This window comes from Lissotriton vulgaris, chromosome 5 (genome assembly GCF_964263255.1).
Source record: "Lissotriton vulgaris chromosome 5, aLisVul1.2, whole genome shotgun sequence".
In the NCBI taxonomy this organism is placed as follows: Eukaryota; Metazoa; Chordata; class Amphibia; order Caudata; family Salamandridae; genus Lissotriton; species Lissotriton vulgaris.
The window spans coordinates 437,915,644-437,987,732 of NC_141693.1; positions in this window are offsets into that span (position 1 = coordinate 437,915,644).

Below are 72,089 nucleotides of genomic sequence, written 5' to 3' on the forward strand. Positions count from 1 at the left end.
CAGGGAGGCAGGGGTGTCTGGGATCGCGGGTGGGCAGAGGAAAGGATGGAAGAGTGAATCGATGCAGGAGCTGATAGGTACCAGGGCAGTAATTTCAATAACTTTGTGAAGGCTGCAGCAGTGCCGGGACTCAACAGGTCAGTGCTGGCGGTGTGCTGTGGATGCAGTGGAGCAGTGGCTCACGTGCAGGTGGGATTACTGGCTTCCCTGTGAATGATGGCACGAACTAGGAATGCCTCTGAGGTACATTTTGGTCTCCAAGGAGCCGTGAATTGGCTTAGGATGTGACGGTGGACAGATATCCTGCTCGATCTATGAACGTTTGCTCATTTTCCTATCGCTCTGCATGCAAAGCTGTCTCCTAAGTGCTAAAATATGCCTTTTAGTGATATATGGTGTTTTCCTCAAATACAACACTCTCGTGTCACTGGCCATTGAAATAATTATTTCATTTGGGATCCCGATAAACCTTGCTGTCATAGGTGTTGTTTCAGCATAATCCCCGGATTCTATACATATCCACCCTTTCGAGGTTCCGGTGTTTCCCCCCAAGGATTATTAAAGTGGACGCTGCGTGGACTTTGCATCCCAGGCTGCAGGATATTCTTTTTTTTTTTTTTAACTTTTTTTTTCATTTTGTAACAGTCACAAAAGGAAGAACCCCCCCTCATTTGGCATCGTTACAACATTTGTACACAAATCGACCTTCTCATTATGGCACTTGTGGATTTAGGCTTCAACGGAATAGGCACTGACACATGCGGAATAACATAATCACAGGCAAATAAATAACATCATGAGGAAACGACCAGGCCTCTCACCACTCCTTGGGCTGCAGGATATGCTTGCTGCATAGGGAGGGCTGCTAGCACTCTGTCAGAGCACCGGGAGGGGCGGGGGGGGGGGTCTTCATGGTTCAGAAGACCTGGTGTGCACATTCACCCTGTGTGTGACACACCAAGACAATCCCAGAGACCTGGTCTGACAGGAGCAAGACTGTTATCATTTTGTGCACGCTCCCCCCTCACAAGTTACAGTGCAGGGATAGCCGGTGACGAGCTCACCATCTGCCCCTCTAAGATAAATGATATCCCCCCCCCACCCCAGCCTCCAACCAGTGCAAATGTACAGCCTCAGCAGCCATAGGACAATAACCTGTTTCATATAAGCAGGCAGCCCTTTTACTGGTCCCCACTGACACTGCCTATCACATGACAAACTGCACACCTGTAGGTGTGAGAGCCACGCTCACTATCAGGAGATTAATATTGTCTAGCAGATACCTGACGAAAGCCTTCGTGTGAGATGGGTCACTCCTCAGAATGTAATCACTGCCAAGCACCTGAGGTCAGCCCAGCACGTATTTAGGAGGGAGGGATTATCGAGGGCTCTGCGATACTGTTACGAATCCAATAGTTCTGTGATTCATATTTCATTATCTTCGTCATGTTCTCATCCACGCTAACCCAGCTGATCCCCGGGCCGAACCCTCGTTAGATTACATACATGCACTGCTGTGATGTGCCCATGACATGTACAGGTGCCCAGACCTGCGCAAACACCCCCTTCCCCATCCCCGTCAGTTAACTGGTCGTTCCCCAACTGCCAAACCTGCCATCAGTCATCGGGGAAGTGTCATTTACGCACAAATTAATGCAGCCTTGAAGAATAAGCATGCAGCGATCGGTCCGTTTCCGACGGCAAAAATGCATTTACATACATATAAACACAACTAGCGATTCGGTAACACGTTACCGAATCGCAAGTTGTGTTTTTGAATCGGTATTTGAAATTGGCGTGTTTAGGATGTCCCTTCCAAATACCAAATCTGAAAGGGATGTATGAATGTTTTGTGACCAAATTACAGTTGCAAAACCTTCATATTTTACCGACTCCTTGAAGGGGGTGGTAACCCATTAGCAAATGGGAAGTAGTTCCTAGGGGACCCCTTCCCCTTTAAGACTGGAAAAAAATATTTTTTAAGAGCAGGCAGTGATCCCACAGATCCCTGCCTACTCTTAAAAAATGAAACTGTAAAATTGTTTTTTTCTTTTTAAATGCATCCCGTTTTAAGACAAGCATTGGAAATGCAATAGGTCTCGCTTTAGAAAAGTAGGAGCTATTGGTGTTGTAAAGGATTATTTTTTTTTTGTGCGTATTTTCTCCAAATAGCTAAATTGATAGATTTGTTATTTACAATGCCAATAGTTGTATTTTTTGAGAATGTGACACCTATAGCATTTGGAATGCCACATAATTTGTATAGACGTGATTTTGATGACTTTTTTTTTGTTATGCCACCTTTCTAGAGAGCAGGAGAGTGCAGCAGGGGATAGAAGCAGAGCCCTGCAAGCTGAGCGTCCTCCCGGGTGAGTGTGAGTGAGTGTGTGTGATGCTGAAGGTGTGTGATGGTGTGTGAGGGCGTGAGTGGCGTTGCGTGGTCCAGTGGCGTTGCATTGTTGAGTGCCGTTGCGTTGTTGAGTAGTGTTGCATGTGTGAGTGGCGTTGCATGTGTGAGTGGCGTTGAACGTGTGAGTGGCACAGCATGTGTGAGTGGCACAGCATGTGTGATTGGCGTTGGATGTGTGAGTGGCGTTGCATGTGTGAGTGGCGTTGCATGTGTGAGTGGCGTTGCATGCGTGAGTGGCGTTGCATGCATGAGTGGCGTTGCGTGGTCGAGTGGCGTTGCGTTGTTGAGTGCCGTTGCGTTGTTGAGTAGTGTTGCATGTGTGAGTGGCGTTGCATGTGTGAGTGGCGTTGCATGTGTGAGTGGCGTTGCATGTGTGAGTGAGGGTGTTTGATGTTTAGTGAGGGTGTGTGACGGTGTGAGGCTGAGGGTGTGTGAGGGTGAGTTAGGGAGTGTGATAGTGTGTGAGTGGGTGAGTCTGAGAGTTAGGTGTTGTGATGTTAATTGAATGTGAATGAGGCTGAGGGGATGATGGTAAGGGTGTGTGAGTGTGAGGCGTGTTTATTGTGACAAGTTGCAAGGCTGAGCCTGGGTGAGTGTGTGGGAGGGTGTTTGATGGTGAGTGTGCGAGGTGTAGTGAGTGTGAGAGTGTTGTGACGGGTGTCAGGGGAGGGTGTGTGTGTGAATGTCATGTGTTTGAGGGTGAGGGAATGTGTGTGTGAGTGTGAGGGTGAGTGAGGGGGTGTGAGGCATCGGGTGTGTGATGGTGAGTGAGTGTGAGTGTGTGTGAGGGTGAGTGAGGGTGTGAGAGGTGTTGTTACGCAGAGGGTGTGTGACGGTGTGTGAGGGTGAGGGTGTGTGAGGGTGAGTGTGAGTCATTGTGAGTGAGTGTGAGTGAGTGTGAGTGAGGGGGTGTGAGGGTGTTGTTGTGAGGGTGAGGGGAGTGAGCGTGTGTGAGTGTGATGGGGTGTGAGGGTGAGGGGGTGTGAGTGTGTGTGAGGGTGAGGATGAGTGAGGTTGTTTGCGGCTGAGAGTGTGTGAGGTGTAGTGAGTGTGAGAGTGTTGAGATGGGTGTTAGGGGAGCGTGTGTGTGTGTGTGAGTGTAAGGTGTTTGAGGGTGAGGGGGTGTGTGTGTGAGTGTGAGGGTGAGTGAGGGGGTGTGAGGTTTCGGGTGTGTGACGGTGTGTGAGTGTGAGTGTGTTTTAGGGTGAGTGAGGGTGAGAGAGGTGTTGTTAGTCAGAGGGTGTGTGACGGTGTGTGAGCGTGACGGTGTGTGAGCGTGAGGGTGTGTGAGGCTGAGTGTGAGTGATTGTGAGTGAGTGTGAGTGAGTGTGAGTGAGGGGGTGTGAGGGTTTTTGAGGGTGAGTGTGTGAGGTGTAGTGAGTGTGAGAGTGTTGTGAGGGGTGTGATGTTGTGATGGGAGTGAGGGTGTGTGAGGGTGATGGGGTGTGAGTGTGTGTGAGGGTGAGTGTGAGTGAGTGGGTGTGAGGCTGAAGGTGTGTGATGGTGTGTGAGGGTGATGTTGTGTCAGGGTGATTGAGGGTGTGTGAAGGAGTGTGAGAGTTTTGGTGTGTGAGGGTGATGTTATGAGTGTGTGTATGTTAATATTAATTATTTAATATGTGTCGTGTTAAAAAAAACGTGATAGATCTTCCCTTTGTAATTGTCCTGCCTTATGTGTATTTTTGTATGTAATAGAACTGTGTGTGTTTTTTAATTACTGTGTGGTGTTATGTGTGTTTTAGGTGTCTGTGGAGTCCCGTATTAATTTTATTATTTTAAAAATGGCCGACGCAATGCGTCACCTTGACGTTCCCTACGTTAGCGTTCTAGTTTATTTTTGTGTTGTGAGTGTTTACGTTTCCTTGACGTTTTTTTCTAGCCAATCGGAGCGCGACGTTTTTGACGTAGCGTTCCGATTTGCTTACGTCAACGGTGGAATTCCCCAGAAGATCGAGAATGTTGGTGCGCGGAAGGCGTGTTCTTGTTCCTGTGCTGTTGCTGCGTCGTTTGACAGGTAAGAATGTATTCCAAAGTGTTTTTTTATGTAATGTAATGTAGTATCTATACTATCTTTAAGTTAACGACTGAATAGGAGTGTGTTTTTATAACTGTTGACAAATTTTTTTTCGATCGTAATATTTGTAAATGTTTGTACTGTAATGTAAATTAAAGTCTTGTTTTCAATTGTCGATATGTAATGCATATGTTTTCTAAAACTGTAATGTAATGTGTTTTTTGCTGGTGTTTGTTATTTGCCGTACAAGAGCTGTTATTTGAACTTTGAAGTGCAATTTAGTTTATAATATATTTATGTATGTTGTGTTTGCATTGTTTTTTTCCTGTGATGCTGAAGTAGCCGGATTATATGTTATTGAGGTACTCGATGTATTAAAGGAAACTTTGTGTATTTGCTGAATTTATTTTCCCTAGCAATGTATTAAGAGGATGTACAGTGATGTAATGTGTGTATTTTATGCGTTTTGTGAAAGAATTGTTTTATTTTCTAATCCCTGTTTGCATATTTGTGTATTAATAGCTGCACCCTCCTTGCGTTGCTTTAAGTTTGCATTTTGGACTAGCTGCAAGTGTGTAATCCTCTTTTTAAGTATAATTCAAATAGTTGCTTAACGATATTTATGTGTACAGTTGGAGGCTGGAGTTGTATTTGGAGTGTAGAGTTGTATTGTAGTTATAGGGTGTAGTTGGAGGCTGGACTTTGACGGTGTGAGTGTGAGGGTGAGCGCATGTGAGCCTTTTGGAGTTTGCCACAGTATGTGTGAATTTGTAGTACTGTATGCAGTCTATTTTCTTCCCCAAACGTGTTTTGTGTTTTTTAGCTTAGTATGTGTTAGATCAGAATGTGTATGTGAACTATCTTTGATGTATGCAACAGTGAGAATAAGGGTGTTGCTTTTAATTTATGGGCATAAGGGTAGACGTTTTAGGATGTTTTTGTATTTTGTGTACTTCCTAATTTTTTGTGAACAGCTGCGTGGGCAAGGGGCGTTGGCTGTTGTGTTGTTGAGTAGTGCTCTTTTGATGTTGTTTGATGCTGTTTTGGTGTACGGTGTTCCTGTGGTTGTGCACTTAGCACCACCAAAACACTTCGTGCAACAGCAGCATCAGTCAGAGCAACACCAGAGTATTGTGCTTTTGTGATGACACATTTTGTTTGTGTTTTTGATTATTTCTGGCATTGTTTACTTGTTTATTTTCCCTTACTTTAGTAAGTGCTTTCTGTTGTGAATTTTTTCCCTTTAGATCACTTTGTCCACTTAAAAGTTGTTGTATTTTTTGCTGTGTATTCATATGTTTGTCTATTTTGTGTGCATTTATGATCTTTGTGAAAGAACTGTTTTATTTTACAATCCCTTTCTTTATTTTTGTGTATGAATTGCTGCACTGTCCTTGCGTTGCATTAAGTTTTAATGTTTTAATAGCTACAAGTGTGTAATCCGAATTTTACGTATTAAAATAAATGTTGCCTTACGTTATTTATGTGTGGATTTGGAGAGTAGAGTTGTAGTTGGAGTGTAGAGTTGTAGGGTGGTATTGTAGGTATAGGGTGGACTTGGAGGGTGGACTTGGACTGTGTGAGTGTGAGGGTGAGTGGATGTGAGTCTTTGGGTGTTTGAGGGTGCGTGATGGTGTGTGAGAGTGATTGAGGGTGACTGTTTTAGTATGAGTGAGGGTGTGAGTGTTGTGAGTGTGTGTGTGAGGATGAGGGGGTGAGTGTAAATGTTGACTAACGTTATTTTTGTGTGGAGTTTGAGGGTGGCGTTGTAGTTGGAGGGTAGAGTTGTAGTGTGGTATTGTACTTTTATGGTGTAGTTGGAGTGTGGACTTTGAATGTGTGTATGTAAATTTTGTTGTGGTGTGGCGAACTGGTCTGAACGTAGTGTGTGTAGTAGGAATGGATCCGTTGCTAAAGGAGCAACATTTCTAGTGAGTCTGGATGTATACTGATCATCAGTAAAGTATTGTCTTTGAGTTGTGTTATCTGATCAGCAGTAAAGTATTGTCTGTGAGTTGTGTTTTCCTGTGTGTATGTGTGCAAGCTGGAGAGTGGTTGCAAGCTGCCGTGAAAGGGTTTTTTAAAAGTTATTTGTGGTGTGGCGAAGTGGTCTGAACGTAGTGTGTATTGTACGAAAGGATCCGTTGCTAAACGAGCAACATTTCTAGCGAGTCTGATAATGAACAATAAATTACAATGCCAATAGCCAGCGTTCAAATGCTGTTGAGCCCACCCAAATCAAAAACAATGGCAGCCCTCTATCTGTTTCGTGTGGGTTGATGGGGTGGGTGGCTGAGGGGGCTTTCAATGCGGCTTCCCTTTGCTGTCTCAGTTTGAAGCCCTGGTTTTAAGTATGCAGGCTCGGCACTCGATACAAAGTAAGTATCAAAAACACTCCGTGCAACAGCAGCATCAGTCAGAGCAACACCGGAGTATTGTGCTTTTGTGATGACGCATTTTGTTTGTGTTTTTGATTATTTCTGGCATTGTTTACTTGTTTATTTTCCCTTACTTTAGTAAGTGCTTTCTGTTGTGAATTTTTTCCCTTTAGCTCACTTTGTCCACTTAAAAATTGTTGTATTTTTTGCTGTGTATTCATATGTTTGTCTATTTTGTGTGCATTTATGATCTTTGTGAAAGAACTGTTTTATTTTACAATCCCTTTCTTTATTTTTGGGTATTAATTGCTGCACTGTCCTTGCTTTGCATTAAGTTTTAATGTTTTAATAGCTACAAGTGTGTAATCCGAATTTTACGTATTAAAATAAATGTTGCCTTACGTTATTTATGTGTGGATTTGGAGAGTAGAGTTGTAGTTGGAGTGTAGAGTTGTAGGGTGGTATTGTAGGTATAGGGTGTAGTTGGAGGGTGGACTTGGACTGTTTGAGTGTGAGGGTGAGTGGATGTGAGTCTTTGGGTGTTTGAGGGTGCGTGATGGTGTGTGAGAGTGATTGAGGGTGACTGTTTTAGTATGAGTGAGGGTGTGAGTGTTGTGAGTGTGTGTGTGAGGATGAGGGGGTGAGTGTAAATGTTGACTAACGTTATTTTTGTGTGGAGTTTGAGGGTGGAGTTGTAGTTGGAGGGTAGAGTTGTAGTGTGGTATTGTACTTTTATGGTGTAGTTGGAGTGTGGACTTTGAATGTGTGTATGTAAATTTTGTTGTGGTGTGGCGAACTGGTCTGAACGTAGTGTGTGTAGTAAGAAAGGATCCGTTGCTAAAGGAGCAACATTTCTAGTGAGTCTGGATGTATACTGATCATCAGTAAAGTATTGTCTTTGAGTTGTGTTATCTGATCAGCAGTAAAGTATTGTCTGTGAGTTGTGTTTTCCTGTGTGTATGTGTGCAAGCTGGAGAGTGGTTGCAAGCTGCCGTGAAAGTGTTTTTTAAAAGTTATTTGTGGTGTGGCGAAGTGGTCTGAACGTAGTGTGTATTGTACGAAAGGATCCGTTGCTAAACGAGCAACATTTCTAGCGAGTCTGATAATGAACAATAAATTACAATGCCAATAGCCAGCGTTCAAATGCTGTTGAGCCCACCCAAATCAAAAACACTGGCAGCCCTCTATCTGTTTCGTGTGGGTTGATGGGGTGGGTGGCTGAGGGGGCTTTCAATGCGGCTTCCCTTTGCTGTCTCAGTTTGAAGCCCTGGTTTTAAGTATGCAGGCTCGGCACTCGATACAAAGTAAGTATCAGCAGAAAGGAACGGGCTGCAACTTGCAACCAGCATTTGAACGCTGCCGTTCACTCCCACACATGTACGTGTTTTAGTACTCAATGCGAAGCTGTGAAATGCGTGTTTAAAATGAGACACGTCCGTGATACTGCAGGGAGAGAGAGGGGAGGTGCTGGCGGATGGGGAGGGGGAGGAGAAATGCGAGGCTGGCTGTGTCCAGGGAGAGAGAGGGGAGGTGCTGGCGTCTGGTGAGGGGGAGGAGAATTGCGAGCGTGGCTGTGTCCGGGGAGAGAGAGGGGGAGGGGGAGGAGAATTGCGAGCCTGGCTATGTCCGGGGAGAGAGAGGGGAGGTTCTGGCGGCTGGGGAACAGATGTCGAAGGCTGGCAAATTTTGTTTTAAAAATAGTGTGTTTCAGTGTGTGAGTTGTTCATGGTTAAGGGAGACGAGACAGAGGAGCTGGTGGCTGGGGAGGGGGATGAGAAATGGCAGCCTGGCTGTTGAGGAATGCGACCCTGTGTGTGTGCGGGGAGAGAGAGTGGAGGTGCTGGCGGCTGGGGGTGGGTGCGAGAGAGAGGGGAGGTGCTGGCGGATGGGGTTGGGGATTGCCGTGGGAGGGAGCCTTGAGGGGGAGGAGAATTGCGAGCCTGGCTGTGTCCGGGTAGAGAGAGGGGGAGGGGGAGGAGAATTGCAATCCTGGTGATTTGTGCAGGTTAGGGTTTAAGACGAGACAAGGTTTAAGTGTTTAAGAGGAGAGAAAGCCGTGATACTGCAAGGAGAGAGAGGGGAGGTGCTGTAGGATGGGGGCAATAGGTCTTGTATTGGTAAGACTTTCGTGTGGCTTGCTGGTGTGGGTGGCTGAGGGGGCTTTCAATGCGGATTCCCTTTGCAGGCTCACTTTGAAGCCCTGCTGGCGGTTGGGGAGGGGGAGGAGAATTGAGAGGCAAGCTGCGTCTTGAGCCTCCTTCCGCTCGAGGTAGAACAGACAGTTTCACGGAAGACAAGCAGTGCTAGAGTGGTGGGAGAGAGAGTGGGAAGGGGGCGGATCGGGAGGGGCGTCGTGAGAGGAGAGTGAGTGGGGAGAGGGCGGAGCAGGAAGAGCTGATCTCGGCAGGCTGGGGAACAGATGCTGCTGGGGAACTGATGAGAGGAGGTGCCCTGAAGAAATGCGACACGGCAGGCAGGGGAGGGGGCGGAGCGGGGGTGTGGGAGGGGTGCGCCTGAGGGGAAAGACATGCAAGGCAGGCGGCTGGTGGCATGTGCACGCGCTTTTATTGTCAATGCGCATGCGCATTGAGCTTGAATTTCACGGGCACTGCAAGGAATCGCCACGATTCCTTGCAAGTTGGTTAAAGTCTGTTTAAGCCCCCATAGTCTCGCAAGCTCAATGCGCATGCGCATTGACAGGCGAGACCTAAAAAATGGGATGCAGTTACAAAAAAAAGACCAGGGTCAACCCAGTCAAAAGTTTTATCTTTGAATTAGTCTTTGAAGTGGAAGTCAAAATTCCTCAGCTGGGAAAGACAGCAGGATGACTGAAGAGGGCTGCAAATCATCAGATAGCAGCTAAACGAAGTCTCGAGAAAGCTATTGACTTTGGCAGGAAAGCTCCAAGCTGGAGAAATTTGAATTTAGTGCCCCAGAAAGCTCTCTTGGTGGCCAGATAGTTTTCACCTCCTCTCCAGTGAAGATTTCCACCATAGGACTTAGGCACTTTTTGGAGCTCAGATTCTGCCAACAGAAAACGGCTGCAGGCTGTAGCTGAAGAGGGCTCCACGTGGCCGGATACTTTCTCTGCAAAGTCCCATTGAATTGGGTTTTCCTACTGTGGAAAAGCTCTGAACAGGAGCAACCTGAATATTTGGCACAGCTACAGTACTTCATCATCGGATCAGCTTCACTGGATAGTCCCGGCACTCCGGAGGGCTTCATAGCCAAAAAGTTTCTAAATCCCAAGATTCTGGAAAAGTTAAAAAGAGTACACTTTGACACATGCCAAGTGTGCAGAACCTTGGTGACAGAACTTGGGGTCAAAACACAGTCCAGCAAAGGCCAGCAGCAGGGTCCAGGGCAGGTCAGTTAGAACTGGTCAGCCTGGCAGTTGCAGGAAGCCACTTGTAGCTTGTTGTTCCCCTGTAGCTTGAACAGGAGGTCAGCCTTATGACCCTTGGAGTCTAGATTTTTGTAATGGGTAAAAGAGGGGGAGCAGGTCCAGTCTGTACTGGATATGGTATTGTCACAGTAGTGATACCACATCTTCATCAAGCTACTTCATATTTGGGGACTTCAATTTACAAATGCCACCTGGTCATATCTGCTTTTGGCTTCATGCACTCAGAGACCTCACGTGGGTCTAGGCTCTTCTCTGGCCACATACAGCACATCCAGGGATTTTCTAACTCTCTGCACGTCCAGGAAGTGTTCTGCAGTAGGTGCCTAGAGTGCCACATGTATGCCTGGCACCTGCCTTTGGCTGGGGAGGGGGTAATTCCTGGCCCCTCCCAAACCAAAAAGGTAAAAGTTCCCAGGGACAACCCTACCCACGTTTGCAGCACTTCCTGTGTGCCCTACTGCAAACAATCCCATGTCTAAATACGAGCTGGAGAACCCTTTCTCCACTTGTGCAGAGAATGTGCACCCACCCCAGTGGTGTGGCCAGGAAAATGAGCAACCCTCCTTTGTGGTTTCTCTAACCCAATTTTGGATGCACTCCTCTCCCACTGGGATGGGATTGGTGCCTGCCTGGCTGAGGAGGCAAGAAGGGCCCTGCCCAGGTATCAGCTATTATTTGCCTGTGACAAGGTAGGCCTCATTGAAGTTAGTCAAGTTCCTCAACACCACCCACTTGATTATCCTGCCAGAGGAACAGAACTCAGCCCCACACCAAGGCCTTCTTCTTAGTCCTGGGAGCAAGTTCACCCCTGATCAAGGGTGCTATTCACCTCCCGTGTGATAGTTGGACCTCAAGGAAATGGACCTCCAGAGGCTTTAGCCAGGGAAAAGGTAACTTTCAGAAAATTACATTTTCCAAAATATTTGTTACAAATCTCACTTCACCATAAATTGGGCTTGTATTAAAAAGAGCAATACTTACATTTGTAACTGTTTCCCAGCCAGAAATAACATTATTAAATATAATAGTGTTTCCCAGCACTTTCCTGTGGAATAGTAGATCCTGCTACTGTGCAAATAGCATTAGGGGCCTTATCACTGTAATAACATGTTCAACATTAAACTTTTACACACCCTACTTTTAAATACCATGCACTCTGCCTTATGGGTAGTAAGGCCAACTTGGGGGTGACTTATCAATATTTAAAAGGAAGCTTTAGGTCTATCAAAAGGGGTTTGTTTGACAGGTTGAAACTGCGCAGTCAGACTACAGAGAGTTGGCCTGCAGTCATGTTCACACTTTTACCAGATTTAGTGCTACAGTCTTCTTGTGACATTTCACTTACAGGCCCTGGGGACATTTTGTTCCAGGTACTAGGGACTTAGATGTAAGTTAGTAATTCCAATTGTGGTTATGCCAATTTAATCATGTTGAAAGAGGTCGCACAGACACTTTACCACTGGTTAGCCCGAGTAAACTGTACACATTTCTACAGCCAGCAAAAGAGGGCTCAGCAAAAAGGTAAAAAATCAACAGTGATCCTAAATTTTCATACAATGACATTCCTAGTTATTTTCAGATTCACCACTCACGAATAATGGGAGATAAATGACAGGAGTTTTTGACTGACAAGCTGTTTTAATGCTTAAAGGGCCACCATCAGTAATACCACTTTATCACTGCAGGCGCGTGCTGCATGACCTATATCCAATTCTTTTGTATATTGTCTGAGTGCTGTCACACGCCGTACCTAAAGTGAGATGCACAATCTTTTAAACAAAAAAATATTATCCTTAACCAATCAAAGTAATGTTCAATTTCTGCAAAAATATCCTCGGGTGACACTTCGTCCCATATATATATATATATATATATATATATATATATATATATATATATATATATATATATATATACACGTTTCCTCACGGCGACGTGCCCACCATCCAGAGCCCATCAACAGGAAGAGAACGGAAGACCCAGAGTGCAGGTGAGTTTTATATTCTTCAGTACAACACGCCAGCATGCAACACGCCAGCATAACGTTTCGGCCTTCGCAGAGGCCTTGGTCACATGACGCACCGAGAGAGATGAGCAAATTTAAAGTGCTAGTGCATTCGAAATAGTACATTTTGGTTGGCTGATTATCTTGAAGGGGAGTGTCCATAATGGACATAGAGAACATCTTGCGAGTAATGCATAGAGAAGAAACAATCCATGTATTACATTTTTTGTTAATAACTGTTTAAATACAATTTGATCCGAAAAACTGATGGTTGACATAAGAAATCCTATGTCGTTACAGAAACACATGAGAATTATTTCATATATTTACAACTTTTTACACAAAAAGTAACCAAAGACTAAATAGCAATATGTACATATACTATATACAATTTGATAGCAGTAAATTAATCGGACCGAAAAACTTTCTAGTTTTCTCCTCGCAAACATCAAAATCTAGTTATGATTAATATAATATAATTGGAACTTGCATGTTTTAAAAATTGAAACGCATCCATTTGACGCGTTTGTTAGCTCCCCTCATAAAACCATAGTACTAAAATATATAATTGACAATCCCAAAATTAAAAAATGTGAATTCAAATTAAATAGAATGTGATAAAAATCAAAATTACAAAAATTGGAATTTATATACAGCCTAATGCAACTTCTGACAGAAAAGTAACAGGTAGATACATTACTATACGGATTTAACTATTCAACTTAGGTGTTTAGTTCATATACAGTTATAATAGTGACCAGTAATTTAACTTAAATAGTAAGCACTTTATCTACTTTTCCAACCAAAGAAAGGAAGGGTGAGGAGCGGGCATGACTAAAGACCACATGTGGGGACATTTATAGACACGTATAGAAATCCTCCGTTGAATTAAGGCCATTGGGGGTCTTACTGTCCATTTCCAAGATGTACCTGGTCTCTAAAGCCCTCAGAATGCCATCTCTGTTGCCACTCCTCCTTAGTGGACCTACTGAATCTATGGCATAATACCTAAGGAGTCCACTGTTGTTATTGTGGTACTCCTTAAAGTGTCTTGCAACCGGGTATGTGGCGTCGTTGGTGTTCATGGCCCTGATGTGCTGGAGTACCCTTTTGTGGACCTGCAATTTGGTACTGCCAATATATTGCAGGCCACATGGGCACTCCAGCACATAGACCACATACTCCGTTTTGCATGTCAACTGTTTGTTGATCTTGCGGGGCACTGTAGAAAATGCCGTTAGGAACTCGGTTTTGTTGAGACCTTGTGAGCATGCCTTGCAGCTTGAGCATTTCATGAATCCTCGACTTGCTGCTAACCAGTTTTTAGGTGGAATCACCTCCGGATTGGATTTCACTATAGCATCCTGTAAAGAGTATGCTTTTCTGAAGGTGATAGCTGGTTTATTGGGCATCAGTTCACCTATTACTGGATCAAGCTTAATCAAGTTCCAGTGTTGGTTGATTATCTTTCTCAGTGCCCCGTGTTGCCTGTTGTAGGTCCATATAAGTCTAACTGGTTGGGTAATGCTGGAATCTGTGGCCCTCTGAGCTTTCTTGTGGATCAGTGCATCACTGCGGGACAGGGCATTCGCTTTTTTGATTGCTATGTCAATTAGATTTTCTGCATAGCCTTTTGCCAGAAACCTTTGTTTGCTGGCAGCCTTTGCTGCTTTGCAGTGGGTGTCTGTACTACAAACACGCCTAATTCTAAGCATTTCCCCATAGGGGATGCTTCGAATTAGGTGCGGGGGATGATGGCTATCTGCGTGCAGTACAGTATTGCTTCCTATAGAGTTTAGTTTCTAATCTGTCCTGACTGACCTCTAACGTTACATCAAGAAAGTGTGCTTCTTTTTGACTAATATGGGATGTGAAGGCCAAATTGTATGTATTTATGTTCAGGGCATCAATGAATTTTACAGCTTCCTCATGTGTCCCACGCCAGATCATTAGAATATCATTGATGTACCTATACCATCGTATGATATGGCGAGTGCAGGTCTCCAGGTGATCACCATTGAGGACATGTCTCTCCCAGTAACCCATATGTAAACAGGCATAACTGGGAGAGAAACAGACCCCCATGGCGACACCTCTAACCTGCTGATAGCACTGATTCAGGAACATGAAGTGATTGTGATGTAAACAGAAGCTAATCATGGTGAGCAACATTTTGTTGTACTCGGCTAGTTCAATTGGCCGCTTGCCCAAGTAAAACTCAACAGCCCTCAAACCATCTGCATGCACTATGCTGGTATACAGCGATGATACATCTAAAGTGATCAACCAATAGTCATTTTTCCATTGTATTTCATTTATCTTCCTCAAAAGGTCACTAGAATCCTGAATGTAAGAAGGAAGTGCCAACACATGTTCTTGGAGGAATAAGTCAATGTAGGTGGTAGCTTTCTCTAATAACCCCCGCACGCCGAAATAATGGGTCTTCCAGGCGGCTTAATCGCGTTCTTGTGTACTTTCGGGATTAGGTACAACACAGGGGTAATAGGGTGATCATTCTTTAAACATTTTAGTTCATCCATACTGATGAGCCCACTTGATCGCCATCCCATCAAAAGCGAATGGAAGTCTGTTTGTGCTTTTCTCAGTGAGCCCATATCACAGTGTCTATAGCAGTTTGGATCATTTAATTGGAGGTAAGCCTCCTCCATGTATAGGTTCCTGGGCCAGAGTACGATGTTTCCACCCTTGTCAGATTGCCTGACTATCATGTTACCATCCATCTTTATTTTCTTGACTAGCTTCTGATATGCATTGTTGCCCTTTTGTTTGTGAAAATTAGATTTTAGAGTTTTTACATGCAACGCCTTCACTTGTTTAATAGTGGCATCTTGAAAAATGTCTATGTTGTTGTATGTTGTAACGGGGGTGAATGTAGAGCGTGGCTTGAAATTAGTTAGCCCACCAATTTGGGTATTTACTGTCCCCTGTGTGTTCTGAGAGTTGGGGGCTTCCGCTCCTAACATTTCTAAATCCTGCATCAGCGGAATATCATTCACCACTAACCCTGAAGCAGCTGACTCAGCTGTGGAATTTCTACCAATATTGCGTGATTTACTATTGAAGAAATGTTTTTGCAGCTTGAGTTTACGTGTAAATCTAAAGAGATCAATTCTTGTATCCACGTAATTGAAACTGCTAGGGGGACTGAACGACAAACCCATTGATAGGATGCCAATCTCTGAGTCAGAAAGAGCAGTATTGGTTACATTTATCACAGACAGGCCATTATCCAGTGTTTGAGAAAGTTTGCTTACTTTAGTTACTTCTTTTTGCTTGAGTTCCACCGCCTGTAGTTTCTTTTCTTGGGTTTTGCGCCTTGCATTACTTTTTCTGCGTTCTCGTCGCTTGGTGTTTGGGGTTTTCCTGGTGCTGGAATTCTGGGACGCAGGGTCTCGCGTCTGTCCTGCCGGATACACTCCAATTCCTGCTCCAGGGTAAGCTGTGTAAACCCCAAACGGTCTGAACCTCTCACTGTTTCTGTTTCATATATATATCCATACTAATATAATAAAGAGAGAGCCCTAACATTTGAGGCGGGTAATCTCAGGAACCACATCACCAATCACAACACCCAATACAGCGTTGGAAAGGGCAGTTGCAGCAGAAGGACATAGGCTATGCAGACGCCCACCATACACAATTAAAAGGTAAAAGAACCGTGGCGGGACCCGTCTTTGCAGAGGAAGTTTACTTGGGTGCTGTCGGCTGCCGCTGAAAACGCCAACTCCCTTGCCATCCAGCCTCCCCGTATCCCTGGAGGGATTGACCGCCCTGCCGCCAGTCAACAGCTTGCAGCACCCGCTTCGCGGGTGCCGCTGCGCGGCGTGAGGCGTGGGGTCGAGGCAGCAGGAGGGCTTGCCAATTGCAGGGATGAGGAGGGAGCACCGCGAGGCTAACGAGGGCGCGCGCCGCAGGGACTCTGAAGACCAGGAGTCCCTGCGCTGCACGGGTGTGCACGGCTGCGCCCCCAGCAAGACACGCCCCCGGCTGCAACACCCCTTTATAAATAACGGTTTTCTGCTCAGCGGGAGGCCGAGCGAAGCCCGAGCAAAGGGCGGGCAGTCTGTGGCAGTCAGGGGCTGACAGAGGCTGGGCTGGGCCACCCCTCTTACATCCATCGTTCTTGGGTCAAGGGCTCGGTTACTAACTGCGGGCCTTGAGGCCACAATGTCAACCCGCTCTGGTAAAGCTCTGAGGGGTGGGGGAGAAAGTACCACAGGGAATACAATAATTGGCACAATGGACAAATTTATCACTAGGGTAGCTGCGGTAATTGAAAAGGAGATTGTGATGACGGAACGTCTCCTCTCACAAGACTCCTTTCCTTCCAAACGCTCTTCCTTGGGAGCAGTTGCACATGCCCTGTCCCCAATCTCCAACTACCCTATCTCCCCCTTGATGGAGATTCTGTCCGCAGAGCCACAGATTGTAGCTATAGAGGCAGGCATTGATAGGATAGAGTCTAATTACTAATCCACCCCATCCCAGTCCCAGCCCAGCTGCCGTGGGTCCTAGACCTACACCACCCACGGCTACCCCTCCTGGTTACAACTCCCTACCTCCCTACGAGGCTCCCACTCCAAGCCTTAAACCGTCGCCCCTGGCATGAGTTTGTCGGGCCCACTAGAAAAGGAAAAGGGTTATCAGCACTAGGAAAGGAAGCTATTCATCGTTCTACAAGCGCCCAAGGATACAACCTCATAAAGGTCCTACGCTCCTAGAAGCTGGAGGGCCAGTACCATCAGGGAATACTACCCCTCCGGGGCCAGTAACAGAAATGCCATCGCCCCAGCATCCGGCTACGGCATTACCTACATCCTTAAATGAGGGGTCCTCCCTAGAGCACTTCGAAAAACTGGTTAAGGCTCTGCTGGTACCGCTCATTGACCAAGTCAAGAGTCTGGGGGATAGGCTTGATAGATTTGAACAGACCACCCGGGACAATTTCTTCTCCTTGAAATCCCTCATCAAATTGCAGTCAAGGCTTAGGGAGGACACTGCAATTGGGATCGGGGGGAAAGTAAATTCAGCAGGCCCAATACAGGGACACTTACCGGCATCACCCACGCTTGCACAAGCCAGTGGGACGGCTCCAACACCAGCACCACTGGCAGTTGCAAAACCGGCCAAGCCGACCACTACTACCCATGTTGTCCAGGTCCATGCTAGTACCCCCCCAGCAGCGAGAACAGCTAAATCCAACCCTGCTCAAAAGAAGCGGCAAGATGGAGGGGCAGGTCACAATTCTAAACCACCTTCCGCTCCACCCACTGTTGCCAGGGGAGCAGCCTCGGCTCCAAAGGCAAAAATAATTACAAGTCCACCTAAAAATCCAAATCCAGTGGCTATCCCTCAAAAGGTGGTACGCAGTGTCCCCCAGTTAATCTCCCCCCGAGTGCCATCCATATGTTGTTGTCCTTATCAAAGTTCCTGCCCTGAAGGACAACCAGCAGGAAACCCACCAGGCTCTAAAGAATAAGGTCATCCATTGGCTGCAAGCCAACAGACCCCTTCCCGTGGGTGTGGATGGCCTGATTCTTGGTGTGCGCAGGGTGGGTTGGATTGGCCAGAGGAAGAAAGTGTTTGAGGGGGATTGTGTGGTGGTCAATTTCCAAGACACAAGAGCTGCCCACTCAATATGTAGCCTTGGACAGGCCACGACCGGCCCCGGAGTTGAAGCAGTAGATTTAACATTCTTCTACCCGCGGCCGGTCTTGAATCCTATAAATAGCTTCCCTGTGATACCGACCCCAAACTATGCTTACGGTCAATGGCACCCAGCAACAACCGTTGCGCAATCGCATGCAGCTTTGCCATTGCTAAGCTGGGGTGCCAGGGGTTACTGACTTCTTGACTCCCCAGAGGAGGGTCGGACGACTTGGCTTTCAGACGCCCACCCCTCGATAATTGTTAAACCCAAAGATCCCTTGACTACCCTAGATGAGCAGGCTGCATTAACATATACAGGGGAATTTAGGGTGGGGAGGACTCCATTTGAGCCTGCCACCATTTGCCCTACTGTGGGAGAGACAGATCCATCTGGCCTTGTCGAGCCCTGCAGCATTTCGGCTGTGGCGGACACATCCATTAGGGTTCTCAGCTGGAATGTTGCTGGTCTGGACAGGAAGCTGGCCCTGCCTGACTGGAACGCACTGGTGGAGCAATACTCCATTTGTCTGTTCCAGGAAACCTGGAGTAAAGAGCCCCTACATAAGGCAGGATATTCTACTCACCACCTACCAGCTGTCCATTCTGAGACAGGCAGGGGTTGCCCTTCGGGTGGCCTCCTTGTCTGGGTAGCCTCCGCACTTAATTGTAGGGTGGAGGAGCATGATACTCATTGCCCGGATCTTCTTAACATCACCCTGAAAAACGCCATGGGGTATGTTATCGCTAATATCTTCAACATCTATGCCCGAGGTATGAAGGGGGTAGAGAATCCCCCACCATAGCCTGTCTGGAGGCCTTGCTCCGATCCTCTCCATATAAGCACCGCACCCTGGTTGCGGGTGACTTAAATTGCACCTTCGAGCCTCTTGGCCCTGACGTCTCACAGGACCAAGAGGAAGACGATAATAGGTGGGGGATCCCAGCTCTAGAACTCAGACCAATTAAAAAATGGACAGAAGTGGTGCTCCAGGTCAATTCCCTAACAATGGAATTTGACCTGAGGGCTCTTAATGGCAGGACTAGTTCCGACAAAGAGGGAGCCCATACTTACAATAGGCCCGAGCATACGTCAAGAATCGATTATTTTCTCCTTGACGTCCATCTATGGAGCTTGGTAAAGGATATGGTGATCATACCCTCTGTCGAGAGTGATCACAATCTCCTCTCGCTTACCCTGACCGATAGGTGGTTAGACGGTTTAGGGAGCAGAACCGCTTGTCCCCCCGCCCCGGATATGTCAGTGGTCTCTAACTGTGGACGACGGCTAAAGTGGACTAAGCTATCGCTCTCAGTGGAGAAGATATCTTCCATAACGCACCTCTTAGCTACAGCCCTGGAAAACCTTGTCTCTCTTGAGGGTGGGTTGGTGGATGTGCCTGCCAGGTTCTGTAACCTAACCCAGACTCTTAGTGATCTTTTTATTGTCTGAGGAAGCGCTAATAGGAAGAAACCATGTTCCAGGGCCAGACAAGGGTGGTTTAATTGCAAGTGTAGGGAAGCGAAGAACTGCTTGTTGAAGCAGTCACATCTAAATCTCAAATTAGGACCAGGGAGGCTAGAAGGTTATACTCTCACTGCCAAAAAAACGCCAAGAAGGAGTGGGAGGACAATTTTTGGCAGGACCTCTTGGCTGCTAGTCGAGGGAGAGATGCGAAAGGGTTCTGGGACCTGGTGGGCAGTAGGAATCGTCCTGATGACACCTTGAGGACCTGCACAATTACTGCCCAGTCGTGGTTTAATCATTTTATGGCTCTTTATTCCGCCGTAGAAGGCACGCTAAATGACCCCTTTATTCTCCCCCCCTATACCTTGGACAGAGACATGGACCTCTTCTCCGCACGGGAGGTCACAAACTTGATAAAAACTCTCACACCGCTAAAAGCAGCTGGCCCGGATGGGTTACCTGGGGACCTTCTTCGAGCCTATCCAGGCGAATGGGGGGTGCTGATCTCTGCACTCCTGAATGCTATTCTCGAGGGAGGATCAGTGCCAGAGTCCTGGAAAGGGGCAGAGGTAGTCCCAATTTTTAAAAAGGGTAGTCGGGACCTACCAGGGAACTACAGGCCAATAAGCCTCATAGACTCTACCCAGAAGGTGGCGGGGAAAGCTATCCTGGGGAGGATCCTCCAATGGGTGGATGATAACCACATACTGTCTGAGATGCAAGCTGGGTTCCGCTCAGGCACAGGAACCATCGAACAAGTCTTTAGACTTTTGTTACTATACTGGAAGGTGGTGGAACTGGGCAAGGGCAGTCTTTACCTGGCCTTCATAGACTTGAAGACTGCCTTTGACCTGGTTCCTAGGGAGGAACTTTGGAGGGTGCTGTATGGTCTCGGAATGCCCCCTTATATCCTAAATCTCCTCATCAAACTGCATAATGCCAACTATGCTCAGGTCAGATGGGGTTTGAACGGGGAAAAGACCGATAAGATCTCGGTTGTGAGGGGTGTCCGGCAGGGCTCAGAGACGTTTTAACACAGGGGCAAAGTGGGCTCTGGCCCAGGGCCCCAGCACTTGAGGGGGCCCCCTGACAGTCAGCTCCATTCTCCAGAGTTTTGCCCTAATGACCTTGAATATTGCTTTAACAGATACTGTTTTCCTTTAATTTATTTTTTTATGTACCTGATGTGTGAGAGTCTAGTACAGCCATTTTGCAGAGAAATGTTGTGTTTGTTTCATGCAATATACATAAAAAAAGTTTCGTTTAGATCAAAACAAGGCCTACATAAGAAATGGGAGGGAGTCACAGAGATTATTTGCAGTAATATTGGTGAGCTACTGCTTTGTTACAATATTGAAAACACACATAACTATCCATGAATATTAGATGTAAACACATTTAGGGCCTTATTTGTGAGAAGTGATGCATCGCTGTGTGAAAACAGTAATGCGTTACTTCTTAGTGCGCCCTCCTTGCGACATGTTGGATGCATCATATTTACTGTACGATGCATCATGTCGCAAGGAGTTACAGATACGTCAGTATTTCTGACATATCTGTAGGCGCAAAAGTGGTGCATTGCTGGTGTTTGTCTGAAAATAGACGCAACTCCAGCAATGTGTCATTTCACATGGGGCAAGCCCCATGTGAAAGGGCCTGCATCAGTCTTACACCTGCTCTGAGGCAGGTGTAAGATATTGATGCAATGGCGTTCTAGAAGTGGCGCAATGTGTTCTCATTGATTTCAATGTGCCACTTCTACGAGGCTTTTTGCTGGGAACACCCACCCTGCATATATTATACCTGGCGCAGGTATAATGTGGTGCAGGGGTTAACAAAGTGACACATCTGCCTAGATGCGTCACTTTGTAAATAGGGCGCAAAATGGCACATTTTGTACACTGCCGGTGAGTCACTAAAAGTGACGCACCGGCGACATAAAAGTGAAGCAAGGCCTCATAAATAAGGCCCTTAGAATTTGAACGAGTGTTCCTTTTCACTGTCAGGGACCTAATGAAATGAAATAGTGTATTTAATAAAGCACCTAGTTACTCAGACCAGAGTGTCCTGGCACGCAACAGCGGGAGGAAAACATATGTAACAGACCCATCAGTTATTAAAAAGACAGGTTTTTAAGTTCTTCCTGAAAAAGAGTAGGTCTGTGGTTAGTCTCAGAGACTCAGGGAGGCTGTCCCACAATTTTGCATCTTAGAAACCCGAGGGATCTGCCTCCAGTGCGGGCACGGCATATTTTAGGCACGGTGGCCAGGTTGGTATTGGAAGATCTTAGGGGTCTAGATGTTTTGTAGCGGTTAACCTGCCTATTTAGGTAGCCAGGTCCTTAGCCGGGTAAAGAGTTAAAGATGATGGTCGATCCATTCTTTTATGTGGAGCCAGTTTAGAGACTTAAGAATAGGGGTCATACTAGATCCGGGTTTAGGTCTCTGGATGGCTCTGGCGGACGAGTTTTGTACCACTTGTAGGCGCTGGATAAAGGATTTGGGAAGACCGAGGTACAAGCTATTAACATAGTCAAGCTTTGATTTCGCCAGCGCCTGCACCACAATCTTTCTGCTCTCAAGTGGTAAAAGTGGCAGGAATTTTTTTTGCATCCTGAGTATGCCAAAGCAAGCACCAGTTAGATTTTGGATTTGTAAGCGTATGGAGAGTGTATTGTCTATGACTATTCCTATCTTTTTACTTTCTCCTTTTCCGCGGGCAGGGGAGGCAGATCTTTTGGCCACCAGAGCTCCAGTCAGGCGTTTCTGGATTACCAAAGAAAACAACTGCAGTTTTGTCAGGATTGCACTTCAGCTGATTGATCTTAAGCCTGGTAAAAATGTTTGTGAGGCAAGACCTAATCATTGCCCTGTCAAAGTTGGTTCCTTTTTCACACGTAAAAATCAGCTGGTTGTCATCAGCATAGGAAACAATTTTGGCACCCTCTTCCTCTACCAGAAATTCAAGGGGGGATAGATATATATTAAAAAGGGTAAGACTGAGAATGGAGCCCTGAGGGACACCTACATTCATGGCCTTAACCGGGTATAAGAAAGGGGGGAGTCAGATGTCCTGAGAGCTATTTGCCAAGAAGGATGACATCCATGGTAAGATGGTCTCCCCCAGGCCGATGTTAGCAAGTCTCTCCAGGAGCCTCTCATGTGGGACCATATCGAAGGTCGCTGACAGATCGCCCAATATCAGAACAGACTTGCCTCCTTGGTCCAGCTTACCCTTCAAAAATTCAGTCACTTCCAGCCAAGCGGACTCCGTACTGTAGTTAGCCCTAAAACTGGATTGTGACTCATGAAGGAGCTTCCCATCTTCAATGTGTTTTTGGAGGGCCTTGTTTACATGCTTCTCTAATATTTTGGAGAGGACTGGAAGAAGGGCGATTGCCCTGTAGTTGGCAGGGTCCGTCATTAGACTTTTTATCAGTGGAAGAATCTTAGCATTCTTCCATAATTTCGGCATGTTGCCTGAGGAGAGGGAAGCATTAAAGAGCTGGTTTACTTTGGGGTTTATGGTGGGATCTAATACGTTCAGGATATTTGCTGGACATGGGTCGGTAGGAGAGCCAGATTTAATGCTTTGGAGAAGGGTCAGTGACTCTTTAAGCTGAAACTCAGGGAAAGCTAGTAAAGATGCAGGATCCAAGAGGTGAAATATGCTATTAGAACCAAGGTAGAAGGTCAGTTCTTCCTCAGAGATGTTAGTGAAGGCTTGTTGGATCACAGAGATCTGTTTGTGGAAGAATTGAGCTATTTGCTTGGACCATTCTTCCATGCACGGCCCTTCCTTTGTTCCTGGCTTTTGGGGCGGTAAAAGATTTAATTATGCTAAAGATTTCCTTACTCTTATTTTGGGCATTTTCTATCTTGGTTTGAAAGAAGTTTTTCTTGGCTGCCCACACAAGAATGTAATGAGCTTTTAAGTTGTCTTTAGACACCTTCCTGTCCTCAGGTAGATAGGATTTACGCCATTTCCGTTCCATTTTTCTACAATTTCTTTTGCTAGATCTTAGGCAATCAAACCATGGAGCTGATGGGGCCAAACTCTTTGAGGAGCGGGACACAACCAGTAGCGCTACATCAATGTTGGTTCGGATCCATGAATCTATTGAGAGGGCACTTGAGTTGGAACAGCCAGACAGCTCTGGTGAGGAACAACCGAGGGTGTCTGCTAACATCAGGATGGATATTTTATGGAATGTCCTGTAATTAGGGAACCTCTGCCCTGCGTTAGCCAGTGGGGCTGTAGCAGAGTTGGAAATGATGAATTTTAAAAGGAGGTGATCAGACCAGATAATGGGAAGAGGTAGGCTTACTGATATGTCAAAGTTGTAAAATATTTGGTCTAGGGTATGGCCCTTCTCATGGGTGGCAGAAGAAATAGATGGAAACATGTTGCAGGTGTGCAGCGTCTCCAACTAGTAAATTGTTTGAGGGTCTTTTCCATTGTCCACATGTATATTGAAATCTCCCAGAATAATGCAGTTGTTGTATTTTAAGGCCAGGGAGGTGGTGGATGTATTAATCATAGTAATAAAATGTCCAATTGCATTGGGAGGTCTGTAAATCAGAAAAACAGCAATGCTATGTTGGGGGGTTAAGGTACAGCGGAAGCCTAAGGACTCTGCACCCTCGAGGTTTTCCATCGGGATGGGAGAGCAGTCTAGTTTTTATTGTTAATTATGGCGACACCACCCCCCTTCCCACTCACTCAGTCCCTCCTAAGGATTTTATAACCTGTAGGGATGGCTGAGGTGATAGTAGGGTTGGAGGCTTCAGACAGCCAGGTCTCAGTGAGAAATAAAAAATCAGGTTGTTCGTCTAAAAGTAGGCCATAAATGTGTGGTTTATGCTGTTGCATAGAGCGACAATTTAAAGGGTGGCCTTTAAGTCCTCTATTTTCTTATTGTTTTTATACTTATTGTTGCATGGAAGGATCTTGGGTGTGAGATTCCTGGGCTGGGGGAGAGACCAGTTGTACTTATTGCATCAAAAGTCTACCTCCAAGCTCGGATCAGCCACTTTACACTGACATAATGGAAGCCGCCTAAGGTTAGGCAGTTTTTCCCTATTGTAATATAGTGGATGAAACTCACCGGAGGGGCAGCATGGCTGGCGCCGGACGCCTCTGGGCTTGCCTTTAGCGCGCCAGCAGCGCACCCACTGCATGCGTCCGTTTGCATCGGTAATATATAGACTAATGCCTCTGATGCAAACTGGATCACTAACGCAGCTGAGGAAGCGGCAACTGCGAGGGCGGAAGTGAGGAGCCCGATAGTAGCCCCAGCCCTCCGTACAATCTCCATATCAGCCGTAACAGACCAGGACTGGAGTTAAAGCGAGGTGTAAATCGGAGTAGCTAATGAGATGTAGACAAGCAGAATCAAGTCAAGTTCAAGTGCGCGTGGGTAGGAGAAATTGTTAAAAAGCACAGAGTAATTCAGCCACACATATACAATTTGAAAAATATGAAAAACCTAGTAGCAGGGCAGGAAACAGCAAATCCTACCGCTGTCAGCTGCACGCATCCATTTACATCAGGAATGTATAGGCTAATGCCTATGATGCAAACTGGATCACTAAAGCAGCTGAGGAAGCGGAAACTGTGTGGGAAACAGGGGCTCAAAGTGGAAATTCAAAGATTGTTTTGAACAGGGGCCCCCAAAATATGTTTGGCCCAGGGCCCCCAAAATCCTTAAGATATCCCTGGCAGGGCTGCGTTCTAGCCCCCACCCTATTCTCCCTCTATGTGAATGGGGTGGTAGAGCACCTGCTTGAAGAACCAGCAGACGCCCCCACATTGGGTGGCGTAAAGATCCCAACCCTGTTGTTTGCCGACGACACCCTCCTCATTTCGAAAACCCCCCAAGGCCTACAAAAGCTCCTAAACCGCTTCCAGGATTTCTGCGTCAACAGAGGACTTGTCATTAATGTGGACAAAACGAAGTATCTAATCATGCACCCCCCCCCCGCAAACTTGGCCGCCCACCCATCCTGAACTCAATCCCCCTTGAAAGAGTGTCAGAATTTGACTATCTGGGAATCCGTTTGAGCGACGCGATGAGCTGGACCCCCCCCACATTAACAAAATGACTGTGGGTCACAAAAGGGTGGGGGGAGCCCTGTTAAAGGAGTACAGCAACTCATCAAAACATTGTGTAGCTCCGATAATAGATATCTACAAAGCTCGTGCAGTATCCGCATCACTCTACGGAGCTGAGTTATGGGGCCTAGGCAACATGGAGTCTCTGTCTAAGGCAGAAAACAAATTTTTCAAGGACCTTTTGGCTATCCCGATAAGCACCCCGACAGTTCCGGTGCTCCTGGATGCAGGTTGTAAGTCAATTAAGGACCAGGCCTGCCTTCGACCACTCCTGCTTTGGGTTCGCTTGTGGAGGGTCCCTGAACTAAAATCTTACGCAGACGGGCTGGCAGAGGTGATGCACTCAGATGGCTGGCAAAAGATTAAATGGCTTAGGTACATTAAACACCTGCTCGGGGACCTGGGATTGGGCTCTTGTTGGTCTACTCACTCATCACCCCCAAAAGAGACCCTGAAAAAACTTTATTGGGAATGGGTTTCAGCCAAGCTCATCAGCAACCAGCATCACTGCAACTCTACCGCAGCCTTTTTGAAAATTAAAGACGTTGTTGCCCTTGAGCCATACATAGACATTATTACCATCCCCATGAATCGGGCTCTCTACATTAAATTTAGACTAGGGACCCTACCCCTAGCCGATCTCCTCTCCAGATGGAATACGCCAAAGCAGGCATCACACCACTGCGCCTTATGTACCGATAGACCCGAAACTGTGGCACACTTTCTCTTCGAATGCCCGGATTACGTGCATCCTAGATCCCACTGGCTCAAACCACTTTGTAGAGAATTGGGCACTCAACAGTGTTTGGTGGCTCTACGGATCCTTTTAACGGACACCACCCCTCCTATTGTTTGTGCAATATCCAAATTTTTAAAATGGGCTTAGTTGATCCGCTTAAAAAGACTGTCTATTTCAATTTAATCCCTTTTTAACTAATTTATTCTGATCAATTGCCATTTTTACTTGTTGATTTTAATGTTCAGTCTTTTCCTTTATCGATGTGCTGTTTTAAATTTGTTATGTAAATGCTTTTATGATATATGCATATCGAAATAAAGCTATCAACCAACCAACCAACCAATATTGCGTGATTTACTATTGAAGAAATGTTTTTGCAGCTTGAGTTTACGTGTAAATCTAAAGAGATCAATTCTTGTATCCACATAATTGAAACTGCTAGGGGGACTGAACGACAAACCCATTGATAGGATGCCAATCTCTGAGTCAGAAAGAGCAGTATTGGTTACATTTATCACAGACAGGCCATTATCCAGTGTTTGAGAAAGTTTGCTTACTTTAGTTACTTCTTTTTGCTTGAGTTCCACCGCCTGTAGTTTCTTTTCTTGGGTTTTGCGTCTTGCATTACTTTTTCTGCGTTCTCGTCGCTTGGTGTTTGGGGTTTTCCTGGTGCTGGAATTCTGGGACGCAGGGTCTCGTGTCTGTCCTGCCGGATACACTCCAATTCCTGCTCCAGGGTAAGCTGTGTAAACCCCAAACGGTCTGAACCTCTCACTGTTTCTGTTTCATATATATATCCATACTAATATAATAAAGAGAGAGCCCTAACATTTGAGGCGGGTAATCTCAGGAACCACATCACCAATCACAACACCCAATACAGCGTTGGAAAGGGCAGTTGCAGCAGAAGGACATAGGCTATGCAGACGCCCACCATACACATTTAAAAGGTAAAAGAACCGTGCCAGCAAAGTAGTCCCTTGTGGGCGTGTCTGCATTGTGCTGTGGGCGGATGCTGGGGGTGTGACAAACGCTGGGGGCGAGTGGTACGTTCCGCCCTTCATGCCATGTCTCATATTGTGTGCTAATCCCACCCTGCTCCCTTTCAATACCCCTGCACCCCATAATCATAACCCACCCTTACTCCTTAAAATACCCCAACACCCTTAAACACTAACCCATCCTGACCCTATAAATATACCCTGTACCCCAAAACCCAAACCTATCCCTAAACCCTAAAAATACCCCTGTACCCCAAAACCCAAACCTAGCCCTGAACCCTATAAAAACCCCTGTACCTCAAAACCCAAACCTAGCCCTGAACCCTAATAATACCCCTGCACCCCAAAACCCAAACCTAGCCCTGAACCCTAAAAATACCACTGTACCACAAAACCCAAACCTACCCCTGAACCCTAAAATACCCCTGTACCCCAAAACCCAAACCTAGCCCTGAACCCAAAAAATACCCCTTTACCCCAAAACCCAAACCTACCCCTGAACCTTAAAATACCCCTGTACCCCAAAACCTAAACCTAGCCCTGAACCCTAGAAATACCCCGTACCACAAAAGCCAAACCTAGCCCTGAACCCTTAAAATACCCCTGTACCCCAAACCCCAAACCTACCCCTGAACCCTAAAAATACCCCTGTACCCCAAAACCCACACCTAGCCCTGAACCCTAAAAATACCACTGTACCCCAAAACCCAAACCTACCCCTGAACCCTAAAATACCCCTGTACCCCAAAACCCAAACCTAGCCCTGAATCCTAAAAATACCCCTTTACCCCAAAACCCAAACCTACCCCTGAACCCTAAAATACCCCTGTACCCCAAAACCCAAACCTAGCTCTGAATCCTAAAAATACCCCTGTACCCTAAAACCCAAACCTAGCCCTGAACCCTTAAAATCCCCCTGTACCCCAAAACCCAAACCTACCCCTGAACCCTAAACCTACCCCTATACCCTAAAACCCAAAACTAGCCCCTAAACCCTAAAACTACCCCTGTACCCCATTATCCAAAACTATATCTGAACCCTTAAAATACCCAAACACCCCAAAACATATACCTCAGTGCCCCAAAACATATACCCCTATACCCATGCTTAACTTATCCAAACATTTTAAAAAAACATGCTTTTACCATTCATGCATTAATGTATGCGTGGTAAAAGCATATAAAATGTAATGCCATGCGTTATAATGGCATTGCGGAGTCATGGTACTTTCGTAATGAAAGTATGCGGAGTGATGGTATGCGGAAAGAAAGTTGCGGAATAATGGGTGTTTACCCTCCCCGGGTAAGTCCATTGGTGGCACGGCGGCCCACATCTCCAGCAACATACTCATATTTTTTTCACCACCCATTTGAACAATGCACGGGTCTCTCTCATTGATGGCCAGCACCAACATACACTTTTAGGCACACCTCCTGCCACAAGTTCTAGAATTGCGAACTTTAGAGCTGGGGAGCTACGTTCGAATCTCGGCATGAGCTCAACACCCTGTGATTCCAGGCAAATCGCTTTGTCTCCCTGTGCCTACCACAAATGAATGTGTTCTTCTGTAATGTAAATTGTGCTCATGCCATGTTGTCGAGTTCGCGCTATATAATATTGCAAGGAAAAATAAAGTAGGGAAACTCGAGTTCACACACTACTGAACGCACACTCTTAAGTGCATCAGCAGTGCACTGTGAATCGGAGCGTTTCACAGGCCTGTCACAGATAAGAAATGCTATCAAAACGAAATCCTACAAAACAATATACTACTGGCCGGCAGCAATTCATACCCGGACAACGTCCGGCTATTGCTATATGCTAGTATATATATATATAGACTGTCAATATTTCAAGAAGCGCAGGGCACAGAGCAACTTCTCAGCGGTGTCCAACTTTCCCCATTCATCATGTGTATATGTCACGTTTTAAAGTGTTTTCTATTCCCAGCGCCTCTTTAAAAATAGCGCTCCGAACTCCAGTGGGACGAGGATGTAAGCAAACAGCAGCAGCTGGCTGTTTGCGAGATCGTGCACATCCCCACCCAGCCCCATCTCTTCATTTTCTGGATTAGCTTCAAAATTCAGAGAGACCTAAAACTGAAACAGTCAATAAAACAATGTATAAATCGACATTAATTGGCCATGCGGCGGTGCTGCTGTGCAAAGCGAATACCAATAAACCAGGAGATCTATAGCATAGCCAGAGCCGCGTGAGGCCTCTGAGCGCATGATGTCAAATGCAGATGTGAACACTCCACATCTGCAAATCGACGCCCCCACTATGAAGCGCCTCGGTAATGAGGCCATACCATATCCATCTATCGAAGCACATAAAAAACTTATGAAAACTGTGACCCCAGCAGGGCTTTAAGTCGGAGACGTTTTAAGGTATGGGCAAAGTGGGCACGGGCCCAGGGCCCCCACATTCCTAGTGACCCCTGGGAGAGTGAACTTTATTTTTTTTCACCTTTTCCCTTATTTTATCACGTCTCACTCTTCTCTGCCTACCACTGCTTATCTCTTTAGCTGCCCAGTGGAATAATAAGGATATGTGTGGCCTGGGCACGTCATATTTTATCTGCTTGGCGTGACCCTTTTACTGAACGTTTAGCATACAATTAAACATTGTTTTGAATAATTTGGCTTTGATTAGCATACAATGGGTATTTAAAGTTATTCTGGACAGGGAACCCTAATATATGCATTGCCGAATGCCCCCCCCCAATCCTTAAAGTGTCTCACTGCTTTAAGTGGGATAAAAAAGTATGTTCAGGGGTCTCTTAAAGGTGTGTTAGTTATGACATTAAGGGAGCGGCTTAAATACATGAACTGCATTTACGTGGTTCCCACAAGTGTGTCATGCATCAGGATTTTGGTTTGTCCAAGCTTTCTGTTATTGCATCCAGATATATAACAATAACAACTGACACACACCTAATATACGTGTCTCAATCCCAAGGAGGGAGGCAGGGGGTTTTCAGTGAGAAAACTCAGCGTCTGATATCTGCCTATGACTATTCAAAAGGAGTGAACTCACTCCAGTAGTGGAATGTATGCTTATTTACTTCCAGCTCAAACATACCTTTTAATTTTTAACCTCTTTGATGCTCATGAGGGCTCCCGGCCGTCATGAGTCACGGTGGGCGTGTGCTGAAGACGGCCGGGAGCCGTCATGACCACGCCCGCGATTGGAATGCTCTGCACTGCGGCGGAATTTGCACCACAGTGATGAGGTTAAAAGGACTCTCACCCACTGAACTTCGATTCAATTCAAAAATTTTATTTGGCAAGTTGAAAGCAGCCATAAAAGTACACAAAATAGTATAAGATACATTATGTTCAAACACATCCGATAAAACACATAGTAAACAAGTCATAATCACCTTCCAATCATTAAAACATTCCACATCATAATGCTATCTGCTACATAGCACCTTTCCTTATACAAATAGACTTCGTGGTAAATAGGGCAACATTAAAACAAACATAGGGTTCATTTAATACGAGCAAGAATTTCAAAGCATCCTTATGAGACCTGATGTTCTGTGCAACAAGAAAGGGTCTAAGATAGTAGTGCCTTAAGCTCATGTATGAGTTGCTTAGCAAGTTAAAGTGTGACATGCTTGGTTTACTCAGGCCGTCGCAAGAGCAAGGAATCATGTCTTGAGAACAGGATCTCATAGAGAAGAAAGCAATCAGATGATGCACAGTACGAAATCTAAATCTGCTCAGGACATATCAATGTTGAATATTATTAATACAGGATAAATAACATTGACAACCCACCTGTAGGGGCAAGGTCACGTAAAAACAACTGTTCACTTATTCCTTCCCATGCTCATTCCATGTTCAGATCTATATTGGTAAAATGTGTCATTAAAAGATTTCTTGGTAAAGTGTTAACACCTGGAGTGGATCTGACCACAATTAAATAAAGTGCAAAAAAAGTTATTTATGTAGGCCAACAAAGGAATGCGAGAAACATTATCAGAGTTAAACATTCTAAAATGATTGATTTAGTAAAACTAGTTTCCTCTTTAGACCATATAGAAACCCATAGTAACAGGGGTCTTACAATAGGCAGGTCCTCCAAATATTGAAGCCCAACCTCCCGATGGGAAATTCAGGATGAAGCAGAAATGGGTAAATAAAGCAAATGTTTAAAAAAAAGATTTTCTTCAACTTGTAGAGGGGTGCTGAGGGTTAAACCCCTCAAGTCTGATTCATAGGTAGCCATTGATAACCCAGATGGCCCAGAGGGACGCTCGGAGTACCGGCGGGAAGAGCGGTGCTCGCGCTACCTGAGCCGCAGTCAGGTGAGGCGCAGTAATTACGTCCTACCTATTAGCAAGGACGATTACTCTTCAAAGACGTCCAGGTGATATCTTTAAGTGTACTTAATAGATTTGATCACTTTACTTTTATCACTATGCAGTAGCGCAACTATGATCCTGAAGAAAGCAGAGGACACCTCTTGTGGTCCATCACCTGCAGAAACATGTTGACCTGTTACATCAACACAGCAGATATTTGTTCAAAACTGCTGTGACCTTGCACTGATTTTAAGATTTGGAAATACGAGAGACACCTAATAAAATTGTTTAGCTCTCTATTATCCAATTTTTATATACATTTTTTAAACTTAGCTCAAGATTTCACTCACTATTTCACGCACTGCTTTTCAGTCACCTCCACTAGGTTACATCACCCATACTCAGTGTCACAGTGGGAGATACATCTACGCACTTAGCAGTTATTATCCATGCAAGTGGTCTCTCCTTGGTGAAAGGAGTCCCAAATGATGACAAGGGCGGAAACCGAGAGATGACTGATGGGTACTTTTTCATTTAAGGAAGTACCATGTTCTAGAGGTAGCAACTCTGCTGAACACGTTTTCACTTTAGAATAGGTCAGTGGGCAGACTCTCCTTCATTATCAAGGTCTAGACCCCCAGCTACTCATTGTGTTGTGTATTGTAGTAGGGGGGATGTAACTGGTTTGGTTTATAAATATTTCCCTAGGACCCTTCATTCATCTGATGTTTTTTTTTTTTAGCCATTGATAACCACCTGGCCTTATATATTTCATGTTAAAGAGAAGGATTCCCTTTGGATAGGATACAAATTTAACCGTTCATGCTTCTATCACACTGATCTTCCACACAAGTTCTAAAAGCTTGCCAGTGAGGCACTTATAAATCAACCAATGAGTTTTAGTAAAATTATTCCTCTAGTTTATTTAATAAAAAAAAGGTTATAGCAAATACATGTTATACATCAATTGCACAAAATTACTTCACGACATTAAAAACAGAGACAATTCAAATCAGGAGAAACTACAAAGACAGTACACTGTGTCTTTCCTGTGTTAATTAGGCTAAACCTGTAGACAGCATAGAGCACAGATCTAAATTTCCTGTCTATAGTTTGATGCTGACTCCTGCCCAATTTAACACCACTTTATTAGTAGGCGTCAACGCGTTTCGGTGGCACATTCATGTTAAAGCCACCTTCTTCAGGACATTAAATTTGTTCTCCTTGTATGATTACACATAAAATCAGAAATCTGTTAAATATCAGACCTATAAATAAAACAATAAAAAAAATGTAAGTCAACACATAAACACCTTCAAATCATATACATCAATTCTGTAATGCAACAAATGATTTTCCTTAACATGGTATGCATTATGCTAAAAAATCTGACACTTCATTATTGCACATTTATATTCAAATTGATCTTTAGTGATTACACATGTATTAAACTATTTATAAGTGTGTCAACCCTTAATGTCAAGAAATGGACCACCACTCAAGGTACCCATACACTCACATTCTGCTTTGGTTTTCCAAGTATCTTATACAAAACACTCACTGGTGCCAAGCTGCACTCGGATGTTGGCTTTTAAACTATTTGCAATAATGGTTGAGGGTTTAAAGATGATCCTCGTGGATTCTAAAATAGTAAAGGACATACATTACTTATATTGGCCATCTCAGTGGTCGACCATATCGGGATTGTAGCAGAATACGAATACCTTTTAAGTCTTTATTTTATGACTATTCTGCTGGTTAATAAACTTCAGTTGTCTTCCACACATCTTTCATCTGAAAAATATATTTAACAGTTCCGCTTACTATGTGTTAACTGTTACCTATATTCTAAACAACCTCCTATTCTATTCGCTGGCATTTTCATGTAGCCTGTCTCACCTGAAAAAGGAACCGAATCTTTGTCTCAATCCAGTGGTGTATTAATATAGCACCGTCCACATCATTTATCTTTTATCTACCAAAAACTTCACTGGCAGGTGTTGTTTTTTTACGTACCATTAAAACAGTCAGGTATCTTATTTCTGACTATAAGAAATATATATATATATATAACTCAGTGGTTACCCATTGCTTAAAGCACTAAGCAGCATTATTCATATTTTATTTAACGATTTTCTTATGACATCCCTAGGCTACCTCTACACGTATTTTATAAAAACGGGAGAAATTATATGATAAATTATCTAAATACAATTTCAATTTCCCCCACCGGGAGTTATACCCGGGCATTCCTAAATTTTCACCATTCCATATTGTACTTATCCCAAGTGAGGTGGGTTTCCAAAATGTATTTTCCCACCCGTACGTTTCCGATATCACTACTTCAAACACCTGGAGCTTCACTGCACGTTGCCAAAGTTAATAATATAGCCCCTACTTTCCCACCTGTTACTGCTGAGCTAGGTTTCCCTGTTCGTTGTCAATATCACCCTACGCCCTGGGCTCTACCACACGTGGCAGACGGCTGGAATGCCAGAAACCGGTCCTCGGAAGCTTGTTTCCGGTCCAGGGAAGGCTTGGCTTGGCAGTTCGGGCTGGACTGTTCCCATGAGGCACAGGGTCAGACTGATTTGCATATAGCCATGTCTGAACTGGGGTGGTAGAGTGGGCTAAAGAACGGTGATGGATTAAACCCAGATCTTTTGACTGGGTGTGAGTGTTTGATTGGTTCAGATGCTCCGTCCATTACCACCCCCCTTTGTACCGCTTTTGGCCGCCGTAAGTGTGGCAGGGAATGCTCAGACGTGAGTCCCTTGCTCACTTTGCCACTGGATTCAAGCAAGCCGGGCTGAAGACGGCTGGAATGCAAGAAACCGGTCCTTGGAAGCTTGTTTCCGGTCCAGGGAAGGCTTGGCTTGGCAGTTCGGGCTGGACTGTTCCCATGAGGCACAGGATCAGTCTGATTTGCATATAGCCATGTCTGAACTGCGGGGGCAGAGTGGGCTAAAGAACGGTGATGGATTAAACCCAGATCTTTTGACTGGGTGTGAGTGTTTGATTGGTTCAGATGCTCCGTCCATTACCACCCCCTTTTGTACCTCTACTCTATTTAAGCTCTTGGTATTTCCGTACGTCAAACTCACGTTACGTTGTTGGCGTACCTTCTGGCTATGACGTATTTGTTTGTAAAGGATGGACAAGGTTTCGAAAAAAAAAAAATCATATGAGTTTACACGTTAGCTCTCACTTACTCTAGATTATCCATATATTGTTATTAATTCCATGCAGTGTTATTTACCTTTTCGGTGACATAAATCCCTAAAAGACTTTCATTGTCTTCCCCATGAGAATTATCTTAATAGCATGTTTGCATAATCATGCCCATATATAACCAGCATTGTGTCACGCCACTTATCTTACTAAAGCGCTAGAGTCAAGTATCAACATTTGTAACTGACATTCAAGGAATATCCTTTATATACACATACAATTGATTTTATCAATTAGGTTATGTCTTAGGGCTAGATTCTAATAGATATAGCCTATAGTGAATCGTATTTTCATCCAGAAGGTTGTATATTTTAGAGCCTAAGTCCCCATTGCTCAGTATTGCTTTTAATTTTTGATCAATTCCTCACGATGTGTGACCCTATCTTAAGGCTCATATTTCGTGTCTACCTATTTCGTTCCTAACTATTCCCCTTGTCCCATTCTCTCAACAAGATCTAATTATTCTCATTCAGGTGCTCAAATAGCTCCCTAACTGATTTACCTCCATGTCTGATTCAGGCTACAATCTGCATCCAATCCTCCTTAGTCTTCAATCCACTTTCTATAGTGTCTAATGGTGAAATGTACCACTGTTCTCTATTCTTTCTCTTTGTGTTTGAGTTACCACCTCTCCTGCCCACAGTTATTTTCTCAGCTATAAATCATTCAAACTCAGAGTGTCCGTGCTTCAGGTCTCTATAGTGGTCAAATAAAGGGGCATTTTGCTTACCAGTTTTCAGGGCTGATCTATGTTCTTACAGTCAGAGTTTGAGTTTTTGCCCTGTTTCCCCTACATAGGCCAGGCTGAAGGGGCGGCGTAAAATGTAAACCACATTGCTGCTCCTGCAGTTATTCAGACTTTTTGGTTGAATTGTATAGCCATTGTGGGTAAAAGTTTTGCCACAATGCAGTTATTGCATATTGAGCAGTTGCTGCATTTGTTGTTCCCTAAAGCTCTATCCCCATTTAGGGTGTTTTTTCTCAAGGAGCTCGCATCTCTATATGTTTGAACTATGTTTTTGCGTATATTATTATTTCGTTTAAATTCAAATAGGGGTTTTGGTAGTTTCACATCATTACCCTCATTCAAAATGCTCCAACTCGAATTAATGTTATTTTTCAACTTATAGGTTATATTGGAGAATTGGCTTACGAATACTAACATATTTTTACTGTCTTCTTTCTTCTTTTGTTTCTCACTGTAGTCTGGGTTCAACATACTCTCTCTGTTAAAAAAACAGGCACGCTTGAATGAGCGTTTGATACATTTTTTAGGATAGCCTCTCTCATATAGTTTTTTTTAAGGCTTCTGAATGTTTATAAAAATCATCAATACTTGAGCAGTTTCTTCGCAACCTGAGAAACCGTCCAAATGGTATGTTGTCTCTTTGAGATTGGGGATAACTCCTATAGTGAAATAGCCTGTTCTTGTCAGTAGGCTTTGTGAATAACTCTACTGCAAATAATCCTTCCACATTCTTGATTGTGATATCCAAGATTAAATAAACTAGAGGAATATTTTTACTAAAACTCATTGGTTGCGTTATAAGTGCCTCACTCGCGAGCTTTTAGAACTTGTGTGGATGATCAGTGTGATAGAAGCATGAACGGTTGAATTTGTATTCTATCCAAAGGGAATCCTTCTCTTTAACCTGACAGTTTTTGGGTGCTCCATCCCTTTGGATCTAAGAGCCCCCTCTCCTTGAGTTTCAAGGCTTATATATTTAAACCATTTTCTTGATCGGCCGACTACCCAATTTTGTTGATAACCTAAAAATCCCACATGAGTTCCTGCACAATTTGGCTTTTGCATTTAGAATCTGTTGTACCCAGGATCCATACTCGCAAATAGAACTCCTAGATAACAAAAGGGGTTTACTCTGGTGATTGGGGTATTGCCAATAAAAAAGGATACAAAACACACAAGGGGGTGCTAATGGTCTGAAAAGGCTATAGATGGTCTGCTTTCTAACGTGGTGTGTGTGTATAAACTAGTAAGTGTAAGGAAGAAAACCCATCAGCCCACTCATTTGTGGAGTTTCATCATCTGGGATTCTTCTATAGACTGGTATCCACTAGGTACCTCGCTAGGTAGTATCGTGAGGAAACCTTAGTATCAGATCCACCAGTGATGGAAAGCCAAAGAGCTATGGTGCTTGGGGCTGTGAGATGAAAAAGAAGTTGCAGTGCTCAAGAAATATGTGTAATGTACTAATAGAAAGTGAAATTTAAAATTGACTATTATGGTGCCGAAACATCAACTTTATTAGGGGGGGTCACCATCATGACAAGGTTAAAAGCAGAGTGTAGATAGTGTTTCAACAAATACTACTATCAATTGATGAAATAACTGGTCGACATGTTTCAGCCAATCATGGCTTTCTTCAGGACCTAATACTGTAACACTACTGCAACTGTGAGAACAAAATCAACTTAGATTGCGCAAAACACAAAAAATACCATGCAAATAACAATGACCTACCATTTCGTGAGTTTTGACTGGTAGGAAAATGAAGTCATGGTAAGAAGAAATTCTCTCCTGTAACAAAAATAAGTGTATACAGACATCGAGTGTAAAACATATGAAAGCAATATAATTAGATATAGACATACAATAGCCTGTGAGCTGCTGCTCATTGTGTGTTGATTTCTTTATAACTCACCCAAAATCTGCTTGGGAGTGGCCTCACCTCGCCTGGCACTCGCTCAGGTTAAGAGGCCCCGCTCTAGGGAAATGGAAAATAAAACATACCACTATATGAACATTTTAATGGTACAAATCCATCTCTTTATCACAACTCTGGTGTAGGGTGGACACGAACACAACAGCGATCTCAGCTTGCCAACTTAGTTGACGGTCGACAATACTGAAAGTTACAGAAGGACATTCATAAAAAACCTTTTAAAAGTATGAACGTCAGAAATTCCCATATGTAGGGAGCTCCTATGTATAGAAAACTTAGTGCCTGAACATGCACGCAGCGGGCTGATCAAATATGCCCTATGAACCCGATCGAGAATCAAGAGTTCAATGCTTAAAATCTTGAAAGCCTCTAATATGTAGCGCTAAATATGACATGCAGAGGCTACCTTAGAGACATGTGGAGCCCTGAAGTGAAGGGCTTGGAGCTGAAGCGTCCATTTAGGACTAGGAGCCAAATTTTGCGGATGGAACCCAAATTCGAAATAGAGGTCAAATGCTCCTATTGTTCAGAGACACTGAGAACTCTGAAGACAACATACCCTGGCTTCTAAGCTTAAAACGACACCGAAGCAGTTTCAAAAAACGCGTGTCGACAGGCAATAGAGAGCCGAGCCTACCTGTCCGTCGGTACCTCCAGCTAGGCACTAAGTTTTCTATACATAGGAGCTCCATACATATGGGCATTTCTGAAGTTTATACTTTTAAAAGGTTTTTTATGAATGTCCGTCTGTAACTTTCAGTATTGTCGACCGTCAACTAAGTTGGCAAGCTGAGATCGCTGTCGTGTTCGTGTCCACCCTACACCAGAGTTGTGATAAAGAGATGGATTTGTACCATTAAAATGTTCATATAGTGGTATGTTTTATTTTCCATTTCCCTAGAGCGGGGCCTCTTAACCTGAGCGAGTGCCAGGCGAGGTGAGGCCACTCCCAAGCAGATTTTGGTTGAGTTATAAAGAAATCAACACACAATGAGCAACAGCTCACAGGCTATTGTATGTCTATATCTAATTATATTGCTTTCATATGTTTTACACTCAATGTCTGTATACACTTGTTTTTGTTACAGGAGAGAATTTCTTCTTACCATGACTTCATTTTCCTACCAGTCAAAATTCACTAAATGGTAGGTCATTGTTATTTGCATGGTATTTTTTGCGTTTTGGGCAATCTAAGTTGATTTTGTTCTCACAGTTGCAGTAGTGTTACAGTATTAGGTCCTGAAGAAAGCCATGATTGGCTGAAACATGTTGACTAGTTATTTCATCAATTGATAGTAGTATTTGTTGAAACACTATCTACACTCTGCTTTTAATCTTGTCATTATGGTGACCTCCCTAATAAAGTTGATGTTTCGGCACCATAATAGTCAATTTAAAATTTCACTTTCTATTAGTACATTACACATATTTCTTGAGCACTGCAACTTCTTTTTCATCCCACAGCCCCAAGCACCATAGCTCTTTGGCTTTCCATCACTGGTGGATCTGATACTAAGGTTTCCTCACGATACTACCTAGTGAGGTACCTAGTAGATACCAGTCTATAGAAAAATCCCAGATGATGAAACTCCACAAATGAGTGGGCTGATGGGTTTTCGTCCTTACACTTACTAGTTTATACACACACCACATTATAAAGCAGACCATCTATAGCCTTTTCAGACCATTAGCACCCCCTTGTGTGTTTTGTTAGTTAGATTAGGGGATAGGGTGCAAATAGGTCTTTAAATATTCTTTCCCCTTTAGACCCTCCTTCCATTTTATGTTTTTGTTAATAAAAAAGGATATGCATTTTTTGGGGTAATTACCACATACCATTGTATAAGTTTAAGACCTATTGTTCGCCATTTTGTTAGTTACCATGAAGTCTCCCAAACTGTTCATAAATTTCTGTAAACTGCCAGGGTTCCTGGATAGCGATAAAGCATAATTGGTGCATAATAATAACGATATAGAGTGCCCATCGACACAGGGGGCATCAGCCTTTAGAGCCTGTAAGGCATTATCGGCCCCATTAATAAAAAGTGAGAACAAGAAATACAGAAATACAGCCCTGCCTTATTCCTCTCCCAACACCAAAGGACGGCTAACATTCCCCTTGGGGGCCAAAGTGTACTTTGCTTGATAGATTCTCATATAAACATGCAAGGAACTCAATAATCACTCTAGGAGCATCAAGGGCAGTCAGCGCTGTCCAGAGAAGGGAGTGGCCGACTAGGTTGAATGCACTGCTTAAATCAGCAAAGCATAGATAAAGAAATCCGGTGTTCGTCCTGCTGTGCTTCCCAATCAGCAGATCTAAATTACCACATTTCTCTAGAGCAGGTAGGCCTTTTCTAAATCCATACTGTGCTGGTGACAAAATAGAGGATTCCTGTACCCACTTCTCTAGTCTCCTCAGCAAGAACCTACTCATCAACGTTACTAAGGAGTCTAAGAGCATTATAGGGCGATAGGTTTTGGGATCTGACTTATCACCCTTCTTATAGGTGGGTACTATTATTGGGTAGCCCAAGAGGAAGGAATTGTGCATGCAACAGCTGTATTGAACACCCTAGTCAAGACGGGGCTCCATAATTCCTTGACTCCTTTAAAGGCATCTACAGGTACCCCGTTTGGGCCAGGGGCACTTCCCCTATGCTACCCTGCAAAGTAAGGGTACCCACATCAATACAAATATCCAGTGGGAGAATATTCCCCCTCCAGGTCACCTCACATACTTCTTGCCCGTTGACACCCTGGTTCATTTTAAAAATTTCAGAAAAATATGTCGCCCACATTTCATAGGAAACCAGCAAATTGAACTCCGGAATGGTGTAATTTTTAAGGAAAGGAGCATTAACTGTATCACAGAACTGTTTTTTATCATTTTTTTCTTCTGCACGGGTCAATTTTATCCATGCCTCTTCCTGGAGCACCTTCTTCCTTACTGCAAGTGTCTGTCGATAATCGAAACAAAGGGACTTAATTGTCAAGTTACCCTAGAGAGGCTATGGATGGCCACTTTCAAGCTCTGTAAAGCCTGGGTACATGATAGATCAAAACATTCCCTATTTCTCGCCCAGGCGGAGTTCAAATTGTGGGTCAAAAGAAAATGTATGGAACAGATGATATGGTTAAAATTAGACAGTAACTCATTAGTAGATACCTCTTCATATAAACAATAGTTAATTTCATTAAAGTTTGGTTACTATTTTCTGTAGAATATTATCAGGATTAATTCCTGAACATTTGATTCGTATACTAGAGGACCTAGCTAGGATAATATATTTTTTTTAAAACAACTTTTTATTGTGATGAAAGCAAGTTATTTTGTACAGTGCCTCTTCTGAGGAATAACATAACCAAGCATCAATTAACCAGGCAGCGCCTCACACAGCCATTCAGCCCACATCCCGGGGGCCGGGCGGCGTTACACATCTATTTCATCAGATCACTACTGCCCAGAGAACAAATCGAGGAAAACTGCATGTACTATCAATATGGAAATGGTCATCACTTTTACGTTTTCTCCCCCCCCCCCTCAAAACGTTTGTTTCATGAAAGTATATACATTACAATGTCTCATAGCAACTAAACCATTTGGTCATTTCAGGCAGAAACTATACTTCTATATCCCTCTCCACCTCCTTCAGTTTCCAAAGATCAATCCCCTAATGATGCATCTCACAATCGGTGCCTCAGGGCACCCTTTATGTAAACCTAGGATCCCATGGGGCCCTCCCCCTCCTCTGCCCTCTGGGAATGAAATAACCTAAACCTCTCTTCCCTCCACTCCCAGCCCCCCGTCTAAGCCATGGTAGTGTCGCCATTTTGCCCAGACTCTGCGGAATTTTTCAGGCATCCCCTTGCCTTGTAGGTCACTCTTTCAGCTGCCATATAGAGGTCTAGCCCTCTCCTCCATTCCTCTATGTCAGGCGGCTCCTGCGCTCCCCAGTGTTTTGCAATGTCCCGTTTCGCTACCACCAGTGCAAGCACCAGGAAAGTGATGAGTGGGCGTGGGAGGTCAACCTCAGTAGTCAAACCCAGCAACGCCAACTTAGGCTCCTGTTGGAGTGGAACTCACAAAACCTCTCCCAGTTCAGTGAATATGTGTGTCCAATAGATCTGTATCCTATTACATGCCCATATAGTGTGGAAGAAGTCTCCCTCCTGCTGCAGGCACCTGAGGCAACGGGCGTCTGCCACTCTACCCATACGGAGGAGACATTGTCGATCATAGTACGTTCTGTGTAGCACATTAAGCTGGATGAGGCGTAATCTCGATTTGATTTCCACCTTCCTGGGGGGCATCAGGGCCATCTCCCAATCTAGGTCTTCCATCTCTCCTACCTCTGCCTCCCATGCGCCTCTGAGCTTTGCCAGATCTCCCAATATGTTGTTCGTTCGAGTCTTGTAGGTAAGGGAAACCGCCTGTCCCACCATGTGTTCTTGGAGTAGGCGCCCCTCTAGCGGCGCGTATTCCGGGATATCCCGTAACGGTATATTCTGTACCCTCCACGCATTGCGGAACTATAGGTATTTAAAGAGCTGCGACTCATGGAGGCCGAAGTCTCCCTGCAGGGCCCCGAAGGACTTCAGTTCCCCCTTAACAATCACATCTCCTATAGTGGAGATGCCTATATCGTCCCATCGTTGGAATCCGCATAGTTTGCTGAGCTCTGTCAGCCAGTGACAGTGCCACAGCGGAGTCTGCCGTGTGAGCTTCTTCTCCCACCCCATACATTTCGTGGCCCCAGTCCAGGCTGTGAGGGTCTGGACTTTTGCCGGAAGGAGCCGCGCCCTTCCGGTGCCACCATATAGGTAGCTTAGTAGGTTCTTAGGTGACATTTTATGCCTCTCCAAGGCATACGTCCGGTGGTCCGCAGGGGTATGCAGCCAGGCATTGATCGGCGTCAGATGCTCCGCCCAGTAGTACGCCTCCAGGTTAGGCAGCGAAATGCCTCCACTGTGTTGGTGCCTCTGGAGCGTGGTTAGGGCCACCCGTGGTTGCTTACCCAGCCACAGAAAAGTGCGCAGGTTCGAATGGATTCTATTGAACACCGCAACAGGTATCGGATAATACTCGTTTTGCAGCGCATAAAGACATTTTGGCAGGATGATCATTTTGTACATGGCCGCTCTACCCAAGAGTGTGAGTGGGAGCTGTCTCCAACGGTCCATGTCAGCCACTGCATTCACTATGATACGCTCCAGATTCCACCGGAACAATAAAGCCACATTCGAGGTGATGTAGACTCCGAGGTACTGAAAGCCTTCAGTGGTGGTCAGGAGTCGCTCCGGTAGCCATCCCCATCGGTCCTGTCCCCCAGGGTCGTACAGGATTGACTTATGCCAATTTATGGTGTGACCCACCCTCCCGCCATATAGCGCTAATTCCCGAAATAGCGCCCGGACTGTGGACTCTGGTCTTGTTATGTAGAGAAGGACATCGTCCGCATATAGCGAAATCTTTTCTTGGCCTAGTTCAGAGCCTGGTTTCACAAAGCCTATTATGTCCTCGTTCTGTCTGATCCTGGCTGCCAGTATCTCGATGGTGAGTGTAAAGAGTAGGGGAGAGAGGGGGCACCCCTGCCGGGTACCCCTCCGGATCGGGAATTCTCAGGACAGTCTGCCATTTACCCGCACCCTCGCTCTCGGGGTAGTATAGAGGAGCTGGACCCACCTCTAGAATTTTGGGCCGAAGCCAAACTTCTGGAGCACCGTCATAAGAAAAGGCCAGTGTACGGCGTCAAAGGCTTTTTCCGCGTCAAGGGAGAGGAACCAGTGGGGTTCAACTCGTCCCCTCACCTCCTGTAGCCAATTGTGCATCCTTCTCAAGTTCAATTTAGTCACCCTATCCGGTAGGAAGCCGGACTGATGCAGGTGTATGACATCCGGTATGACCGACCTCAGACGGCCTGCCAGGATTGTCGCTAGGATCTTCACCTCCATATTCAGGAGAGATATCGGGCGGTAGGATGCACAGTCCTCCCGAGGCTTACCTTCTTTATAAATCGGCACTATCGTGGCCGAAGAGAGATCCGGTGGTAGCTCCCCTTCAATCAATCAATCAATCAATCAAGGCATTTATAGAGTGCCCTACTCACCCGGAGGGTCTCAAGGCGCTTGGGGGGGGGGGGTGCCGCTACTGCTCGAACAGCCAGGTCTTGAGCTTCTTCCTGAAGGAGAGGTGGTCTTGGGTCAGGCGAAGGTCGGTCGGGAGGGTGTTCCAGGTCTTGGCGGCCAGGTAGGAGGAGGACCTTCCTCCTGTTGTCGCTCTTCGGATGCGGGGGACGGCGGCGAGGGCGTGGTTGGTCGATCGGAGGTGGCGTTTGGGAGCGTAGAAGTTGAGGCGGTTGTTGAGGTAGCTCGGGCCTTGGCCGTGTAGGGCTTTGTGTGCGTGGGTGAGGAGACGGAAGGTGATTCTCTTGTTGACGGGGAGCCAGTGCAGGTCTCTCAGATGTCCGGAGATGTGGCTGCGTCGGGGGATGTCGAGGATGAGTCTGGCTGAGGCGTTCTGGATCCGCTGGAGTCTCTTCTGGAGCTTGGCGGTGGTTCCGGCGTAGAGGGCGTTGCCGTAGTCCAGTCGGCTGGTGACGAGGGCCTGGGTGACCATCTTCCTGGTCTCGGTGGGGATCCACCGGAAGATCTTCCGTAGCATGCGCAGGATGTTGAAACAGGACGCGGAGACGGCGTTGACTTGTCTGGTCATGGAGAGGGAGGAGTCCAGGATGAAGCCCAGGTTGCGTGCGTGGTCTGTCGGTTTGGGTGCGGTGCCCAGGGCGGGGGGCCACCAGGAGTCGTCCCAGGCGGAGGGCGAGGAGCCCAGGATGAGGACTTCCGTCTTGTCTGAGTTCAGCTTCAGGCGGCTGGTCGTCATCCACTCGGCTACGTCCTTCATCCCTTCGTGGAGGTTGGTTCTGGCGGCGGCGGGGTCGTTGGTCAGGGAGAGGATCAGCTGGGTGTCGTCGGCGTAGGAGATGATGTTGAGGATGTGTTGGCGTGCGATGGCCGCAAGGGGGCTCATGTAGACGTTGAAGAGGGTGGGGCTGAGTGAGGAGCCCTGAGGAACGCCGCAGATGACTTCCGTGGCTGCAGATCTGAACGGTGGTAGGCGTACTCTCTGTGTCCTTCCAGCGAGGAAGGAGATGATCCACTCCAGGGCCTTTTCCTGGATTCCGATGTTGCTGAGGCGCTGCACTAGGGTGCGGTGGCAAACAGTGTCGAACGCCGCGGAGAGGTCTAGGAGGATGAGGGCCGCTGTTTAACCGTTGTCCAGCAGGGCTCGGATGTCATCGGTGGCAGCGATGAGGGCGGTCTCGGTGCTGTGGTTGGCTCGGAAGCCAGACTGTGAGGGGTCGAGGGATCCATTCGTCTCGAGGAAGGCGGCCAGCTGCTTGTTGACGGTCTTCTCGATGACTTTGGCTGGAAACGGGAGGAGCGAGATGGGGCGGTAATTCTTGAGTTCGGTGGGGTCCACTGTTGGTTTCTTTAGTAGAGCGCTGAGTTCGGCGTGCTTCCAGCTCTCAGGGAAGGTGGCGGTGTCGAAGGAGGTGTTGATGATGTCCCGCAGGTGGGGTGCGATGACAGCGTCGGCCTTGTTGAAGATGTGGTGAGGGCAGGGGTCGGTCGGAGATCCGGAGTGGATAGTGTTCATCGTGCAGATGGTGTCTTCTGTGTTGATCTGGGTCCAGGTGCTGAGGGTGGTGGTAGGGGGCGTTGGTGCAGTCGTGGGGAGCGTTGTTTGTGGGCTGAAGCTGTTGTGTATGTCAGCGATCTTGTTGTGGAAGTAGGAGGCGAGGGAGTTGCAGAGGTCTTGCGGCGGGGTGATGTCGTTGATTCCGGCGTTGGGGTTGGAGAGCTCTTTCACGATGTTGAAGAGTTCCTTGCAGTTGTGTGAGTTGTTGTCCAGCCCGTCCTTGAATGCTGTTTTCTTGGTGGCGCAGATCAGTTGATGGTGCTTCCGGGTGGCGAGCTTGAGGGTGGTCATGTTGTCCGGTGTTGGCTCCCTTCTCCAGGCTTTCTCAAGGGCTCGGCAGTTCTTCTTGGAGCTCTTGAGTTCGTCGGTGAACCATGGGGCCTTCTTGCTGCCGGGTCTGCTAGGCGGGGTCCTCAGTGGGGCGAGGTCGTCTGCACAGTTGCTGATCCACTTCGTGAGGTTGTCGGCGGCCTGGCTGGGGTTCGCTGAGCTGGCGGGAGGGTGCTGGCTCAGGGAAGCGGCGAGCTGGTCTGCTGTGATCTTGTTCCAGTTTCTTCGAGCAACCTGTTGCTGGTGGTGGTGGATCGTGGATCTTCTGAAGGTGAAGTGGACGCAGCTGTGGTCCGTCCAGTGGAGTCCGGTGGCGTGGCTGAAGACGATGTCCTTGCTGGATGAGAAGACAGCGTCGAGTGTGTGTCCGGCGAGGTGGGTGGGGGTGGTCACCAGCTGCTTGAGTCCGAGGATGGCGAGGTTGTCAAGCAGGATGGTGGTGTTGCGGTCGTTGTTGTTCCCTTCCTGATACGCGTCAGAGTAGAGACTCTTCAGGTGACGGGACAGCAGGTCCGCCGTGCGCTTAAAAAATTCTGCGGGAAAGCCATTAGGTGCCGGTGTTTTCCCCGGTTTCAAATTAGCAATGGCTTCCGTTATGTCCTCTGTCGAGATGTCCGCCTCTAGACCCACGACAGCTTCCGGAGTCAGCACCGGAATGTCTGTCCGAGACATGTAACTCAATGCCTCGTCGCTTGTCCCCAAGGCCTGCGCTGCATAGAAGCCTTCATAGTGAGTGGCGAAAACATTGGTTATCTCCCCGTCTACACACACTAGCTCCCCCTCACCGTTTCTAATAGTGTCCACCCATCTTGCCGCTCTCTCCTTTTTACTAAGCCACGCCAGTAGCTTGCCGGACTTGTCTCCCACGTCGTAGAGACGGTGGAGGGTGGCCAGGGATTGCGTCTTCGCCTCATTAGTTACCAGCTCTCTGTATCGCCTCTGGGCGTCTAACAGCCGTCTAAGGGTCTCCAAGTTCCTCTCGCGTTGGTACTCCCTTTCCAAGTCTAGCACCGTTCGTTCCACCGCAGTAACGTCGGCATGGCCCTTACGCCTTTCCTCCCTCAGCCTGCCTCCTATTCTGTCTCTCAAGACCGGTTTTAGGGCTTCCCAGAATGTGACCCCGGAATCCACTGTGCCCTCATTCTCGGCCACGTAGACCTTGATGTCAGCCCTAAGACCCCTGACTATAGATGCGTTTTGTAGGTCCCATGCCGCAAGGCGCCAGGAGGAATCCAATGCGCCCGACCTCCTCCCACCCTTACAAACAAAGGTGAGTGGTCGGACACGCCTCTGGCGTTATATTCCGCAGTATCCGTACCTCTCAAGTGTTGTCTGGACATGAAGACATAATCTAGTCTCGAGAACACCTTATGTGCCCCAGAGTAATACGAGTAAGCTGTTTGGGTGGGGTGGAGCCACCGCCATATATCCAACAGTCCTTAGTTGTGCATCGTGCGTGAAAGCTTCTATGCTCCCAAACGCCAGCTCCGTTCGACCAGCCACGCCCTCGCCGCCGTCCCCCGCATCCGCAGAGCCACCACAGGGGGACGGTCCTTCTCCTACCTCGCCGCCAAGACATGGAACTCCCTCCCCACCCAGCTCCGCCTGACCCAGGACCACCTCGCCTTCAGGAGGCAACTCAAGACCTGGCTGTTCGAGCAATAGCGGATCCCCCCCCCCCAGCGCCTTGAGACCCTCTGGGTAAGTAGTGCGCTAGATAAATACGATGATTGATTGATTGATTGATTGGTTGATTGAAAGCGCCATCTGGGCCTCCCCTCTAGCCGTATCCCCTGATCGGTCTCGTTGTACTTCCATGACATCATTAAAAGATCCCCCCACCACTTGGATCGTGTCCGCCGTGTCTAGCAGAATAGTGGCTATAGCCTTGAGTGTTCGTGCCTGTTGTTTGGACGGGGCATACACTGAGATTATTGTGTATATGTTCCTATTCCATGATCCCTGCACCCCTACATATGTTCCTAGTGGATCCACCCAAGTTCGAGTTATATGAAATGGTGAGGTCTTTTTGATGAAAACCGCCGCCCTCCTAGAATCGTATGTGTACCCTGCATGAGCCAGAACTCTATATCGACCCCTTGCAATGAAAGCACACTGTGTTCCCTTGAGGTGAGTTTCCTGTAAGAGAGTGATGTCGGGGTCTGCTCTTTTGATGTAGGCATTCACAAGCCCTCTCTTAATCTTAGCTCCTAGCCCATTGACATTCCAAGACAGGATGCTAACTCCCCTCTCCCCCAAGCTTGCTGTGTCTAGCGTATGCGTCATTTGAGCCCCGAGTATCGTCTCGAAGGCGGATATTCCATTATTCGCACAAGGGCAATCCCCTGTGTACGAGGGTCGTGGCAATTCTCAGCATGTTTCCCAGCCACTTCCCGACTACTAGGCTGCATCTGTATAGGGTTATTCTCTTGCCTACCTTTGTGGTGAGCGTGTTCAAAGTATGCTGCTGCCCTGTCCCCACCCTCTCCCCCCCTCCCCAACATTCCCCACTCGAACCCCAACCTGAGTCAACTTGGAAGCCCCCCCTCCCACCCCACACCCCACCTCCTTCCCCATCCAGTCGCATCCTGACATAGGACAAGACTATCCGCAGGAGTAGGCCTGTCGCCCACCCACACATCCCACCCTTCAGAAAGTCAAAAACAGTAAAAAATGAAAAGAACAGAAAGGGGGTGCCAACTTGCGTGCTTCCCTAAGACATGCTGCCATCACCACTGTCCAGGTGCACCATTGTTCACGAACGGGAGTCTTGCGTGTCCATTACTGAGGCACTGATCTGCCCCGAAGAATCATGTTCCAGATGTCGGATAGCCTCTACCAGCGGGTGTACCGAGCCCGGCCCCCCTCCCTCATCCTCTCCTCCAGATGCACGGTTCCCCAAGTCCTCCTCCTCGTCCCCTTCTGAACGGACATCATTCCGGAGACAACTGAATCTTGAGCCCAGCACGGATTTGTCTCCTGACGAAGACGCCCTCCCGCGTCGCGTGTCTCCTGATCCTTGGTCCCGGTATGGAGTGGCCGGGGTCTGTTTCTTCACCCTCCGTGACTTCCGCCTCTGTGGCTTTGGCAGTTCCCACTGAGATCTTTGCCTTACTGATCTGTCCAACTCTTCTCTTCCGGCCGTCTCCCTACTGTTAAGGATAGGACGCTCTTCAAGCCACTGCCATGCATCGTCCGGGTGCGTGAAGAATATCGACTTGTCCTTGTATAGTACCTTAAGTTTAGCGGGGAAGAGGAGCATGTATGAGATATTCAGGGGTCTTAGTTTCGCCTTCACTGCATCGAATGAGCGGCGTTGCTTCTGCACCTCTTGACTATAATCTGGGAAAATCATTATCGTCGTGTTTTCCAGTCGGATCTCCCCCAGTTTCCTTGCCTCTCTCAGGATCAAGTCTCTGTCAGCAAAGTTTAGGAAGCGGGCGATAACCGGCCTCGGTCTCGCCCCTTCAGGCGGTTTTGCCAGGAGGGCCCTATGTGCCCGTTCAATAATAAAGCATGGGGAGAACTGCGCATCAGGGAAAGTCTCTGTCAGCCACGTACGGAGGAACGACGTCATACTCGTCCCCTCGATTCCTTCTCTGAATCCCACAAAGCGCAGGTTGTTGCGCCTTGCCCTGTTTTCGGCGTCGTCCACCTTCCACAGCAGCTGACGGTGGGAGGCTTGCAGTTCCGCCATGTCTCTTTTCAGGGTGGAGACTGAATCCTCAGTCTTGCCAATCCTCGTTTCGGTCGCCGTTACCCTGTCAGACAGCTTGCGGAAATCTTGCCGGAGCAATGTGACTTCAGAGCCCACTTCCCCGATTTTGACCTCCAGTGCCGTTTGTGACTCCTGGATATCTGTCCTGGAAGCTTGGATGGCCTCCATCAGCAGTGCTGTGTCGGTCCGTGCCCCAGGCATCGCCGGTAGAGACTCCATCTGGTGTCTTGGCGCCGCGAAGTTATCCATAGGTCCCAGTTTCTGTGGTTTGGGGAGCGTATCTCTCTTGCCCATGGCTGTCCGCGTCTTCGAGGTTACCCCCCCTCCGCCAAAGATCTCCAATACCCTGGGTGTCTCACGGCGCGCCGATCCTTTCTTCGAGTGCTGGTATTTGAGGGTATGAAGTCCTGGGCCCCTCCAGCCTCCGCAGCCCACTGCCGCTTCTATCTAGGGGCGAACACTGCTTCCCCCAGGGACGACCAGACCAAAGAGACACCAACGCCGGCCTCCCAGCCCGGGCCGATATCACCCAAGGGGCAGGGCAGGTCCCAGATGCAGCGCCAATGGATAACCCCCAGACCGGAGGCCCCAGACCAGGCCCCGGAGCGCCAAAGGGTTGTCCCCGGAGGGGGAAAGGTCCGCCACCAAGGTTTCTGCTGCTGCTGCTGGGCAAGGCGGGCTCCTCACCAGCTCCACCTGTGCCGGCGCTCCCCGAGAGCCGCTGACTCCTCACATCCCCCGGTGCACACCAGCCGTCTCTCACCGGTAATCAGGGCTCGGGTTCCCGGGCCGCCATCTTGGTAAAGGGCGGCCGGTCCCGAAGTGTCACGATCGCTCCTACCGGGCTCTCAGCCTCACTGCCTCGCCCCCCTCACAGGCGCCTCCGGTATTCCGCCGCCTCCTCTCAGCCTCCGGAGCACTCCAGCGGCCTCCCGCCCGCTGATCAGGGCTCGGGCTCAGCATCCGCCATATTGGTAAAGGGCGGCCGGTCCCGCTGCGCCGCGTCCGCTCCCACCGGATCCCTGAATTCACCGCCTCGCACCAAGCACGGGCGCCAGCCGCAGTCCACAGGCTCTCCTCGTCCTCCGGTGTATGCCAGCGGCCCTCCGCCCGTTGATCAGGGCTCGGTCGCCGCGGCCGCCATTTTGCCTGTGGACGAGAGTTCCGCGGACCTCCAGCCAAAGTCGGAATAACTGAGGGATCGATTACGCCTCCGCCGGGCGAACAGTCCCGCTGGCTCTGGGGGAGTTTCTGCTCCCGATTCATGTGTTGGGTGGCCTGGGGTATTGTTGTAATGTCGGATTCTGTGGCAGCACGGCGGGAGCTCCGGCGCGGCACTTCCTACCCGGCCATGCTGCTGGCCACGCCCCCCTAGCTAGGATAATATTAATAGTTAAAGGGAAGACTTCTCTTCTCTAACCCCCCCAAAAAAGGTAGTCCAAGAGAGTCATGATCACTTAATTCTAGGGGTACCGATCATACAACTAGCGAAAATAGACACCAGTATGTGGTCAATAACAGTAGAAGCATTTCTGCCAGTAAAAGAAGACATTTGTTCCCCTCCCCCAGCATCACGGTTACACTTCAACATATAGAGATCATATTTAAAAATGATCGAGTTCAGTGCTTCTCCTTGTCACTGTGACTGAAGTGTACCAGCCCCACCCCATTCAAATTATGAATACCATATACATACTTCCCTGGAAGGGAACAAGCCTGGATATTAAAATTGCCTGCCCATATTAATACAGGATTGCTATGAATAGGTTGTAAAAAGGCTTCCAGGCCTGTATCTAAAGCATGGACCACCTACTACGAGAGGAGTCAAACACCTTCGTATAAAAATGAACTAATACTAAATTGGGACCCCCCCTTAATAGTTGTCCACATAAACTGAATGTGTGGGCCAACAGATGAAAGCTTTTTCACCGTTACCGCTTGGAAAGGTATAGCGCCTAAAAAATGTGAAAATAAACCTTTTATATGTAGGGTTCACACACCAAGTTTCTTGGATACAAATAACGTCAAAACCAGAAATCATTTTTTTACCAATCAGGTATTCTCAACTTATTCTGTAGCCCACTCACATTCCATGTAGCTAGATTGTAACACCCATCTAACTTGTGGTTTATAATACTCATGCCTGGTTCATCAATAGGCAAATGATTTGGGTTGGAGCGATATTCATTGTTGGTAATAGTGGACCTAGAATTAACATTTACATCACCAGACTCTGACTCAGAAATACCCATGCATCTTGATTAAGTCGATCTACAATAGAAACCACCAAGTTACCTCCAGTGCATTAATCACAGCTCATCGACGACGTTTTGAGCCCCCTATAATTAAGTCAGTCAATATCTTGTAATGACAGGTATGCTCAAAATCTCCCTCTCCCTTTGCAGAGAATTAGGATTGATATTGCTAACTGGAGGAAACTTCTGCTTTCTTTGTTGGGGCGTGCAGCTCTGCCTCGTTTCCTTTATGCCCTACAGAATACCCTAGATGTAGTGCCAGCCAGTTACTTCCGTGAGATGGAAGGGTTGCAGCGTAGTCTCTTGTGGGAAGGTAGACCCTGTATCATGTTAGTTAAGCTGATGCTCCCCTGGTATGATAGACGCATTGCCCTCCCGGATATTAGGCGGTATTATTAGGCCTCCCAGCGGGCTGTGATCAACCATGGAACGTATGGTCACATCGCCGACCCCGGCTATGCCATGGATAAATGGCTTCTCCCCAGAGGCAGATATAATAGGGCGCTGTACTCTAAACCAACTAAATTGGACTTGACAGGGCCGAATAAACATGCGGTTCGGATTTGGCATGATGCTACAAGTTCTCTGAGATGGAGGGACAAACTGACTTGGCTACCCCAATTTTTGACTCGGAGCGGCTAGGTAAGCTCTGGAGGACAAAAAGGTTTGATAAGTGGGACCTGATAGGGATCTCCACCATCAGAGACATCTGAGTCAAGGGGAGGATTAAGTCCTTCGAGGAAATGGAGGCTGAATTTGAGCTGACGAGTTTTGAATACTTCGGCTACGCACAAATACGACACTCACTCCATGTGGCTCTGCCCGTGGACGCGGATCTCCCGGAGTCTTCGCCTCTCGAGGATCGAATTTTGGATGGTCAACACCCCGAAAAAACAATCTCCTTGATTTATAAGAAGCTAATTAATCACAGGGCGGATTTACTGGGGGAGTTGAGGGAGAGGTGGGTGCGAGACGGAATAGAGCTGGATGATGAGAACTGGCAATCGGCTGTGTCTTCTCCTAAGGTGGCTGCTATTCCTGCTTGGCTGCGGCTTGTTCAGCTAAAAATACTACACAGGGTCTATATTACGGGACTCCGCCTCATTCATATGGGTCTGTCTGATACCGGATTGTGTAGACGTAAGTGTGGTCGCATGGGCACGTTCCTTCATATCATCTGGGAATGTCAGTATATCACTGAGTACTGGCGTAGGGTTCACAACACTATACATGAGGTCTTGGGGATCTACTTGCTGCTGGAAACGAGGAGATACCTCCTTAACATATGGGAGCCTACAGACCTGTGGGGTGCCAAACAGCCTCCCACCCTTGAGGTGTGGAAAAATGACTTAGACTGGAGTATGTTTAGGCAGAAGACTGTTTTCATGGCAAGAGGCCATCCTCGAAAGTGGGCTTTGGTATGGGGACCTTGGAATAGATATAGAGGAGAGATCTGTAGCACCCAGGGATGCTGTTTTTGATGTACCCCCATCCCCGTGAAATTTCTGATATCCTGTGTATTCTTGGTTCTGTACCCCCGAAGATGATATACTTGATATGACAATATTCCTCTGTACTGTGAATTTCACTGATGCTTTGTTTTAATAAATAGAATTGTTAAAAAAAATATCTTGTAATGAGCTTAGAACCTGGAACTGTTTGGGCATAATCTACAGGGAATAAAAGGTAGATCACACTTATTCACCCCTGGCAAGTCAGACTTGTCATTAAACCCAGACTCAGAATTACGTAAATGACATTAAAAAAACAGAATGGGAAAAGAGACATGTTCCTAGTGAAGGGAGTAAATGGTGTTGACCTTGCCTGGGTTTCCCCCCGCAAAACTCAGTTGTTGAAAGTTAAAAATAATACAGACCCCCTTAAAGTTTTCGTTAGCGGTTCAATCCATCTCACCCTTCTGATTAACAGAATTTGATGTGTTCTATTAGATGTAAATATATGGCGCGTATTGAACCAACGTACAGCTTTAGTCTTCAAGGTTTCTGACGTTTTTCTCGATTCCAGGCTTATGGGGGAAACATTAACCAAAAGAGTCACATAAGGGCAACACGCTGGTGGTAAATGAATCAATACTGGGTCACCTAAATCACAAGCAGTCTCACAGGCATTAAAAACACCACGACTTCCCACTGGAGTCTGTGTCTGGGTAGTTAAAACAGATGGTTTGTTTGACTGGAGAATGTCCAAATTTGATGTTACCATGGATGGTAGACACTGCTAGAAGGTCCCAAGTCAGTTCCATACACACTTCCTGTCAGCTGGTCCCTTGGAACGACACAGGCCTTAGCCTCTTCGCTGCGACGGCTATTCCGCCGCAGCGCTAAGGGGGCGGGGAGGCCGCACAGCACGCCCATGCTGGTGACGGAACCGCTCCGTCACCAGCCTCGGTTGACCTGTGCTGATGATGGAACGGTTCCGTCATGGCCCCGCCCGCTCAATAGAACGCGCTGCGCAGGCGCGTCGGGCGGGCCATGACGGAGCGGTTCCGTCATCAGCACGGAAAGAGTTAGGAGTAACCCTCGAAAATGATTGAGCACGACCTAGATTGGCAGTAGATTTACTCATTCCCAGAATCAAAGGAGGGGGGGGAGGGGTCTCTACTATGATGGCACTTTCGTATCCTGGCAAAGGGAGGTTAACTTCTCAATTATCCTTTCCAGCATATCTAGTTTCTCTTGAAATGGTGATAATATATATTTGACAGAATCCACCAATATCCATAGGATAGGGGCCAAAGGGGCATCATCTAAAGGGGCAGAGTGGTTGCCAGCCCTGTTACTGTCCAAGCCAGAAGGAACAAAAGGACTGCGACTAGTAGCTACATCCCTTTGACTTGTGCTTTGATGCTGGGGAACAATTTAAGGAGGGGCCATAGTGGATGAAGGGACTGCCACTAACATATAGGGTGAGGGGCGCAGATAAGCAGGGTTGCCCAGGGCCTCATGAATACTGTGATTCTTGAGCACTTCATGTTCCCCATTCTGACTAACCATGGCCTTTGGCCCTATTAGCCCATCCGCACCCATGGTCAGCCTTCGTATAGCAGCAGTGCTGAGAAGCGCAGGTTTCTTCCCCTGAAATCAAAGAAGGGCAGGTTCTGAGTACCTGACAGTTCCAGCCCATTTTAAGCACTGCTTATATTATAAGGCCCATCGCAGGTCAGTACCAATCCTTGCAGAGCTTCCTCTGCGACAGGCTACATGCAGCCTTATCTTAAAAGGCAGTCACTGGCAGTGAACACGCTCAGTCCAATTACTGTGAATGTATAGTGAGACTCAAGTTTTAAAAAAAAGGTAGCCAAAGATGAAAAATCCTGGTGGACTAAATGGGCGGAACCCATTTGCTACACAGGAGATAAAAAAAAAAAAAACCCTGGAGTCTTCTTTTTACCCTTATCACGTCAAAACATGTTTTTTTTTGTGCTACTACAGACATACTGGGAGGGATGGGATGCAATTCAATATGGGGTGGTATTTATGAAGTGAAGCAGCACAAGAGAGAGAAACGTTCAAACACTTGAACTCTCATGGGGAACTGGATGGAAAAGAAAAATGTAGTACCTTAAATGTGAGCAGTAGAAGGGCACAAGTTAGTCATTTAAAAGGATCATAAAGAGGCTGTGCTCCAGGGGAGCAAAAAAATACGCGAAAGAAAAGACAAGCCCTCAAATAACAAGCAAGCAAAGGAAAGTTACAATAAAGTCAACCAAAGTTAAGCAATTGGCGGGATGTAAGCCGACTGTAAGCTCAGAATAGATATTTTGCTTTATAGGCTCAACCTAAAAATGTAGTTTACAAATTAGGAGCAAGGCTGCCCACAATATAAGATAAGCTGCCTCAAAATGTGTAAAAAGATTTTCGTTTTTAAAGTGCTGTTAAAAGTTGTACTTATATTGCACGCAATCAGACTTCCCTGGTGCAAACCTTTTTTATAGGTTTTCATTAAAAGGACACATTCCAAAACTGGTAACAGTCTAACAGTACCTCCCAAAAAGAATGATTATTTAACACCAAAAAGCTTCAAATGATTCTAAAGCCTATACTGGTTCCCAAGAACCCTTTAGATGTGTTGATTACCAATTTCACACATGCACATTTCTTTCTGGTAGCAGGCGCCATGGAGAGAAGGCTAGTTTGCCCATTCCCTTGCTTCATAGTGCAGGCGATTCCTCCTTCCCTTTCAGTCTGAGGCATGTCCAGGTCTCATTACAGCAATAGGAATGTTGTTGCTCCCAATAGATCCTTTTAATTTCAACCTCTGACCTTATCAGCAGTCATTACAGCCCAAAGCACAAAATGGGGGGAAAAAACAATACATCATCGAAGCAGTACCAGCAAAACTGACACCATGTAACTAGATGTCCCTCTGGCCAGCTGCCACTAATGCATTTATTATGAGTATCAGAGCTTTCGAGCCGGCCGAAGACTCAGCACTGGCACTTTATTAATGGTTGTTAATCACCATGAGCAGTCTTTTGACAGTAGAGATTGCTTTTGGTTTTCCTAGAAATAATTTTAATCTTTCACATATTTAGGTATGTTATAAAATGTTTAACATTGTAGATTTTGAATTGTATATTATATGGCCAGGCAGACACAATAAAGTATTCTGTATTGTGACAACTATGAACTCAGATTTTCATAAGATATTTTTTTCATCACTATGAAAACAACATTACAAGCCGTACAAAACAGAGGAATAGAAAGAGACAATATTTTAGATGTAAGGGTGGCAAAATCTGTTTTCTCTCTAGGGGTTTGATTTTCGCTAAGACAGTGGCACATTTTAGACACATCTTATCATGGGCAGCCTTAATTTACAAACCTTAAACTGGTGGCCGTGGCCGGTGCGGGTTAGAGCGGTGGGGGCAGATGAGAGGAGTCGACTGATGACGCTGAGCGAAAATAAAATAAAAATGAAGAAAAACACTTAGGGGCATATTATCAAGGACGGCGTTAAAATTATCACCAGTTTAGCGGCAGATAACTGGTGTGATCATTCACCTCTAAGCATGAACAGAGATTCTTACTTGTCATGAATACAAGTGATAAGACGGTGTCAGCCCTCAACATTTAGAACAAGTGTAGCTCCAAAGCTGGTATTACACAGTGTCGGGTGTACGTGGATTCAAACTTTTTTTGAACAGGTTGACACCTGTGTAGCTCTCTAGGGGATAGTGACTTAGGCTGTTGCTGGGCTGCTCCAAAAAACAATGAGCTACTAGATAAAGGCTACTTTTTAACATTTTGAAAACCACAGAAGCTATTCACACAGCAGGTCTCCGAATGACAGCAGCAGGACTTTCAGGATGCTGATTTGGAACATCACCTAAGTGAAATGGTGTCAGAACTCAAATATTCACTCACTCATACATTTTTCTTGGTGACTTGGTTGCCCTATCCAGAGATCTCTCTGTAACCTACATGCCACTCATACTTTAACTGTACATGTTCTGGTAGTGATGAAATCTTATAGTAGTCTACCTTGCTGGATCTTTTCTGCGGATAACAGAAACTCCTGAGAGAAAGGTAAGATGCCATGCTGTACCTGCCCTGTGATAGGTGAAGCTTGTTCTGCCCTAGCTGTACCGGTCTTCTGAAGGAGAGAAGTTTGCATTGTTTCTGCTCAAGTTGTACCTGTTCTATGAAGAAGGAGAGTTTAAACTGTTGCCCTATTTTATGAAAATACAAAAGATTTATTGGATGCAGGTACATAACATGTTTTATGAATGAGTAACTGCTTCATTCGATGTGAGATACATATGGTCCTGAGGAAGGAACCAGACCTTATAGGGCTGATATTCAAACACCAAAACTTGTTGATGGAAAAGAGAAGCAGGGTCCGTTGGTCAAGCCTCTTGCTTATCTTCTTGTGGTAGGGAAAATAATTTTTCGCTCACTCGCGTATGTTATTATATTTCTGACAGTTTAAAAAGTGAGAAAATAAATTGTGACACAAGGGGCCCGATTCACAGAACTAACTTAAGACAAAATCCTAAACTTACTACCATTTTGGTATTCACAGAAGGCACTTACTCCTTCTGGTACTCACAGTAGGCACGTACTCATTTTGGTATTCACAGCAGCCACTTACTCATTTCGGTATTCACAGAAGTTAGAAGTCCTAACTTTAGGACCCCTAAATGCCTTCTGTGAATACCGAAAGTCTTAAAATTAGGATTTTCTCTGTTTAGTAGTAGTAAAGTTAGGACTCCTAACTTCAGAACAGAGGAAGTGCGCATGACTGTTTTTGGCAGCCTGAGAGGGCTAACCAAACACTCATTGCGCACTTAGGAGGGTTGTACCCTCCTCCCCTGCTCTTCAGCCGCACTCCACCCCGCCCCTCACACCTGCTGCCACAGCAAGAGGACAAAATAAAATGATAATAACATTATGTTATTATCATTTAATTTTTTTTGCTTTCTTTTGCTGCATAACGGCAGTGAGGTGATGCTCCTCCGCATTAGCGGTGGAGCTGCCACTGTTTGGGAGCCATTTGCATGAAACCTAGCACAGCTCTCCCCCAGACATGCAACGTAAACGTGTTATTTTTATTAAAATGTATCCCTTGCTCTGCTGTTCCCTTGGCAGAACAGTTTCCATGGAAAGGTGGCGTCCAAGTGAACTGGCAGCCGCGCGTGAAACGTAGAATACTCCCCTGAAGCTGTGCATAATAAGGGCTTCATTCCCTGGATTGCGAGTGACGTGTAATTGGCGGTGAAAGTCCAGGCAGGCTCCTTCCTGCCAAAAGGCAGTTCCTTTTCAGGTCAGATAACACAGGCCTTGTTTTGTGGTCCAGGCTGTCAGTGAGCCAGATCTCCTGGAGGTGTTAACATGTTGACCCCAGCAGGTGCCCTTGAAGTAATGTTCAGATGAATTAGACTCCACTTTAGGTTCCAAAGAAAACTTGACATTGAAATTAGTGGAAATCAGCAGGGCGGAACCATCTCAGGTGTACCCCTCCCGGCGTAGGGATATAGTGGGGAAAAGTCTGCATAAGTCCAGAATGAAGCTCTGTCTCCACTCGCAGCGCCCTCCCTCACTCCTTTAATGCTGTCCGTAGCAGACAAGCCAGAGTCCCCACAGTGGGACTTCACTGAGAGAAACTTAAAGTACGCCAGCGTAATTCGGGCCATTAGGGGAATTTCACATTATGTTTTTTTATGCAAATTTCCCAAAATGACACCATTATGCCACTTTGCAGAATTAGGCAGCATACACAGTCAAAATGTGCAGTTAAGGCATGAGAACAACAGAGCGAGTGTGTTTTTTGTTCGCTGTGCTTTTTTTTAAATCGCAGAATGCATTCTCGCGTCACAACTTTAGTGAAAGTATAATGCTATATGATGAAATTGCATTTTGTGTAATTATGGGTAATTTCGCCGAAATTCGCTCAATTATGCGAAAGCAAATTCTGCACACCCCTATTGTTACTTCAAGGTCTTGATGCAAGTCACCTTAGGCTGTACCACAGTGAAGAAGTACATTGATAATGACTCACTCTTTCAGGCTAATAAACACTTTGAGGTGATTTAGTCTTCAATGATCCTGTAGCCAAGTTTGCTCATTCATTAAATTATTCAACCATTCGTCCGTTCCCTGACCCATACATTCTCTCACTCACATTCAGTCATTTGCCACAAAAATATACTCCTGGTGAAAGTATGAAATAGAAGCACTGCTTGGCCAGTAGGAGATAGGAACAAGCATTTGCAATGCAATAGGTCTTGCATTTATGAGAGTTTGAGCTATTGGCATTTATAAATGCTAATGCAGTTTACTTATGTGTTTTTTTGAAAGAGATAAATAAAAGGCATTGTCATTTACCATGCCAATAGCTTAAACTCTCACAAATGCGAGACCTATTGCATTTCAAATGCCTGCTATAAAAATGTTTTAAAGGCGTTAGGAGAGAGTGTCCTGCCTGCAACGCTACTTGAGAAAATAGTGTTCAGAGGCTGTAATCAAAGCCTACCGAACAACAACACACATAACAGGTGGTGTCACCTAGGGAGGTTCCAAAATGTAATGTGGGTGTACTTGTAAAGCGCACTGCGACTCCATGGAGTATCCTGGCGCTGAAGACCGCTGGGGAACCCGTCCTGGTTTTCCCTGTGAGATAGTCCCTTTCTGGGTATCTCCAAGGTGAAACCAGGCATCCCCGGCGTCTGTGGGGGGCCGTTGTAGAAATGAGGCAAGCTTAATGCTCATAGTTGCCGAGTGTGTTCCCTGGTTAGAGTAGGCACCGAGGCGAGAATTATCGAGTCCGTTTTGATCCTGGTCCACGAGCCTGCCGCGTCGGGAATTGAACCCTGGTCCCGGGCCGCTCTCTGCTTACGGGTCTGCCGCCTCTAACCAGTGAGCCACACCACTCCACAAATGAGACAAGACTGTACTAAGGAGGGACTACTAAGCCTTTTGACCAATGAACAGCCACAGTTTACAGTGGACAATGACTCAAGTCAATGAAAAATGTGAGAGGAGATGGGGAAGCTTCAAGTCCCTACCTCAATACAGCATGCCTCGCAGAGCAGTGCATGCCCTGCTCACGCTCGACCTAAAAAAGGTATGGTTACTGGACTCGCTCAGATAATCATGTGCATACACTGGCTTGAAATTCCTGTTTGCATGTCTAGAGATCCATGAATGATACTGAGCTGGCATTAAGAGGAGTAATGAGATGTTTGAACCCTCAGGTTAGCTGGCATCAAATGGTGAAAGGCTGTGTTTGAATTGAGCAACAAGATGATGCTGGATCTGTGAGAGTAGTAGAATCAGATCTGATCAAGGATGCTTCCCTTTGCCAAGTTCCTCCAGTCTAGTAGATGGGAATTGTGGTGGACCATGTTGATTGATCAAATCCAGTAGTAGAATTGCGGGGACTCTATTTCTGTCCAAGGTGTATTTCAGATCATCACAAATGAAATTCAGAGTGGAAAAAGATGTCCCTCTGAGTGAAGCTCACTTTGTTTATCTGAAAGTGGGTTGTGTTCTTCCAAGAAGTTACAATCTGACAACCACTACTCTTTGGATCAGGTTCCTAAAATAAGTCAATTCAACACTGACAACTAGATGGCAATGTCTGCTGGATCTTGATTATCATTCTTGGTAAAAGACTGTATGTATAAAATCTTGAGGTCTAAGGGCAAGGTCCTGATGATAGGGAGTTGATGATGATTATTACAGCTGGGGTTGTGGAAATGATTGAAAGTAGGATATTCTAGAAGATTTGTGACAGCCATGAGTCTGACGACAAACTTTGAGGTCCTTAAACAAAAAGACCTGACAGCGGAACCTTCTGATTAAAAGCACCTAACCTGTTTTTGCACTCCCTGAGTAATTTCCCTTCTATACTAAGTGGGATCTGTTTCCACTCTGGGTAGTACCCACCGTCACAATAATTGTTTCCAACAGGAACTTAACAATTCAAGACAAAAGCACAGGTGCACCACACAACAAAACTTTATCAAGAAGGACAATTATAACATCCATATCCAGTAAGGAGAATTCTTCAATGTTTTCTTTTTTCTTTCTCTTCTATTGTTTAATTTTCAAAAGGCACGTCCCACTGTAATGATGTCCAGCTCTGCCAATTTATGTAGTGATAATGCTCAATGTAAATCCTATGGGAAGTTATCTTTCGAATGCCACACCAAGGCCTAGTGGAAAGGCGAGTGACACCCCCTGATAAGGGAAAGACCCGTGTAGTAGATAAGACCGCTACACCAAATATGCATCTGGACAGAGCGGATGTCCCATTGCAAACAACTTAGTTGCAATCCAATAAGGCAGGAAAACAACAGCCAAAATAGAGCTGTCGCAGTTCACACGGGCGCTGTGGGACGTAACAGCAACACGGCCGGGCAGGAAACTTCCCATAGGATTTACATTGAGCCTTATCACTACATAAATTGGCGGAGCTGGACATCATTACAGTGGGACGTGCCTTTTTGGCTATTAATTGCTGGTTGACTCAATATAGATGGCGCTATTCTTTGATACAATATTCCACTGGATGGGGAACAGCTCTCCTTAGGGAATCCTATAACCAAAAATTTATGGAGGGGCTTGACTCCATCTTAATGTAGTGCCCTGAAGAAGTCCTGCACCAGGACAAAACGCGCTGGCTGTTCTGTGTGTTGAACGCTGTGTTTTATCTACATGAAATGAAAATGAAACAATAAAAGAGAAAGAAAAAAGAAAAAATTGAAGAATTCTCTTTACTGGATATGGACTTTATAATTGTCCTTCTTGATAAAGTTTTGTTGTGTGGTGCACCTGTGCTTTTGTCTTGAACTTTGAACTCTAGCCTCGATCAGTCCTACACCCTGGGGACCATTAGCTGTTTGAAGGAGGCCAGGACCCTTTCTCTGTTAGGTAGTATAGTTTTCTGAATAATGGTTTTGGTGAGCTTGAAAGTGAATTACTTATTCCCGTGGCAAAGGTCGAGCATCTCTGCCTTAGCTTCAAGTTTTTAGTTAGCTTGGAGAAGGCTTGAGATCGGAATCCTTTCTATGCTCTTTGGTTTGCAGAATTCGGCCAGAATTCTAGGAAGTTCCCTGGAAGGGCATTTGGCCTTATGAGCCTGGGTGGAGTAATGCAGTGTTTGTGCCTTCTTGACAGAAGATGTAGAGATCCTGTTGAGCCATTGGAGACAGGTTTACTTTTATCATGTAATTTGTAGACTTTCTTCCACTGATGTGGAAGAGCATGTGATTTCTGTTTTCATACTTTTGATCGCTGAGGTGCTAGTGCTCATAAGCCGATAGTTCAGTCATGTGGCTGTCTTGAGAGGAATGACTTTGTTGATGTGTTTGTAGAGCAAATCGTAGAGCTAATTCCCTTTTCTTATTTGACTTGGAGATAACGGAGAATGAGTGCCTAATGTAGAGAGGTTGAGTTTGGTCGACTGTCGATGGGTGGTTGCAGTCAAAAATCTGGAAGAGATGGCAGCCCTAAGCAAATATTACTACCTTACAACAGCGGCACGTGACAACACACTGAAGGCCGTCTTGAAACATATCTTCATGGAGCCCGGAAACCCCTGGTCAGCTACCATTGAATCAGCAATGACCCAACTTAACCTTGCGATCGAGTCGTGGAATCCAGACCTTGTCAACTACACGACCATCAAACACGCGATCAAAAAGCAAGTGCGTGCCTGCTCCCGGGACTTGGACCTTAAGTCTCTTGCGAAAAGAGCCTTTCATGAGTCCCTATGCTTGCCGCACACCGCGTATAACCCTCAAAACCATCTCACGCAGGCCGTGGGCCTCCCAGCCCTCCATAAGATTCTAGCCTACAGACTGCACCCCCTCCCGTTCAAAGAACTATATCATCCGGGAAATGCTGGCACGGGAGCTCGGGAATGCAGACTCTGCAATTACAAACGTGAGTCATTGGCCCATTTACTATTCTGTTGCCCTGCCCTACGTGCACCCCGCACCCTCTACCTCAGGCCCATCCTCAGGGACGCGGGGTCACGCACAGTTAAGGAGGCAATCCATCAATTATACACCTTGAGTATAGTAAAACAGATGGCCTCGTTCGGAAAGTTTATACAACAGACCCGGTCCGAGCTGATGGCAGCCAAGGGCGCACAGGAATAGAGACTTTGCTGCGGGACACTGGGTGGCCCTTCCAGGTCCCCGACTGCGTGTGCCCTTTGGAACCCTGGGAACTTTTCATAAATGTTTGCCTGCAGAAACATCCTCGGTTTTAACTTTTGTAATTTTATACTTTGGTCTTAATGTAATGGTTTTAAGTAACCACACAATAAAGTTATTCATTCATTCATTCATTCATTCATCCATTCATTCATTCATTCAGTCAATGTTGTTGTCATGCTTAATCTTGGAGGGAGAACCTGATGGACTAAGAAGGCTTCGGAGGTGTACGGTTCCTGTAGTTAGTGTGCATAGAGTATGCAACTTCACTGTACATGCGCAGTGCTGCACCTCTACACGCTGCATGTTCTGGCAGGCCGTAGGCGCTGCATCTGGGGCTGAAGACAGGGTATGCTTGGACAGGTTGTGCTCCTGCAGTGCACTATGGCCTGTAAAGAATGCCACGTCTTCCGTCATTTGTGTCATTTGCTCTTTCGACCCTTTATCAACCAGTTTGCATGTATTTGTACCCCAGACCAGTCTTTACAGATAGCTCTGCAGTGTGCCATCTTCACAGAGTCAAGTATTATCTAAACAGGCATATTTGCGTCTAGAATACAATAACAACAACCTGAAAGCGCCAAGTAGCCAAAGCAAAGGTCCTTCTACTTTTCTATGATTGATCAAATCCCCTTTTTTCACCTCATTTGCATCTCTCTACAGGAAGTGCTGCATCTGCAGCAGTGGCACACGGTTCTGTTTGCATATACAGTACAGTTATCACACAGGCAATATCAAGGTTTCCCTTATGCATCCAGAACTAATAGAGCACCGGTAGCAGCAGTGCATGCTTCTGCCTGCATGCAAGGAACAGTTGTAGCACCTGACGGCAGAAGTGTAAGCTTCTGTTTGCATACAAGGAACAGTTTCAGCACCTGACAGCAGCAGTGCAAGCTTTTGTTGTAATGCATGGGACAGTTGCAGCACCTGATAGCAGCAGTGCATGCGTCTGTTTATATACAACGAACAGTTGCAACACCTGACGGCAGCAGCATAAGCTTCCGTTTGCATACAAGGAAAAGTTGCTGCACCTGACAGCAGCTGGGAAAGCTTCTGTTTTAATACATGGGACAGTTGCAGCACCTGACAGCAGCTGTGCACGCGTTTGTTTGCATACAAGGAACAGTTGCAGCACCTTTTTAGGCCCAGATCTCTGTACTGGGGTGAATGTATGACATTGTTCTGCATTCTGTCCATCAGCTGTTGTTTTCCATTTGTCACCCCGAGTGGGACGGGTATGCTCAGACGTGAGTCCCGTGCTCTCTACACCACTGGAGTCAAGCTATCCTCACTGATGAAGTTTGATAGCCTGAAACCGGTCCTAGGATGCTTGATTCCGGTCCAGGAAAGACATGGCTTGGCAGTTCAGGCTGGACTGTTCCCATGAGGCACAAGGTCAAGGCTGATTTGCATATGGCCATGTCTGAACTGGGGTGGTGTGGAGTGCAAAAAAAGATGGATTTAGGCCCAGATCTCTGTACTGGGGTGAATGTATGACATTGTTCTGCATTCTGTCCATCAACTGTTGTTTTTGCATTTGTCACCCCGAGTGGGACGGGTATGCTCAGACGTGAGTCCCGTGCTTTCCACACCACTGGAGTCAAGTTATCCTGGCTGATGACGGCTGATAGCCAGAAACCGGTCCTAGGATGCTTGATTCCGGTCCAGGAAAGACATGGCTTGGCAGTTCGGGCTGGACTGTTCTCATGAGGCACAGGGTCAAGGCTGATTTGCATATGGCCATGTCTGAACTGGGGTGGTGTGGAGTGCAAAAAAAGATGGATTTAGGCCCAGATCTCTGTACTGGGGTGAATGTATGACATTGTTCTGCATTCTGTCCATCAACTGTTGTTTTTGCATTTGTCAACCCGAGTGGGACGGGTATGCTCAGACGTGAGTCCCGTGCTTTCCACACCACTGGAGTCAAGCTATCCTGGCTGATGACGGCTGATAGCCATAAACCGGTCCTAGGATGCTTGATTCCAGTCCAGGAAAGACATGCTTGGCAGTTCAGGCTGGACTGTTCCCATGAGGCACAGGGTCAAGGCTGATTTGCATATGGCCATGTCTGAACTGGGGTGGCGTGGAGTGCAAAAAAACGATGGATTTAGGCCCAGATCTCTGTAATGGGTGAATGTATGACATTGTTCTGCATTCTGTCCATCAACTGTTGTTTTTGCACCTGACGGCAGCAGCATAAGCTTCCGTTAGCATACAAGGAACAGTTGCAGCACCTGACAGCAGCAGTGCAAGCTTCTGTTTTAATACATGGGACAGTTGCAGCACCTGACAGCAGCTGTGCACGCGTCTGTTTGCATACAAGGAACAGTTGCAGCACCTGACAGAAGCAGCGCAAGCTTCAGTTTGCATACAAGGAATAGTTGCAGCACCTTGCACTATCAGTGCAAGCTTCTGCCTGAATAATACATGGAACAGTTGCATCTTCTGGCATATAAGACTGTTACCTCACGTGGCAACAGCAATGTGACTTCCCCTCTTCTCTAAGAAACATTGAGTTCTCTTTCTGGAACACATTAAAGTGGATAAACAATGTGATATGGCTGCTGGGAAAGCAGTGGAGTTCTTGAGGTGAAGAGAAATAGCTCATAATGGAGGTTGAGGTAAGACTGCACATTGTGCTGGTCATATGGCATCTTTTGAAGCACTTAGTACACTGCTGGGGGCTTCATAGAATGTTGTCTTGAGTCCTGAGACCCTGAAAAGGACTATTGCTGCTAATTTAATTCCTACTACGTATGGCGGTATGTTTGGTTATATCTAGAGTGATGATGCCTGTGCAATAGAGATCACCTCTGTGCTTGTTTGTACGCTTATGGAGGCCATATTTAAAGTGGAGAATCCATTTTGTGCACCATCTGCCTCATAATGTATCCAATTCTGGAGGATACCTTTGGCTCCACCTGTTCAGTTCTAGAGGTCACATCGGAAGTGCAGTGTACAATTCCGGGTGCCCCATCTATAGTGTTCTAGAGATTCTGGTTGCTACATTAGTGTCCATGAATTATTAGAGCATAAGTGTACTGGTCAAAAACAAGAAATAGTGACACTACAAGTGCAATGCAACCTTACAAGTGCAATGCAGCCTTATATTGGAAGCGCATATATGATAAAAATGTTTTACTACTGTAGTAGCTTATAGACAGAAACATGACTACCTCCAATTTACACCCTGTCTTACTCTTGATAGTCGAGGTATAAGTGCATTTGCCAGCTGCTAATCCTATTGCAGTGATTGTGAAAAGTGACGCTACCTTTGGAGATACTACTCAAAACCTATTTTACTAATACCCACATGCATTCCAGTTAACATTTCATGCACCACAATCATATTGCATTGTATTACATCATTTATATAGCGCTCAGTAACCATATGTGGGGTGCTGAAGCCTACACGAGAATCATGCTACATCATATAGAGTGTGTGTTTGAAAGGGTGTTGCTGTATTGATCCTGTGAGGGACGTGGTTCCATATCATGCGTGAGAACCACTGAGGTGTGGGTAATATGTTATGGGGCTCATCGCTTAGCAGTGTGATGTATGAGGAAGTGTGAAAGGCTGGTGTGCAGTTTATGGTTTTCAGTAAGCTGGCTGTTTTAAACTGCTCTGCAGGTTCCTTTGCGGTATTTCTTATTTTCAAAGTCCACTTAACCGGTTACTGCACTGAGTTGTCCATTCTGAGATATTTTGTTTAAAGTTTAGAATAGCAATCAGGCATAGGTGGAAGGAGGGCATGGATCAGAGATCTGCTGGGATTGACTTTGTTATTGTCTTATTGTAGGGGAGGGCACAACTAGTGGGATTTGACTCCCACGAATTCCGAGTTACATAAAAACGACATGATGTTCCACGGAGTTCCACCAATGGCCGGAAATAGGATCGTTGTGCTGCTAGTGCTGTGATGTATCGATGGGAGCGGGCTCCACAGTGAATAAATCAGTGCGAACGACACCACGCAGCATGTCAGAAGGCACAGTTACTAGGTCTGATTTTGCTGCACTGCAAAGTAGATTTTATACTCGAGTAGCAGTAGTCTGACCGCAAACTTTCGCAACCATTTGTGTTAGAAAAATCTCACCAGATTTAATTCTAGCAACTGGAAATAGCGCTAGAGGACATCAAATGTCACTTGAGCTTGCCAACCTACCATTCTGGAGTAACGTATGAGAAAAAATCCCACAACACGGTGATTGCTGGAATTTGGCCAAAACTCCTCGTTACAAGAGTAATGTGGAGTTGCTAAAATTCTGTCAATTTCGCTGGCGGATCGGAATATTTCACTCATCTCTATCTGATTGACACTGAGAGTTGTCAAAAGTCAGTTATAGCATGTAACTATTTGGAACCTGTTGTGGTGAACCGAATGAAAGTCCTCCATTGGCCAGTGGCATGTGACAAATCTCTTCATTTATTCCTGTCTATTCAGTGTGTGATGGGTGGTTTATTGCTGTGGACTGGTGCAGTATTGTGTGATGGACATGACCCATACCAGCTTTGTGTTATGTAAGTAATAGGTAAATAATAGGTAAATACATTTATTGTGTATGGTTAATCAAAACCTTTACAATTTTACGAAAATTAAAAATTAGTTTGAACTGACATTAAATAAAAGTGTGGTTACATTTTATGATGTCCTTATGCTTTGAAAGAAAAAGAAAAATAGAAAAAGGATAAGAAGCAATATTGCTTAGTCTATGTTCTTGGCCATTATTAGTAGTTCATGCCTTCTGTTTTGTTCCATTGGTCACTATTTTTCGGTTTTCAGTATTAGCAGGCTCACCTTCTGTAATATCTTTCTGTCTATACCCGCCACGTGGGATGCCAGGATTTGTAGTAGGTCTGTTTGTGATTCCAATTTTTCGGAATGTTGAAGTAAAGCTGAGGAAATAGTTTCCATGATACTTGTGAATGGCGGCCACAATGGAGCCTGTGCTGGGAGAAAATTGGCGGTTTGATGACGGCTGGTTTGGGGACTTGTCCCGGCCTTATCCCCTGGTTTGGTCCGGACTGAGACTCGTGGGTCTCTGCCCTGGCAAGTTCCCGGGGGGGGGGGGCTTGATTATCCCTTTTTATCCTGTAGTCAGGTAGTCAGGGCCCTTTGGGGAAATTGTTTTAAATGGTGAAGAAATAGTGTAATGAAGGGGAAATAGCCCCGACGGGCCTTTCGATGGTTGGTTGTTTGCCACATGGTGAATTAGTGGGCTGCTTTCACTTGAGCGGTCAAGTGTTTCTTGTGTTTCTGTGCCAGAAGGGCATTTTGGTGTAATTTCATCCTTTAGTAAGACCTCTTCGCTTGAAGATCCTTTCGCATGTTTGTGAGCGTTGACTTTCGTCAGTTCCCCTTGTTGCCGTTTTGCGGTTTCTTTTGGAGTGATTTTGTCTTTTGGTAAGACTTCTTCGCTTGATGATCCTTTCGGATGTGTGTGGGAGTTGGCGTTCGTCTGTTCCCCTTGTTGCAGTTTTGATGTTTCTTTGTATGTAGGGTCCTTGTCCGGATTGTGCCTGGTGTCCATTCTTAAGGCTGGCGAATTGTCAGCCGCGTGGACCTTGTCCGATTTGTCCTTGATGACCATTCTTGGTGCTGGTGGATTGTCTGCCACATGGTCACTCACATAATCGGATGCCCCAAAGCCGAAGTATGAGCCCAGGCTAAAGGATCGGCGCTTCTCTGATTTGTTTGATGTTTTCGGGCCCGGGGCCTCCGAGCAAACAGCACAGGGCTCTCTCTCGGCGTTACCGTTATTTGCTGCTTCCATTGTGTTTATTTGTACTTGCACAGTTAATTTATTGGACGTTTTGATTGGAGTTTTCCCTGGGATTTGAATAGTCTCACATGATGAGTTGGTCCGAGGCAGCAAAGATTTTGATAGCGAGCCCGCTGACTGGGACTTTCTTTTGATGCCGATGCCGGTCTGTGAATGATGTGCTAGCAGCACTGAGAGCGCCAGTGATGTAGGTGAAATGAGAAAGTCTGTGATCTTGGAGTTTTTGAGTCCTAAGTTTGACTGTGTCATCTTACCGGTGAGGGCCCTGACAATATTGCGCGTTTTCTGGGTCTTCGTCAGAGGTGTCGTTTATTCCTTCACTTGTGTTTCTACAATGCTGTTGGTTTCTTTTTTTCGGTTGTTTGTGGGGTCTGTTCTGACTTTCCCAGATCACATTTTGAGGAGGGAGTGCTGATGTTTGAATAAACCTGTGCCCTTCCCCTTTGTCCCCACGGCCTCACGGCCCCTCCTGCGAGCCACGTTGCGTTGGCTGTGGCTTGTTGATCAATTAGGTAATTTTTCGTAGAAAGTTTGTTGCGGGCCAATGGGCTGATGGGTTGCAGGGTGTGTGAGATGTGTGCGCTCTTTGCACGCTCTTTATTGGTCGCGTTTCACTTGCAGCTCCTGTTGCTCTCTCGGTGTGGTGCGAGATAACTAACACAATCACCGTCACTTAATGGATTTAAAGGTCTTGTGGGGTCTTTGTGGGGCGGGGAGGGGGTTCCTCTTGGCCCCTGTGGCCCCTAGCTCCTCTAGGGTTTTGCCCTGCCCCTAAGTTTCCTGTACGATGGAGCTTCTGGTCTCCCTGTTGCTCAGCGGTTTCTTGACCCTCCCTCCCGGAGAGCCCTGCAGGTCCGGCGGCTCCTGGGCTCTCCCTGCCTGCAACCTGTTGCTCCAGGACTCGTGTGATTCTCTGCCGTGCCCGTGTCGTGTCGTGACGGTTTTGCTCCGGGAGGCGCAGCTCTGGCTCTGTGCTCTGTTCCTGCTACTCGCTCGTTCCCGCTGTTTGCCCTGCCTGCCTACCTTGCCGCGGCAGGGGGGACAGACGGGGCAAGCGAAGGTGGACTTGCAGGAATTTTTAGATGTTTTTAGATGTTTTCGGGCTGCGGAAGGCGGGAGGCGGGATGCGGGTGCTAGCAGTGGTTTTCTTGGGGGAGCGGGGAAGCGTGGGAAAGGAAGGGGAGCCACACCAACCTGCTCAACCCTAACCTGGACACCACCACCGCCGCCGCCTCCGCTCGACCCCGGATCTTCCCACGCGACACTCTCGCTTTTTTTGCCGCAGCCTCGCTTCGTTTTCCGCAGCTCCGCTCCGCTCTGCTCCTGCTCCTGCTCCGATCACCTGAAGTCGCAGGTCTTCAAAGTTCTTTACTGAGTACAAAGGAGAATCTGGGTCACACTGCAGAACCTCCACATTATGGGTTGATTCCACTAATGATTTTCGAATAAGTTTGTTTAGTAGAGAGGTAGCCGCCAAATCTTCCACGTCATCGTCGTAGTCATCGCCTTGATCCCATGTCTCTATGCTGTAGTCTCCAATTTTCTTAAAACTCTGCTTCGACTTTTCAGATCCACTTCAGTCCGGGACACTGTGAGGTTGGCCCGGTACCCCCTCTCTCTCCGACACGAAAATGGCTCCTGCGCTAACCATTGCTATGTGTCCTTGATCTGTAGCCTGTCTCTGAACTACGACTCCTCTCTTCCTCCAGCATTTCTCTGTCCTCACCGATTGAACCGCCCGTGATCTAACGCAGTGTCCTCCAATTACACCGAACGATGTGTTATGTAAGTGTGAGAGTGTCAAGCAGCATAAGGAATTTATTATGCAGTTTGTATGAACTACAATCGACTGTCCAACTGCAGATTGTTATGGTAATAGTGTGTCTGTTATATTGTAGTATTGTATTGTAATTGCATTTGCAAAGCACTTACCACGGCAGAAGAGATATTATAACCCTTTTAAGTCGGGCAGCACGCTGCTCCAGATCCCAGGGTTAGTACTTTTTAGGTCGAGCTGGAGTTAGCATCCGAAGAATGCGTCCAGGCTCGACAACTATAGCCGCCCACCTCATGGGAATCAGGGACAAGAGGGTGCCACTCACATTTGGTGTCCGAGATTTGCCTGCGTGAGCGCGCCTTCGCTGCTGTCTGCATAGCTGTGTGGGTGCACTTTCGCTTTCAGGCACACTTACACGCACGCAGGCAGGCAGGCAGACACACACACATGCGCGCATGCACACACATACAGGCACCCCCCCTTATGTAACCGGGCTCGCACCATCTGCCACAGACACACACACAAGCGCAGACACGCACACACACACACACATACAGAGACACCCGTCGCACACACACACACAAGCGCACCTCCCCTCTTCAACTAAGCTCCACTTATGGACGGCTTCTATATATTACGCAAATCCCCCACTTACCGGGTCTGAGGCAGGATTCCAGCCGAATGGCGGCTGGCTGCTGTTTCGGTGCAGTTTCAGTCCGGCAGCACGACGCGGGACTCTCTCCTCAGTCACGGGAGCCCCGCACTGCCATCTGCTGCTCTTCAACCGGGCCCCCTCCTGGGACCCGGGACTTCAGCTCCCACATTTCTTTTCTAGCGCCGGGGCCCCCTCTTCACCACGGGAGCCCCGGAAGGAGACAGGCGCTGCCTGCAGCGTCCACATGGGCCTCCACTGACCATGAGCCGCAGAGCATGCGCAAGCTGCATGTAAGGCGCATGCGGGGGCAGCTCTAGGTTTTTTTGGGGGTAGAAGAGTCAGCACTGCGTTCCCGGTGTTTGCCTTTTTTTCTGTGGCTTGTTTTTATGGAAGATCCTCCGTCGCGAGACGGTAGCTAAGTCTTGCTGTATTGATGCTTTGAGTTGGTGAATTTTCGGCAATTGATTCTGGCATGGCGCGCCCAGTAAATTGCAAGGTGACTTTATTTGCGAAATGTATCGCTGACTGAAAGAGTGAGCATGAGTGGCTGAGGGCTGGAAGAGCTAAAAAGAAGAAATAACTTGTTCGGAGGAACATGTTTTCAGGCGATAGAGTTGGCTCGCATGTCAAGACGGCAGTGTTCATCATTTTCATTCTGAGTTTACACTTAAGCAACAAAAAGTTAGACTACCTCGCCCTGCCAAGTTACGGACTCTAATATGTTCTCAGTCAATACGGAAAATAGGTCT